The sequence below is a fragment of the Asterias rubens genome, chromosome 12 (genome assembly GCF_902459465.1).
Source record: "Asterias rubens chromosome 12, eAstRub1.3, whole genome shotgun sequence".
Classification (NCBI taxonomy): Eukaryota; Metazoa; Echinodermata; class Asteroidea; order Forcipulatida; family Asteriidae; genus Asterias; species Asterias rubens.
Window position 1 is genome coordinate 12,690,551 of NC_047073.1, and position 72,089 is coordinate 12,762,639.

The 72,089-nt window shown below is 38.0% G+C and overlaps 2 protein-coding genes across 2 annotated transcripts; both read left to right on the forward strand.

The window, feature by feature from the left end:
- The first annotated feature begins 1,040 nt into the window (after window positions 1-1,040).
- On the forward strand, window positions 1,041-42,130 carry LOC117297769 (receptor-type tyrosine-protein phosphatase F-like). The gene is made up of 45 exons (XM_033780918.1): window positions 1,041-1,093; window positions 3,958-4,293; window positions 6,893-7,147; window positions 8,941-9,075; window positions 9,803-9,961; window positions 10,323-10,454; window positions 10,553-10,687; window positions 11,282-11,338; window positions 11,804-12,097; window positions 12,601-12,909; window positions 13,600-13,884; window positions 14,323-14,634; window positions 14,790-15,086; window positions 16,114-16,425; window positions 16,586-16,870; window positions 17,434-17,745; window positions 17,906-18,190; window positions 18,594-18,726; window positions 19,349-19,524; window positions 19,974-20,261; window positions 20,675-20,913; window positions 22,014-22,083; window positions 22,639-22,745; window positions 23,326-23,542; window positions 24,725-24,824; window positions 25,712-25,967; window positions 26,223-26,265; window positions 26,844-26,946; window positions 28,055-28,134; window positions 28,443-28,771; window positions 31,396-31,483; window positions 32,049-32,125; window positions 32,226-32,262; window positions 32,599-32,696; window positions 33,141-33,263; window positions 33,539-33,696; window positions 34,913-35,048; window positions 35,877-36,026; window positions 36,364-36,463; window positions 37,041-37,117; window positions 38,071-38,202; window positions 39,039-39,170; window positions 39,887-40,041; window positions 40,898-41,033; window positions 41,479-42,130. Exons 2-45 carry the CDS (start codon window positions 4,131-4,133, stop codon window positions 41,563-41,565), a joined length of 7,554 nt encoding a protein of 2,517 aa, XP_033636809.1. The 5' UTR covers window positions 1,041-1,093; window positions 3,958-4,130; the 3' UTR covers window positions 41,566-42,130.
- Window positions 42,131-47,595: 5,465 nt separating this feature from the next.
- LOC117297770 (receptor-type tyrosine-protein phosphatase alpha-like) lies at window positions 47,596-71,820 on the forward strand. The gene is made up of 28 exons (XM_033780919.1): window positions 47,596-47,667; window positions 48,201-48,524; window positions 50,382-50,636; window positions 51,292-51,429; window positions 52,042-52,200; window positions 55,155-55,334; window positions 55,810-55,941; window positions 56,987-57,286; window positions 57,657-57,792; window positions 58,529-58,710; window positions 59,061-59,144; window positions 59,760-59,907; window positions 60,737-61,109; window positions 61,747-61,834; window positions 62,320-62,396; window positions 62,916-62,952; window positions 63,691-63,788; window positions 64,639-64,758; window positions 65,399-65,556; window positions 65,848-65,983; window positions 66,618-66,767; window positions 67,226-67,325; window positions 68,190-68,266; window positions 68,821-68,946; window positions 69,765-69,890; window positions 70,326-70,480; window positions 71,091-71,226; window positions 71,669-71,820. Exons 1-28 carry the CDS (start codon window positions 47,607-47,609, stop codon window positions 71,759-71,761), a joined length of 4,149 nt encoding a protein of 1,382 aa, XP_033636810.1. The 5' UTR covers window positions 47,596-47,606; the 3' UTR covers window positions 71,762-71,820.
- Window positions 71,821-72,089: the final 269 nt, after the last annotated feature.

Consider the following 72,089-nt stretch of genomic DNA (forward strand, 5'->3'; position numbering starts at 1 on the left):
AAGAGTGAGGTGACTTTTACCAACCTACAAGAGATTCAAATTTGACAAAGACATCAGTTATAGCATGCATTAGAAAGATCGTAAATGTTAAACTTGTCGTATTAGTATAGATTTGATCAAATGGATAATGACTTTGTCTTCTATTCTGATGTTAGAACAGTGTTAACACGTACACAACGAGTTAAAACAAATTGTCACCAATTTGTTGTTCTTCTTGTTTGTCAAAGGATTCGTAGGAATTTATGATTAATTTATTCACCACAATAATATTAATATTGCAAAGAAATATATTTTTGTTTTGTTTCTGTGTTCGCTGCCGGCCCTGCGCTGCGTACTGATTTGTTTGTATTACTCAGCCTTTCTATGTACAAATTATCTGATGGGCTTGTGTCGACCTCCCTTTTTGACAAGGAAGATGATGTCAGGTAGGTCACATAACTTCTGATCTACTAACAATATTGAGATTAGATCATTCCTCTCATTTCATTAATTGGTCAAGTCATACGCCTTTCAAAAGGCAAGATGTTTACCAAAAAATTTTGTGGTAAATTGTATTCCCTTATTCCCGGTTCGTTTTGCTGTCAATTTTAATTCTGGGAGCAACAAATTGTAATAAAATGTATCCCGTTTCATGCTAAATGAACGTTTGCATGCGTATTCATGTATAAATCTGGTTCAATGTCTTAGCTAGACTAATTGAGGAACCATGGTATTCTAATGATGTGCAATTCAAAAGCAACATTTCCGGAATTTATGTTTTGATAACATCTTTTAAAAAAACAACATACACCAGGATTGCCTGCCCTTTTCTCAAAGGAGGAACTATCCAAGTTGTTTAACAACGATTAAGCAAATTTGGCAGATGGTCAACTTTCACAATCTTCATCTAAAAAATAATAATTATCCTTCATTGGTCAACAATAAATTCCATAAGTTCCTTATTCAATTGTATGAGTAATATAAATGATGTTCCTTCTCAGAGTGGATTACAATAGGCAAGAGGGAGCAGTCAGTGTCGCCTTACAGACAGTCATGGCGGGACAACTTCATGTGAAACTCAAGCTGCTTTTCATATTGTTAGGAGTGTTTGAAGGTATAGTCCTTTCTTTATAGTTTGTTGTTTACGCTTTCTTGAATGTCATGACGTCGCCATGATATTAAAAAGGAAACAATCGTAAACTTAAATAAAAGGGTTAAATCTTAGCTGCAAGTTTTAATAGTCACTACTTACTGTTTTATATATATATAAAAAGTATTTAAGTTGTTTTCCAAATGTTTTTATTTTTATTTTTACATAAAATATTGCAAGAGGAAAACAGTGCACTTTTGGTGCACTTTTAAAAATGTTGCTGACATGTATAACTGTAAGCAACATTTAACATAATGCGTTAAGTGTTAGCATTTACATTGTGTGGTATATGAGCACGCAGGGGGGCCCTGATTGTATCTTTGTGCGAAACCCTTGGTGGAGATTGAGTGGGGGGGAGATTCACAAGAACGTTTTTTGGTTTAAGCATGTCCTGAGTGGCTCGTTGACAAGCTCTACATTCAAATAAATATTTACTTACATACTATGTTAAAAGATCTTGGATTTGGTTTTATTCTCGGAAGCTTTTGGATTTTGACATTGTATGACCAGGGATGACTCTCCATCTGTGCGCTTGATAACCGTTGTTTGTATTCTGTGTTGTTAGTGGCTCTGTGTGTGCGTCTTGATTTACATATACTCTTGTCCAAAGTAGGCACATTGGTTGCACACCTTAGTTTAAAGGAACATTACAGTATCGGTTTTGCTACAAACAAAAAAACAGTTATGGCAGTGTCAGCACTTTATGTAATACACCATACATAAACTGACAAACCTGAAGAAGTTTGAGATCGATCGGCCATCTGGGTCACCAGAAAATAGTAACAGACGATTACACGTAAATTTGCATGGCAATGATGCAAAACAAAAATAATAATAACACGCTCACTGAGCGATAAACTCCAAACGCATAGCTAAATTTATTTCTCATCAAATTATGACATTTCAGTGAGAAATATTTCAAGGCGGCAACACGTTAAGCATTCGTTAATGGAACCTTTTTTGTTCCTTGAAACTAGCCGAAATGGGGATAAAACAAGAACAAAGTTCAAGTTACCCTGCCCTGCCCCAAACAAACGTTGTTGTAGGCACATTGTTTTCGAGCACACAGAATTATCGCAAATGTATAAAATATGGCATGTCAAACAATTTAAAGCTTAATATAAATCGAATTTATAAAAAAAAAAAAAAAAAAAAAAACATAAAAAAAAAATGCAACCGAGTGTTTCATACGCGGGATTTTTGGTTAACCTTGCCCTCGTGAATGGGTCTTTATTTTCTTCCGAACAAAACGAAACGTTTGATTCTTGGACGGTTATGAGCTTTTTTTGTAACTTGGCATTTTTGTCCATATTTACACTGCTTGAAAATGTCCATTGTTGACATGAGGAATGCAAAAGTGTTGAAATCGACGTATTTATGTGTTGTTAAGTACGCACTGTAACAGCAGAACATAAATGTTCGAGACCGTCCAAGTTGATATCGAAATTTGAATATCGTATATTGCTAAACATCTTGCATTTCTAGCTTCTAGAATAGTTACATACAAAAATATATTGTATGAGCTATTTACAAGCCAGGGCACTATACATAAGGTTCATTTTTCTGCCCGTCGGATTCCTTTCCAGACTGTCTTCTCTAACCGGGAGAACACGAATACATCTTCAATATTGTATACAATAACACGTTTTCAATAACACGGTTTTGAATTAGAAAGACTTGTTTAGAACGTTCTCCTTCTGTTGTCCACTCTTTGGAGGCTTTTTACTTGTGTTCTAAAATTAAATAATCAAATTCACACTACTTTCGCTCTTAAGAATTTATACCAAAATGCACATTTTGTTCATCACTGCTTTCTATGTAGTTTATTTATTCATAGGCAGTGGACACTATTGGTAATTACTTTAAAAAATCATCATTATAAAACCTTTCTTGATTACGAGTAATGGGGAGAGGTTGATAAAATAAACTTTCTGAGAAACAGCTCCCTCTGAAGTGACGTAGTTTTCGAGAAAGAAGTCATTTTTCACGAATTCGATTTCGAGACCTCAGATTTAGAATTTGAGGTCTCGAAATCAAGCATCTGAAAGCACACAACTTTGTTTGACCATGGTGCGACAAGGGTGTTTTTTCTTTCATTATTATCTCGCAACTTTGACATAACAACCGAATGAGCTCAAATTTTCAGAGGTTTGTTATTATATGTTTATGTTGAGATACATTAAGTGAGAAGACTGGTCTTTGACAATTACAACACGTGCTCAGTGGCTTTAACTATTAATGGTTTGATCTGTGTCACTAAACAACAATTTTTTCAAAATACAAATAACAATATTGCATTAAAATAATAGTACACATTTTGAAAACTATTGTTGCTTTTTGGTCGCGGTTTAACCTTGTTCTAATCGTACAAATGTTGTTGTGCATAACAACAACAAAATATAGTTTGTAGTGCCGTTTTTTTTTTTTTTTATAAAACCTCGCAATACAAGCAGTTTACAAAATCCATGTTTAAAGGGAGGGTACACGTTTGGTAATTGTCAAAGACCAGTCTTTTTCACAAGCCTGTGAAAATTTGGGCTCAATTGGTCATTGAAAATGCGAGAAAATATATGATAGAAAAAAACACCCTTGTTGGACGAACTTGTGTGCTTTCAGATAAGAATAAAATACCTCTAGCTAGAAGTATTTTATTATTTTAGTGAGAAATTACCTCTTTCTCAAAAAATACGTTACTTCAGTGGGAGTCGTTTCCCACAATGTTTTATATTATTAACATCTCCCCAATGTTCGTTACCAAGTCAGTTTTTAAGTTAATATTTGTTTTGAGTAATTACCAAACATGTACTTTCCCTCAAACTTGTTTTCAGGCGTGTCAGCAGTGGTAGACTTTACCAGCGTGACAGCTTCTGGCCCTTCGAGTCCGTATAACAACCTACACGTATTCATTGCAAGTTATTTGGTGACTGGTGATGAGCCCACAGCAACCAAAAAAGAAGAGCTTGGTTTAACACGATTCATACGGACGGGTACAGGTACCGACATGACTGGGTGGACGAATTCTTCTGATTCTTTACCATCGACATTGCCAGACAATGTAAAGAGTAAGATATATAAAGTTCCCAATGCCACTACAGGAAGCGTCGGTGTGTTCGAATGGAGGTATGGCTCTAACACAGTGAAAACGATACGGATGAGATCCACAGGTGAGTGATTCAAATAAACAAAACATATAATGATTTATAATAAAAGTTGTGTCCTGGCCAGCAAAACTTTGCCTTCAAAATAAGGCATACTATTTACATCGATAATTAAGGTTAATAGTTGTTAATAGCACAATTCATATGAAATCAACCTGCACAAACTGGGTTGTCATTGTTTAAATGAAAAAGGGAATCAACATTAACATCAATATTGTCTTAAATGTTGTTCTAACACATGACGTCAATTTTAACACCCCAGATTTGCAGGGCAGGAACATAAAATCAAAATTATTATAATGAAACCACAGTTTTAAGTGATCATCCTTAACACGATTCTAATGCGACAAAACAGACATTCTGGACATTGTCATAATAATTGTTTAAGAACGTTGCGAAGTAAGCATTGTGAAGGCCAATGTTCTAGTGCAAATGTTGGCATATATTATATTTTACGTAAACGATTTCCAACAATAACCAAGTTTCTGCGTGTTCGGTGTGACTAACTAAGTGCTCAATAGCTTCGATACTTCAACTATAAATCTCAAATCCGAGACTTGAACAGGTACTTTTTAACGAGAATGCTATTTAAACTTATTTATGGCGTGTTTGTTTACCATTTAAATGTGATATTTATATTGATTGTAGGCATACACTTGTATTTTTTGTAATTGTCGATCGAGAATTTAGGAAGTTATTCCGGTGCCCTCCCTCGTATAAATTACATACCCAGTTTTAACGTTTTATGTTTGGCATTGTATGGATCATGATTGTATCCATGAATGTTTTGTTTATTATCGGTAGCGTCGAGTGTGAACAATTTGCGATTTCAAACGAAGACTTTATTTCAACCGCTAATAATATTTCGCTAAAAGACACAGGACATATTTGGTAATATTGTCAAAGACCAGTCAATTTGAGCTAAATTGGTCGTCGAAGTTTCGAGATAATAGTGGAAGAAAAAATAACCTTGTCAACGTTGTATACTAACAGCAGCTCTCCATTGCTCATTACCAAGTAAGTTATTATGGCAGCATTTATATTGAGTAGTTACCAATAGTGTCCTGTGCCTTTAAGTAATTTTGTGTGCTCGATTTTTTTTCTTCTGCTCTAGCAATAAAATATTTCTTGCACTCGAACTAACTGTTTGAATTCGAAGTAATTATTCCGTGTGCACAAAGATTCACCAGTTCGTGAAATTTGGGTAGTTTCTCGATTTGTAGACGTTAGTTCATTAAAATGTCCCACAATTGCTAAAATTAGGGGTATATCTTCCATTTTGCCTTGGAAATAAATTACTTTATTGACATTCAAGTGGTGTATTTTGATCGTCAACGTTGGTTTCATAACAGAAAAACCCGAACACAATTACTTTACAATATTTCTCTCTTAAACATTCTCCCACACGCAAATACTTACATAAATGAATAGACAATGTCCTACTCTAAAATAGTGTAGTTGGTTTGTGCCTAATTTTGTGTAGTCCAGTCAGAGTGCAAAATATGCTGACGCTAATTAAACGCATCGTAACGTAAAAGGCCGCCATGATTGTACATGTAATTCCCGTATTCTGATTGGTGGAGACGGGTAGTGTGGGTGGCCCGGATGTCGCAAGAATCAATTTTAATCATTTTCCGATTGGTCACCGGTCAGAATCAGAATGAACCTTGTTTAAACGCTTTTATCGTGTATCTTTGTTGTCTTGTTCAATACTGAAACAAGCAACCTTAATAATTTCGTTCGCTTCTGAATCGAAACAATCCTCATACCTAATTACGGTATTGCAGGCTTTGTACATAATTATTCTCAAAACTTGATGATGTTGGATCCAAAAGTTTTCCAGAGAATTGGAGTGAATGCGTCAATCATGTATAACGCTTTAAATCAATATTGTGTGTGTCATTATCAGCTGCAACAACTCGAGGGACTTGCCACTGCTGGGTAGAACACCTTCATCTTATTTAATTGCAAAATGTCATTTTCAGCTTTTGTTCAATTGTTTTTAGTCAACATAAAATGTGAACTTTCCACAAAAAAAAACATAAAGAAAGTACAAATTTAAAGCTTGGAAATAATGTGTACTTTTCGCGAAAACGTCTTAAAACTTAAAAGTTTATGCTAAATTTCTCAGACGGGTAATTAAAAGAAATATTTGTAAAGCTTCCATTTTTTTTTCTTTGCATAATATGTCTCGGCGGCACCCTAGCATCTGTATAATATGTAGCCCTCAATTAAAGTAAACTGTCAAGTAACCCTCAAGTAAAGTAAAACATGTAGCCCTACAGTACGCAAACTAAACTATCGACCTAAATAAAACAAAATAAAATATGCAATTTTTCGTCTAAAACAAAATGAATCACTAAAGCACTAAATGGTCATTATACACTAGGTTTAAATTAGTATAAGCCACCAAACAAGTAAGAGTCCAATCAATTATAGACACGAAGTTTGTTTCCATTGTAGTAACTGGGTATATAGTTATCCTAAAAACGTAATGTTATTGTGCCATTAACAACGTGCCGTTAATGACAATGTGAGCTTAATCATTCCGTCTGTTTTTTTTTTTTTTTTGGGGGGGGGGGGGCGCTTAATTTGACATCCACAGCATCCCTTGTACCAGCCTTCGTAAGCCGTACTGTCAACATCGGCGATGATGTTGCTCTGACCGTTACCAGAAACACAGAGGATATAACGATTTCAAAAAGCAAATGGAAGAAAGACAACGGTATTACGATGAACGCGGACATCCTGGACTTCAACATAGCCAATGCTAGTACCAACGACAGTGGTATTTATGAGTGCCATTATAAACATGAACGTGGCAAAGGAAACCAGGCGCTACTGAGATTGATTGTTAGAGGTAAGCAAAATGATTCATTTATTTATTTATAATGAAAAAGAATATGTTGTTTCACATCTCTCCCATTCTACATAATCCCAACTGGATACCCGTTTATTTCATAATACAATATGAGATCATTCTTCTGACATTCAAGGCTCTCCATGGACTAGCCCGTACCTACATACAGAGCATGCTTCAGCCCCGTAGTGTCAGGCCGAGTCTGAGGTCATCGGGCAGCATGCTTTATGTTCCTCTGACCTGTTTATCCAGCTATGTATGGCCTTTAGTAACATTTCAACCAATCTCTGGAACTCTCTGCCTCAACATCTCAAGGATACACATGACATCTCACGATTCCAACAATCTCTTAAGACCAATGTCTTCAGATTAGCCTATAAACATGAGTGAAATTGTATTCTTGTTCTTGACCAGCGCCGTTGAATGTCATACAGATAAAGTGCGCTTTACAAATTATGTTTTATTATCATATTATTATAACTGTCTAGATATGAATACTTTCACTTAACTCTGCAATACAATACAGCAGACCAAAACACTGTGCATTAGGCAGTCTATGAAAATAATGGATAATTAACACACACTAATACACTACACAAACGGGGGTTTAATTGCTGCATAAAATGGACTCTGGGCATCCCCAACACCCTTGAGATGGTCTAGAGATACTAAAACAATTCCCCCATACCATGCTTGCCTGCAGAGAATCCATCATGTATTCTAAATAAGGCATAGTCCCCACACTAACGACATTGGTCAACGCAAGTCAATGGGGGAAATCTCCATAATACCTTGGACCAGTGCCAGGGTAAACCAGATGAGCTAGGTTACTCAAACTCTCCATTATGTTTATCAATCGTATAATGGAGGAAGTCAAGAAAAAAACAGCTTCCTACTTTATTAATAAGAGGAGTAGATAACAAAAACTGTTGATTTTGTGCCATGAAAACCATGGTTAAACTAGAACCAGACTTCAATGAACATATGTTAGCAACTACTTCTCTCTAAAACATCAGAGACACAATTAAATAGGTATATGCTCCATCTAACTGCATCCGAAGCCCATTGCGATCACCAGGCCTTGGTCAACGTGCCGTTAGCTTGAACTGCGAAGGACGGAATTTTTCACAAAGTAAATGCGAATGTTTTATAACTGGGGATTGGTGATAACGTTTAGTCAGCCGTCACCCAAACAAACTCAAGCTCAAAACACCAAAGGACGATCAGAGACGACAGACACCTGTTTTTTATAAAGACATGTCGTACATTTCTACTAAAAGGTTCAAGCCAAACTATTTGTTTTACGTTTCGTTTGTTTTATTATTTTTAATAGATAGTGATTTAATTTGCTAGTAAGCCTATATTTAGTTGCTGCTTACTTTTGTTCGCACTCACTGATTGGTTTACAGACAATTATATGGGCGCACGACATTGCAAATCCACACAGGTCGACTGCGAATAAATGTCCGCCTAGTGGAAACACGTTGGCGTAAGAATAGTTATATTGTCCCCCTCTGTTTTCGTTTAGAATGGCAACTAATGCCAATCGTCTTAACTTCACTGTAGTTATAAGTTATAACTTGAGGCCGGTAACAATCTGTAGCAGAATATTCCCGGCAGTCTAAGAAGCTCAGGCAAATCATCGATTGCTGACTATTCCTGTGTCATCGTAAAGTTGATCGACCAGCTTGCGGCTTAAATATGCGGAATGGAGGGTTAAATATAAAAAAGAACAAGTATTTGTATGCTGGTTTGAATGCTAACGTATGCCATGTTTTTCTTTGTGAAAACAGGATGCCCACAACATAAATATGACCTAACGGATTGTAGCAACAAGTGTCCGAGATGTCTTAATGGTGGCGTTTGTTCTGACGTTGATGGTGACTGCATTTGTCCACCTGGGTTTGGTGGTAAAATTTGTGGAGAAGGTGAGCAGAAAAAATATGAACATTTTATAGCACTTTACTTAAAACAAAACTAATACACCCTAGTGAAACAAAGTTTCTAAATAAAAATCTTGCAACCTGAAAGGCTGAGCCATGTCTATACTATGTTGGCATTTAGGCATAGGTACCTATATATTAACCTTGGTAAATATACCGTTCATATGTTTCAGACCATATTAAGTCATATTATGGTATTTTGCTAATCAACCTGGGCCCAATTTCATAGAGCTGCTGAGCACAACAATTTGCTTAGCTTGAAATTTCTTCCTTGATAAAAACAGGTTTACCAACCAAATTTCCATGTGATTTTCAGGATAGGCAAATACAAGCTGAATACCAGACAAGCACTATGCAACAAATGGAAATTTGGCTGGTAATCCTGTTTTTATCTGGGAAGAAATTTCATGCTTAGCAGATTTTTGTGCTTAGCAGCTCTATGAAATTGGGCCCTGGTTGGAGACCACACTAAACTGCATGCTAAAGTTGTGATTTTTGGAAGAGTTGTTGGAGCCACGTGCCACCAATCTGGTTGTTTATTACCACCCCCCCAAAAGACCGCGTGATTACACTGTTCTTAAGAAGTATCATCCATATCATGCACCACAGTAATTAATTAGGTGTTCATCACGTTGCGTTCAACTGATCACCGTGTTTTTGTAATAAACAAAAAACTCTATGTCTAGTTGTTGTTGGTATCATGATGCATTAGTAAAAGGACCGAACCGCTTTGGCCAAAAAGGGAGCCTCCGCTGCGATGCTGTTGGGTTGCCTCACGATGGTTCTACCTGCAAAGGAATGCTGTTCTGTTTACCGGATCCATACGGATGCAGCTGTGCCGCTGGGTACCAGGGACTTGAGTGCAAGACAGGTACACTTTAAACTCAAACAATCAGAAAACATCACCAAACAATGTGCCATTGATAAAATAACATATTCATAGGCTAAACGCAAACAATATTTTCAAAAGCCAAGAACAAAATACAGCTTCCAAAGAAAACATAAATGCACAAAGAGTACACCTATCCCTTCCCCCACTGTCTTGAACGACTATGTTAGATCCAACCACGCGAACTTTATTACCATGGGTTTAGAATCCCTATAGAAACAAAATTTCATTCGGTGTACGTTTTCTGGGCAAAAAGCTTCAATGTACCAGGAGTTGATAAACAGACAGCCAGCGTTCGGTTTGTTTTTAGCACTTTGCTTTGGTTCTTTCATAACTGGTTCAGATTGTCACGATGGAACTTACGGTGCCAACTGTGACCAGAACTGTCACTGTGCCGACAGTGCGTCATGTGATGGAACAACGGGTGAATGTGATGGAGACTGTGCAGCGGGATACAAAGGAGACAACTGCCAAGGTACGGATTATAGCTGGAAACTGGACATTTAAGAAACACCGAATTTGATATTCAGTGTCTACATTAATAATCATCATGTATCTTTTCCTATTTCCCAGTACAATGTACCTCTGGTGAATTTGGTTTGAACTGTAACCAGACTTGTCACTGTGCGGACGTGGAATCATGTAATGGAACAACGGGTCGGTGTATCGGAGACTGTGCATCGGGATACAAAGGAGATAACTGTCAAGGTACGGAAAAATGCCTTCATCTGAATCTTGAAATGTAAGGAAGTTCAATTTTACAATGTTCTCTTTTCTGCTTTTCAGTGTGTATCGATGGCAATTTCGGTGTCAACTGTGCCCAGAACTGTCACTGTGCTGTTACTGGACCAAATAATTATAGGTGTCAACTAAAGGATTGTGACGGTGCTTTTCCATTTTAGGTTAAATGCTAAGGTTTTCTTAAACGGTAAATTATGTTATACATGTACATAAACATGTGTTGTGTGCAACTATACACCAACATAATGGACATTTTAATTGAAAAGACGATGGCATTTTTTAGATATTGACGAAATTATGGAGCAAGTGTAATAAGAAAACACAATCACAGAAGTGCTACTGACATTAAACGCTTCTCAGATTCCAATTGCAGGGAATAGCAACTGATCTTTTTACATAACATACATTACTTTGATGTGAAACGTTCTCAAAATGTTTTATGTTATCCAAAGTTGATAAGTTGATGTATGAAGCTTACCGAAAGCTGTATATTGCCAGAGTGATTACCAAACGTACGCATTCCCTTTATAAGTTGTTATAATGGTGTTTTTGATTCAACAGAGCAATGTCTTCTCTACGAATATAAGCTATCGTGCAGTACGACTTGTACAATATTAGGTAGGTTGCATTCATCTGCTGAACCCAGATATGTAGGCTTGTTCCCAACTCGATCTTCCCTATCTGTGATTCTTTTATGATGAAATTTAGATACTCGTTGTTAATCTTTAAATCAAAAAATGGTCTGATAAATTTTCTTCCCAATGTGTCTTCCCTATTTTAAACTTTTTTGGGGTCACATATTTGCTGATGTTTTTTGTTTGTTAGAGCAAAATATTATGACTAACTGTTTATATCCTGTTTATATCCTGCATTGCCTTTTGCATTATTCTTATTGTAGCTCAGTCCTGTCTCTCTGCATGGATGTATTAAAGTGAGGCGTGGTCTCCAAGGTCAATGTAATCATGACATTTAAGGGATTAGTTCCATGGTTCATTTTCACCCATTGAGCAGTGACTTTGTGAAGTGAGTTGTATACGCTCTTCACGATCTTTTATACACTCGGAATGTTCCAATTGATTTCAGATCCCAACATGATACCCCGACGTCTCAGTGTGTCTTCTTATTCTGCTGACGATTCATTCACTCACACATTATCATGGGAACCAGTAATCTGCCCAGCAAAAGGCTTCAGTATTGTGAACTACGTATATAAGGTCCTTGATGGACGTGGGAGTGAAGTTGAACCTGTTGAAATCGAGGGTACTTCTGTCAACCTTCACTTGACTAATTGCACAAGATATCAACTCGAAGTTGCTGCACGAACGAGTAAAGGCATCGGGATTTACAGTGAAGAAATCTACACGACTAAATCAACGGGTAAATAATCTCTTAAATAAGTCAGTTCGGTATATGTTATAATTATTGTGTGTTTAGTTGTGAGTTTAAGTTTGCATTTAACCATAGTTTCATATTAATCATTGCTGACACAATGGCGTGCATTTAGCCCTCGGGGCGCTGGCAGTTGTTTATGGACAAGTAGCAGTAGGCCTACTGAGATACCTTGTGATCTACAAGCCTGATTATGATACGGTACACGGCAAAACACGAGACAAGACGCTTGATGTGCAAATAATTATTGTTTGTGTAAGTTCCGGCACAATTTTCAAAAAAATACAAAGTGAAATATAAGTGAGCAGCATTAAACTTAATATTACTACAATTTGCAACTTGCAACTAAGCGCAAAATGTGGCTATAGTTTCATACATCTTCTACTCAGGTCAGTAATAATGTTTCAAAATAAAGAAGATTAACGTCGTAGCATGAAATTGTCATGGGTGTTATTATAGCCTTCTTTTCTTGTATTTGTTTGTTTTTGAAGTTCCCAATCCTGTAGCAAGCGTAACCGTGTCTCCAACAAGCCATAATCAACTTGCAGTATCATGGGATACTCCTCTTACCGACAATCAGAGTCCTTGTCATGCCACTGAATACCTGGTGACATATGACCTTATACAACTTGAGCAGTGTGAGGTGGCAAGTAGAGGTATTGAAACATTGACCACAACCAACACTACACTCACAATTGAGAGACTTGAAGCGTACTCAACATACTGGGTGACTGTTACATCGAAAAACCAAGCTGGAAGTAGTACCCCCGTCTCCACAACTATGACGACAAAAGAAACAAGTAAGTAAGAGTCACTTTTTGTGCTTAACTGCTCAACAACAAGAGCAAACTAACCATCTTCAAATCAACCGTATAATCAATTATATTGTATGGCTCGGATACATGGACAGTCACCCGGGAACTTGAAGAGAAACTGGATGGGTGCTATACAAAACTCATGCGGAAACGCTTCAACGTTCACTGGAGTCAACACATGACAGATACAGAAATGTACGGTAAGGAGCCAAAACTATCCACCAAAATACAACAGCATCGTCTGAGACTAGCAGGGCATTCATACAGAAGCACCAGAGAACCTGTCTCTCAGCCTATGACCTGGTCACCGAAACATGGAAGGAGAAACAGGGGAAGACAAATGGCTCAGCTATACAGATGTAGTTGCTAGGGACATCGGGGTGCTTCCAGCTGATCTTCCCAACCTAATGAGACCTAGAGAGGGATGGGCGAGCCTCAACATGATTCCGACCTCGGTCGACTAGAGACAGAGTGAGAGAGAGAGAGAGACGGGGGGGGGGGGGGGTTAGAGAAGGGTCGATGTTACTATGGAAAGTTGTGTTTTACTTTGCTTCTATTGTGCAGAGTTTAGTTGATCTGTAAGGACTGTACCATTATTCTATAGAACTCCGCTTGTAGAGTTTTTTTTGTCTTATGATATTTTAAATTAAATCGTTTACTGTGGTTTCATAACAGAACCAGAAGCACCAACTGTAATTGTCGACTCGACATCGACAGATTACATCGAGTTCGCATGGGAGCTTCCATGTGGAAGAACGGGTGGCAACATAACAGAGTACCGATACAAGTATAAAAAAGCAACAGACAATAAGTTCATGCAGACTACCACAACAACGGATACACGTATAAGGATAACTTCCTTAACGCCATGCACTTCATATGTATTTCAAGTGACAGCTTTGAACAGCATTGGAAAGGGAACGTGGTCCAATGAGACTAGGCAAAATACAACACAAAAGGGTAATTTATGGTATATCCAACGTCATAACAGCATAACAATAATTAATAAAGCATTATTGCAATGCAAAACTATTTTTTGTATTACCAATAATGACGTTATTATAAAAAAAACCGTGTTTATTGTGCGAGCTCTTTACATTCAAAGATTGAGTAGCTGTTTGTTCAAAAAAGTGATGTCATCATTACCGCAAAGGGATGCTAGCATTTTTAAAAGTTCTACCTTCTCATTTCCCTCATTCACACAATGCCACCAACAAAATTGTTCGAATAATTATTTAGGGGAATTCAAGTCGTAGAAAAATAACTTTTGTTGCTTAATTAATAAAACAGGTATACAGGTGTTAACCAATATAAATTTTGTTAATAGATTGTTAAAAGTCTTACTGGATCTTTGGTACTTTTGGTGAATAATTGTGTGTTGCATTGCATTTTATACAGAACCTTTGGGTGTCAGGAATTTAAGCGTTGAACCAGGCAGCCAAGGTATACTGGTTGCGTCTTGGGAAGACAGAGGAGTTGGCCATACAAATAATCCGTGCCTCGCTTCTAACTACCTTGTGACCTATGAACTCATCAATCTGGATCAATGTGGGGAGGGTGATCAATCTGATGGCTCACTGAGCACTACAGATACAACCATCACTGTCGAGGGTCTTCACCCATACTCTACATACAAAATAAGTGTAACATCGAGAAATGAAGCTGGCGATGGACCCACGAAATCCAAATCAGCGATTACAACAGAAAGAAGTAAGTAAAATACCTGCTTGTTGTTGGCCATGTTTAGTGCATCTATTCCGTCAGCTCGTCGTAAGAGAGACGCAATGACACCTTTGTTGTTGAAAGATCTGCACATTTTCCGACTCCTCCTTATTATAAATGTGTTAATGGTCTCTTCCAACCAGGTTTCGGGATTGCGCCTACATTCAATAGCAGTAGAGTGACATCAACTAGCATCCGCATCACGTGGAACCCCATCCCATGTGGTAGTAGAGGAGTTCGTATCACTGGTTACGGCGTGAGTTTGTCTCGACAAAACGGGCAGAGCAAGCGAGACAACCTACAGCAAGTGCCAAACACTTCTGTATCTGCACAGTTTGACCAGTTATTCCACTGTACAACATACATTATCACCGTAACTACTACACGACTTAGGGGTGAAGGGACATCGTTTAGCCGTGAAATAGAAACTGACTCAATTGGTACGTATGGAATGGGCAGTTTAAAAACTTATGTTTAAAGCCATTGGACCCTTTCGGTAAACACTATTGTCCAAGGCCCAGCCTTCGTGTATCACAATTTCTATATCAAATAACAAACCTGTGAAAATTTAGGCTCAATCGGTCATCGGAGTCTGGAGAAAATAACGGGAAAACCCACCCGTGTATCCGCGCGTTTCGCCGTGTCATGACATGTGTTTAAAATAAATCCGTAATTCTCGCTAACGAGAATTGATATTGTTTTACTGTTTTCTCAAAAAGTGAAGCATTTCATGGAATAATATTTCAAGGGAAGTCTTTCACCACTACCTTCTGTAAATCCTGTAAGTTAATCCTGTAAGTTATGGGAGCTTCCCTGTGGAAGAACAGGTGGCAACATAACGGAGTACCGATACAAGTATAAAACAGAAGCAGACAATGACCTCATCCACCTTAACACAACAACGGATAAACGTATAAGGATAACTTTCTTGACGCCATGCACTTCATATGTATTTCAAGTGAGAGCTATCAACAGCATTGGAAGAGGACCGTGGTCCAATGAGACTAGGCAAAATACATTACAAAAGGGTAATACATGTTATATACAACGTCATAACATCATAACTATAATTAATTAATCATTATTGCAATGCAAAACTATTTATTTTATTACCAGTATGACGTTATTATAAACAACCTATTCTGTTTATTGTGCAAGCTCTTTACATTCAAAGATTGAGTAGCTGTTTGTTCAAAAAAGTGATGTCATCATTACCGCAAAGGGATGCTAGCATTTTTAAAAGTTCTACCTTCTCATTTCCCTCATTCACACAATGCCACCAACAAAATTGTTCGAATAATTATTTAGGGGAATTCAAGTCGTAGAAAAATAACTTTTGTTGCTTAATTAATAAAACAGGTATACAGGTGTTAACCAATATAAATTTTGTTAATAGATTGTTAAAAGTCTTACTGGATCTTTGGTACTTTTGGTGATTAATTGTGTGTTGCATTGCATTTTATACAGAACCTTTGGGTGTCAAGAATTTAAGCGTTGAACCAGGCAGCCAAGGTATACTGGTTGCGTCTTGGAAAGACAGAGGAGTTGGCCATAAAAATAAAACGTGCCTTGCTTCTAGTTATTATGTGACCTATGAACTCATCAATCTGGATCAATGTGGGGAGGGTGATCAATCTGATGGCTCATTGAACACTACAGACACAACAACCACTGTCGAGGGTCTTCATCCATACTCTACGTACAAGATAAGTGTAACATCGAGAAATGAAGCTGGCGATGGCCCCACGAAATCCAAATCAGCGACTACAGCAGAAAGAAGTAAGTCAAATACTAAATGCTTGTTGATGTGCCCATGTTTAGTGTATCTATTCCGTCAGCTCGTCGTAAGAGAGACGCAATGACACCATTGTTGTTGAAAGATCTGCACATTTTCCGACTCCTCCTTACTATAAATGTGATAATGGTCTCTTCCAACCAGGTCTCGGGATTGCGCCTACATTTAATAGAAGTGAAGTGACTGCTAGTAGCATCAGCATCACTTGGAACCCCATCCCATGTGGCAGCAGAGGAGGCAGTATCACAGGCTACATCTCAAAGTTGTTTTTAAAAGGAAATATCCAAATTCAAGATGACGTGATTGGTGAGAGTACGTCTGTACAGTTTGACGAGTTGGCTCCATGTACAAACTACACCATCGCTGTAACTACAGACGGAGCAAGCATAGGCACATCATTTGAGCGGGAAGAGACCACATTTACTGTCGGTATGTACATATAAATATAGAACTGTTTACCAAAATGAGTCTCAAACAAAAGGGAGTATAGGACCATGTAAAAAAGTATTAAAACAAAAAACGCATTACAAACAAAGCTTCACTGCATGGCACTTGGGGAAAATGGCTGAGACGCGTACTTAACTATTGAAGATATAATTAATAAAGCATTATTGCAATGCAAAACTATTTTTTGTATTACCAATAATGACGTTATTATAAAAAAACCGTGTTTATTGTGCGAGCTCTTTACATTCAAAGATTGAGTAGCTGTTTGTTCAAAAAAGTGATGTCATCATTACCGCAAAGGGATGCTAGCATTTTTAAAAGTTCTACCTTCTCATTTCCCTCATTCACACAATGCCACCAACAAAATTGTTCGAATAATTATTTAGGGGAATTCAAGTCGTAAAAAAATAACTTTTGTTGCTTAATTAATAAAACAGGTATACAGGTGTTAACCAATATAAATTTTGTTAATAGATTGTTAAAAGTCTTACTGGATCTTTGGTACTTTTGGTGATTAATTGTGTGTTGCATTGCATTTTATACAGAACCTTTGGGTGTCAAGAATTTAAGCGTTGAACCAGGCAGCCAAGGTATACTGGTTGCGTCTTGGAAAGACAGAGGAGTTGGCCATAAAAATAAAACGTGCCTTGCTTCTAGTTATTATGTGACCTATGAACTCATCAATCTGGATCAATGTGGGGAGGGTGATCAATCTGATGGCTCATTGAACACTACAGACACAACAACCACTGTCGAGGGTCTTCATCCATACTCTACGTACAAGATAAGTGTAACATCGAGAAATGAAGCTGGCGATGGCCCCACGAAATCCAAATCAGCGACTACAGCAGAAAGAAGTAAGTCAAATACTTAATGCTTGTTGATGTGCCCATGTTTAGTGTATCTATTCCGTCAGCTCGTCGTAAGAGAGACGCAATGACACCATTGTTGTTGAAAGATCTGCACATTTTCCGACTCCTCCTTACTATAAATGTGATAATGGTCTCTTCCAACCAGGTCTCGGGATTGCGCCTACATTTAATAGAAGTGAAGTGACTGCCAGTAGCATCAGCATCACTTGGAACCCCATCCCATGTGGCAGCAGAGGAGGCAGTATCACAGGCTACATCTCAAAGTTGTTTTTAAAAGGAAACATCCAAATTCAAGATGACGTGATTGGTGAGAGTACGTCTGTACAGTTTGACGAGTTGGCTCCATGTACAAACTACACCATCGCTGTAACTACAGACGGAGCAAGCATAGGCACATCATTTGAGCGGGAAGAGACCACATATACTGTCGGTATGTACATATAAATATAGAACTGTTTACCAAAATGAGTCTCAAACAAAAGGGAGTAAAGGACCATGTAAAAAGTATTAAAACAAAAAACGCATTACAAACAAAGCTTCACTGCATGGCACTTGGGGAAAATGGCTGAGACGCGTACTTAACTATTGAAGATATAATTACTACCGGTTGCATGTTGAGTCCGATCCCCAAAACATTTCATCACTTTACAAAAAAATAAAATGCATATTATGGTTCGTATTAAGGCACCCCGAAGAGGAGCGACAGGCAGAGCTTCTTGATTATGTCAATAACACTGGAACAGGGCAATGTTCGCTGCTTCGTTTTTCTCCAAGGGATGCAATATTATACATGTATATTGAAACGTATAACGACGTCACATCTTTTTTACTAGCTCCAGGAAGAGTGACCGTGCTACGAGCAAACCCAACCCCAGACGCAACCCAGATCCATGTTACTTGGCTGAACCCCAACGCCAACAACTGCCCAGTTTCTAAGTACAAAGTAGAATATCAACTTACGAACAGGTAGGAATTGTATGATCTAAGTAAACAAACAAACACCAACGCTGTATTATAGGTTGTATCATGTTTAAATAAATTTTATATATGCATGTGTTTTCCCATCTTCTTATTTTCTTACTTCTTTATTTGCTTGTTTTACTGAAATTAGTTCGTGTCTATTTTTAACTATATAAATATGCGTTTGTTTTTCTGTTGTTCTTTTTTTCTCAGATGTGGATTTTTTCATGATTTAGTCAAAAGTACTTTCAAGTTAATACAAATTAACTTCCTTGAATGAAAGTACATGTTGTTTCTTAGTGAACTGTTTTACCAGTTGCAATCAAATATACCGATGAATAGCAATAGTGATTTGTGTTAGTATATGCATAGTTTGACAGCTTCAACTCGTCATAATTTTGTCTCGGTCGATGGGACGCCATTTATAATAATAATAATAATATTGTACAGCTTTTATATAGCGCTTCACACAAACGACCTCGAAGCGCTTTTAATACAAGAAAAACAACAATACAAAAGAAAAACTTCATTACTTCATTACTTCAAAATATGTAACACTTACCAAAAGGCCACCTCGTTTTACTGTGACAGTAATAATTTCTCTAAATTGATTGATTTTCTGTAAAAGGGACCAGTGTGACAGAGACGTAACCCAGAATCGTGAGCAGTGGCTTGATGGCTCCCAGTCACCAACAACCATAACTGGATTAGACCCTCACTCCACGTATCGTGTATACGTCACGCCTTCTAACAGTGCAGGAGCAGGGGAAGAAGTATCAGTGACAGTCAATACCAACAATACTGGTAGGTTTTTAAAACGGGTTTGTATGTTTTTGTTATAGTAAAGATTTGGGTTAATGAAGCTTCAATCATGAAAATAACTCTCTTTCTTTCTTTGAAAAAACGCCAAGGTTAGTAAAAAATTGTGGCAAAAGGGATGCAGAGGGGCAAGTGAAGGGGTAAGCTTTATCAAAAAATGTGTAGGGCACCTGAGCTTGCAGCTCTGTCTGAAATTGGCGCATTATAAATCTTTGTTCATATTATTATCTTCATTTATCAAGGGAAAAAATTGTTCACGGTATAGTGTGTAAATAATTTAATAAACACGGTTATGAAAGCATGTTACACGGGATAACAAATAAATTGAACGTTTTAAAAAACGTTACTTGAATGTATTGTCCGTAATTTCGAATGTATTGACGGTAATTATTCAAGTTTGTATTAATGTTTTTTTTTTTTTTTTTTCATTTTAGCACCTTCCGGTCCTCCAAGAGATTTGAAGTTTTTTGATGTTACCAACCAAACCATATCATTCTCATGGAAACGACCAGTGTGTGGTCAGCGTAACGGAATCATAACCCAGTATCATTACAGACTCATCGACAGTGAAGAGGAAGTACTCGAGGAAGATACAACCTCTAGTACTGGGACAGAATTCACTGGCCTCGTTCCTTTTATGTCATACAATTTGTCAGTATCTGCAGAGAATCAGTTTGCTTCAGGACCAGTTGCTTCAATTACGACTCGAACACAAGAAGGAAGTAAGCAAAACAATGTCGTTTAATTTCTATCAGCCTATAATAACACTACACAAAGACGATAATTGTTTTTACTATTTTCAGTCACCAACTGTGTAATATACAACTTGTGTACATAGCTTACTATTTTTTCTCTTATAAGTCTAGATGTAACAATAAATAACATCTCCTCCGACTGCCCCTTCCCAAACATTCAGTTTATTCTCAGAATGTGAAGACATGATTTCCCCCAACATACCTGACCCCAAGAAACACACAAACACAAATTAATTACACAACGATGATGGCTTTGTCTTAATAGTTGAACCATTCTGGTGTACTTCATGTTTGCTTGAATATTTCTCTCACATATTATTATAGTGTGTGTTGCATATTAGTATAGTAGTACTGGAAGTATTTTTAACACGTCATTTCAGTTCCTCCGCCCCCAAGCAAAGTCATTTTTTCAGTTACGAGGAGCGACAGGATCACCGTAGCGTGGAACGCTCCTAGTCCTCCTCATGGCACCATCATCAGCTACGAGATCCGCTATTGGAAGACGGGGTCAGGGAACCAGACATCGGATGATACAGTGAAAATCACAAAGCAGCTTGCTAGTCGGGGCCAGACGAAGAGGATCTCTAGTTTGGAAGGGAGTATCAGTTACTCAGTCCAGGTAATTCACTGTGTCACTTGATTAAAAACACAAAACCGGTGTCGAATTGTTGACATCACACAATATTCTTTTTTTTCTGTTGAATATATATTTATTTTGTTTCATGCCGTTCAAACGTGCAAGGGTTAACTCTGCGGAGTGCCAGGAGTGTCGTAGCATTTTCACGAGTATAATTATTAACCTCAGCAATCAACTTGTGGCGATTTCTTAGTTTACGCATAGAGAAAGGACCATTATGTAAGTCGACTTTAAGAAGAAACATTTTAATGAAAAATCGACTTTGAGATACAAATTGTCTGGACAAGTTGACACCTTAGTGTCAGTAAGTTGACCTTGAGAGTTAATTGTCAACCCAAATCGACATCATAGTGTTCATGTAAGTAAATTTGTAGATTTAAATCATCTCTTAAGCTTAATATGACACTCCTGCAAAGACACCCGTTAAATTATAACTTATCCAAGTTTCCTGACGATGACTAGAGCAAGCTAGTCGAAACGTTGAGACCAATTCAGAACTGACTCCGCGGCAGTACAGTTAATCACGATCCTATAAGCTAAAGTAGTAGTCCAGTCTATTTTCTATACCATCCGCCCTGATAATAGTTAATAAGCAGGACAGTTCTTTTCAGAACTGAGAAGTCTCCCGAACCTCCGATTATCTACTCCGCGGTAGTAGAATAAAGCAAGACAGTTCTCTAAGAACAAACTCTACCTGGCTAGTAGATACGCACACTGTTACCGCAAACCAAATAAACATTGATACCTGCAATGCCTCAAATCCTATATTATCCAAGTTTAATACCATCTGCATTCAAACTGAATAGAAACAAATAACAAATCGAAATTACAAAGAAGAAGAAAAAAAGAAGACAACAAAAACGATTCCTCTACAAAACAACGGTCAACAGTTTAACAACCACAGCAAGACATGGGTCTGCGAGATCATTATATCTTCAATATGTATTACGAAATTTAAGCCCCGAGAATGGACACAATCAAAACATGCCTTCATCACCAAATGAATACTGTCATGTCCAAGATTCAATAAATATCATATTGTATTTTATTAAAATTTTCACGTTTTGATAATTATCTTCCAGGTCCGAGCTGAGACAAGTGTTGGACATGGTCCATGGAGTGACATCTCAACCGTTGCTACTGATCCCGGAGGTAACACTAATACTATAAAAACAAATCGAATAACTATTTTCTTTAAACCATACGAAAGGAAATCGTGCTAAGTAGGCCCCTAATTAGGTCTTTAAAAACAATTTCATTGCTCTATCACGTTCCATAAATACACAAGTTTACCGATAATGTAGAGACTTGACCAAAAAGGTGCAAGCAACACAATCCATAGCAAAACAGTTAATGAGCCTGAAACAAAGTGGATCTAAAGCATATTGTTTAGATGAAAATGTATGAAGTTAATGTAGGCTCAATTTGTGTTTTATTGGATCATGGGGCCCATATTCATCTGTTTAGACCATGGGAAGGAGTTGTGTTCACCAAGAGCGAACGTATCATTTTGTGGGTTCACCTGCCACCCAAGAACATTAAAACAATATTATTTCCTCATCCGGTTTGTTGCAGTCAACTTCCTTTTTTTTATTTTTTTTTTTTATTTTATACTTATGATAACAATGCTTATTTGTACACACTTTTGAAAATGGGGAACAAATGGGAAACAATTATCATCTTGACATGCGTTTCCTTCCCACACAGAGCCAAGTCAACCGCGATCTCTGATCGCTACAGAGATTACCCAGACGAGCATCACACTCAGTTGGGGAAAGCCACAATATCCAAATGGGAAGATCGTACATTACATTGTATGTATACTCACTACGGTATTTTACTGTTTTATCACCCCCCTCAAACACTGTCAAAACAATACAAATTCTCACACAAGCAGAGGGGGTTGGCGACCGAAGTGTCGATTTAGACGGAATATTTTTTTCGACGCAGTGCTTCATCTCGAAATTAAGTTTTATAAATGCACGCTTTAAAAGAAGCAAATGAGTAACCCCCTGAGCCTGGTTTGTACTATACTGGATTCAAGTCCCGTTCTCGTACGGGAGGCCCCTAAGCCGTCAAAATGTAGCTACTGTGGTCTGGAGAACAGGTTGGGGAATGCAGAACATCACAAAATAATAGTTTTATGAGATTGGCACGGGATTATAGGACTTGAGTCAAGTCTAGGTTTGTAAACAGATTTCAATGTCAACACCCTGTTGTACACTTACTAAAAGGAATGTCAAATAGATTTTGTGGATAGTTATGATTTTATTTCAAACAATCATTTTGTAAACGTACGGGCGTTTTCCAAACATGGTAGTAAATTATCAAGAAGGACCCGATCTTAACTTTCGGTTGTTTGTACTCACACAGTCAATACTCATTAAACCACAGGTTGAGCACCGTGTACAGGCCCGCCCATACGACCGAAGCTTCAACTTTTACACTCACTCGGAATTTCGGAACTCAAAGGTATTGGCTACGTCTTTAAATGAAGTTATCAGCGATTTGGAACCTTCTACACAATATGAGGTTCGGGTTCGGGCAGTAAATAATGCCAATATGAGTGGAAATATTTCACAAGTGGAAGTCTTCACTGAATTACCATTGGGTAAATATTATTATTTTTATTATTATTATTGGTTTATTGAAAAATGCAAACATGGCGGTCAAAAAGCCTAATTGTGGATACATATATACAAAGAGTAAAAAATACAAGAATTATTACTAAAATATATTAAAATTTGAGAAAAAAACATCAAAGTTAAACAGACACATTTTACACAAGGGAGCAGGTATATACAAATTACCAAAAAGGCACTACAAAAACCCCAAAAGCGAGATAGGACATAAAAAACGAACAGTCATTAAAAAAAAAAAAAAAAAAAAAAAAAAAAAAAAAAAACAGGGTCAGCCTGAGAATTGTTAAGAAAACAGAACATCACAGATAAAAACACTAAGATTTTTAGTCAATTTGGGAATACATCTGTTGTTCTGCCGTCGATTTCACGAAACTCTTCCTAACTTAAGACTAATCTTAGGACTTAGGACGAGTCCCAACCCTGCACTGTAACATGCAGACCTTAAGATTAATCATACGTTAGGACGAGTTACTCGTCCTAACTCGAGATAAGACGAGTCCTAACTCTTTGTGAAATCGACGGCTGGTTCTACATTTAACAGCAGTGAGCTGAGCAGCATTTGTAAAGTTGTTGTTCCTATTAGGGGGAAGCCATCGCCGGAGACTACTGGAATTTAAAAGGGACTTCCCAAACTTTAAGAGGAGGCCTTCGAGTCTCTCTGAAGTTGGAGGAATATTCAGTTCATTGCAAGTGTCACAATAAGAATGGTCTCTGCAATAAGTATGAGTCAATATTACACGAAAAGCTTTGCGTTGCATTCTGGTGAGACACTCCAGTTGTTGTTTTAGTTAACCCAGCAAACCAAACTTGTGATGAGTACTCAAACGAAGGCCTTACATACTGCACATACTAGCTTGAGATCTACAATAGGTAAATTGGACCGTCTAAGTAGGCGTAAGTAATATGCTCTGTATTTTTTTTTTCTTTCTTTTTTTGCTGCTGTTGCTACTGTGTTGTTGATGTTTGCTGTTGTTTTTGTCTGTTGTTGATGTTCTTCTTATTGTTGTTGTTGCTCTTGCTATTCTTGTTGTTATTCCTTTTTTTATGGGGGGGGTGGATGGGTGGGTTTGGAAAGGGGATAACGTTAGGCATACAAAAGTCTTCGAGCTGAACACGATTGTTTTGTATTTCTGCCACTTTCTCGATCCTAGATCTTACTCCACCTGATAAGCCGGCTCTCATCGGGGCGGAGTCGAGTGTCACACATCTGACCATCCGACTAGCCAGTACCAATGCCTCTAAATATACCAGGTAAATTGCTTATGAATGGTTATGTCATGAGAGGGGTTAGTTTAAAGGTATCCTCATCAATGAGTGGTGCGAAAAATGCCGGGAACTCTACATATTGCATTGTTGCAGGGAATGTGTACTTATCCATACAGTGACTTAAAGAAGGCCAATGATCAGAACACACTGACATTATTCCACTATAAATAAGGGAATAAAAGTGTAGCGACGAGCTCTTAAACGGCCGTTTAAAGCCGACAGGGTCGTTGCCGTGTGATAAAGTGTTTAAACGGACGTGTTTAAACGGACGTTTAAGAACGAGCCACTACTCTTTTATTTCCATTCATAAATGCCCTTTTGTTAAAAAACGTTGAACAACAAAAATTACAGACACTTTGACAGTTGAAAATTCGAGGATTGAACACGCGGAATCCAGCCGGTTATAAACACTGGTCATTATCAACCGTTTAAACACCCCACGTGACGTGCTCTCCACCAATAGGAGTAGAGAAACGGTTTGGGGTATTTATGAATGTTGTTTTATACACAATTGCTGGCTCATATGCTACGATATCCTAAGCTGGACCACGGCATTCGTCATTTAGGGGTGTCACTCAACGTGCGCGTACGTGATTTGGTAAAGAGGGGACACAACAAATCTGTGTACACATCCTTTGTTTTCAAAACTCGTATGTCAAAATGACAATGGTGGATCAAACAAGATTATTCAAGGTTGCATTACCTGAAGATGTAAACAGCACAAACAAATCGTTTAAAAATGGCAAAACGAACCATCTTAAACATGATAGGCACAATCGTGGACCCATATGCCTGATCTCGAACCGGCCCAGGGTATGTCATCATTGTTTCAAACTATTCTTCATGCTCATGTTTTTTGTTTCTATTTGAAGTTCTTACCAGATTGGTGTGAAGAGCATTGCTGGTGATTCGACCTTGACTGGCAAAATATCCAAACGATCTGCGCCTGAATTTCTGCACCACGACAACAATCCATCTGCTTATGTTGCTGCTGAATTACCTGGAAGACTCCCAGAAAAGTTTGTCGTTGGTGACAACAAAACCTACGGCGGGTACTGGAACCCACCGCTGCAAGAGGACGCTGTGTACGAGATCTACGTCGGTGCTGTCAGCAGAATAAATGAAACGGTACGCCAAAGCAAGTTACTATACTATCGAAAAAACAAGATATAGCATTGTGTCTAGCTTTAAACAAATAAAATAATAATAATAAAAATAATAATACCTGTTAAGTACTGTTATTACATGTATTTTAACTTGCATACTTTGTTTTCAACCCAAACCAATTGACAATGTGTACTGACCTTTTTTTATTTCATTTATACTGTTAACCGTTTATTTTGTTAAATTAACTGTTTATTTATTTTATTTATTCTGCCACAGAAAGCGAGCGTGGTTTGGAATGACGAACCATTGACAGTGGAAGGTGAGTTTGATTTTAATTTAGTTTAAAACAGTGTAAGATTGATCTCTGGTCAAGACAGTTGCTGCAAACACTTTCCCAACTTCTCGCAAATAACGCACCAACCTTCCTAAATAAGATCGTGCGTTGCACAATCATCACGTTTTAAGAAACAAGATTATGTAACTACTAGTGACTCTACCTGGCTAAATAAATCACATTCCGTGATGTTAATTCTTAATATATCGTTCATTCCTGAAGTGGATTCAACACGTAAAGTTTAAATATATTGTAATCGGAAACTGTTAACACACGGGAAAACCATGTTGGTATGCCATTATAGGGGCAAGTGGTACCCCAAATGTTTCCATTCTTTGTTTTACATTATTTGACCAACCCCTAAAAGTCGTTAAAAGTTTGTGTAAGATATTCAAAGGCCACACTGAAGACTCCATCTTGCTCCATATCAAGCACAACATGGAGTAAAAAGAAAGATGTCCTCTTTAACAAATATACAGTATAATCCGAACGAAGGTGCAATAAGCATGTCATCTGCTATTCTTCATAATGAAATATCATGCTCTTATTATTATCTATCGTAGTGGATGGAGATTACTCGGAACCTAGCGCTGCTGGATCGGTTGTTGCCGTTATACTCATTCTTCTGGTGTTAGTCATCATTGTTTTGCTCGCCGCTGTTTTCTTGTAAGTTTTGTTGTGGTTGTCTTCAAGCAAAAGTCAAAGTGTGTAAGAAGAAGATTGTTACGAATAACTATTCTTACCCTACTGTGTCGTTGGTGACAACTGGCCTCCTTTGTGCCGATGGTCCGTATTACTCCAGTCGGATAACATGTAATGCTGCCTATAAATGAGGGCAAAACCAAAATGAAGGCTAATTAGTTTCACGACATCCCTGTGACGTCCTCTAGCGAGAATGTTGTTGTCTATAGGAGTTGTATAACTTTCAATTCAGTTCCCATCCAGCCTTTGTACGACATTTTACTAAATGCTAACCCTTAGTAGAACAACTATAGTAACAACATCAGATTAAGACGTGTCTCTGTTGGAGTGTACAACAAATGATTATGGTGTAGGCCTATTCCGGGCATGCACAACAGAAGTTAACTAAAATGCTCAAATCCATTATATTAAGTTCTTTGGATCTCCGTGTAATAGTCCAAAGTGACTATTCACAGGTGACATTTCATAACAGTTACACAAAGGGGAAAGGCAACAGCCTCTTAATGTAAATCATGATTGAATAAGTTTGACAGTTGTTAAAGGAGCTTCGCTACTTTGTATCGTGAGGTCATCAGTTGTTTAAGCCTACGATAAATATGTTTATAATAAACTGAGGTTTGCGCAGACTCCGTGTAATTAAAATTTCCTTTGAGAAGATGGAATAAGCTTTTGTAAACTGCTTACCCAACCAGTAGGACCTAACGCATGAATGTAAAACAAATAGTTAAATCATTTGTCTGACTTTTGGACCCTATACTAGCAGAGTCTTTCTCGAAGATAACATAAAATAGTAGCAAATAATTTAATAACAAAAATATATAAGTTATCAAACAACAACTTGTTTGGCATAAACATTCTTGAGAGTCTCAAGTAAGTCATTACATCCTTTAATTATTTTGATTTCGTCAACTAAGCTTTGTGTTTTACAAATTTAGATTCAGGCCTCTTTATGTGTACGAGTAGGCCGCCTACTCTCCACATTGCTATTTCATAAGCTCCTAGATGTCCCACCAAATGTATTATTTAAATTATGTGCTCAAGTAACTCGTTGTATACTTGTTTTCATTTGAAGACGCAAGTGGAAAGAAGGAAAGGCAGTGGATGGACATAATGGTGTGAATGCAGCTTCTCTCAACCCACCAGACTATGAAGGTATGACGTAAACACAAATATACCGATTAATTGTTGATTTTTGTCGAGGCAAAGTTTCGGTGGCATATATGCCTACACAATTTTGCCACAGTTATCTTTAAAGATAATTACTCCCACCGAAAGTATAGAGAGAAAACTCGGAAAAGTATGAGAATGATCGACTAAATATTGTTCGTAATTTGTTTTTGTTGACCTTTAGGCACGTATACAAACCACTTAATCTGAAGAAAACAAAATGTTATGTTATTTGTTACTCTTAAGTAAAAAATTAAATAAAAATAACTCCAAGAGTAACTTTACTTCTTCAGACATTGAGCTTTCAAACCGTGGCTGTGATGCATCCGCTGACAAAGTCTCCCGTTCATCTACCGACCACTCCTCCGGACAGTCGGCCAGTATCCCCGGCCCATCTGCACCGAAATCACCCACTAAGGATCAGTCTGGTGCCGGTCCGTCAACATCAACCAAGCCGGCTATCAAACAGAAGCCGAATGTTAGGTCCAGACCCAAGTCAAAGAGTGCTGTTAAGGGTGCATCTGGTTCATCAACTACGGGAGCCGTGACCATGACTGATCTAGCACGGTTCATAAAAGCGAGAAAGTCTGGAAAGATCAACGCATTTCAGCAAGATTTTGAGGTACATTTAACCGGTGTCTAACATTCTCTGCTTCTTAAAAGAAGGGGTCGCTAAATTGAAATTCAGTTCTGTTACGAACAAACTCTCCACTAGATAGGTTCCTTTAGAAGGTGGGGAAATTAGGCAGGTCTCTTTATAAACATGTAACAGGTTTGAGTGCGGCTAGCGCACTCTGTGCTGAAACATAATAAATTTTACAAGGGACACGCTGTTTAAGTGGTGTTGTAAAATATGAAGAAAGTTTTATTCAAATCCCGACTACTATAAAGGGAGAGGCGAATTTAAAACGCTGTATTTGTACAGTGCAAATGAGATAATAATAAAATCTCAAATACAAAAGAGGAGAAAAACAAACCCGGCGGGTCTCGACAATTAAAATGCAACGAAAAATAACAATGGACTTTATACAATGGAAATATAAAGCAAAGATAAATGAATGGCCTATCTGTTGGTGTTGGACTTGTACGGACGCTGACGATAACTTGAATTGAAGATACTTGAATTGAAGATGGTGTGACAATGAAAAAGTTCTTCCAGCAAAGTTGAAGATATTGGGGCTGCGAAGATTATGATGACAAACTTGAAGACTTCAGAACCAGTTCCTTGTCCTTGATCAGGGGACAGGATTACTGTTCTGGTACAAGTGGGTATGACGAAAATGCAGTGAAGATAAATAGGCTACAGCTGATGACACGCTGTCCTGCTGGCTCTCTTGATTTGGATTCGGCCTAGAGCAGGACAGGGGATGAATATATACAATTATTGTGGTGATAAAGCTGGGCTGGCGCAATCCAACGTAGATGTCCGACAGAGGCAAAGTGTAATTATTGAAGGAACTTGGAGGGTTAATTCTAACACTATCCGTCCTCTGTCGGTGTCCAGTGGCCAAGTTTAAAATTAATACTATGCCATTCAAAAATATAAACTACACTAAAATTAAATACCTAATAATAAACCTTATAATCCTTTAACAGAAATCACTAATCTTGAAAGTAAATTAAGTGTGAAACAATAACAGCTGTGTGAGACTGTTACACTAGCCAGTGCAGTATGGGTGCTAAAAGGTCACACTATTCCCCAGACCAGTGCACGCCTGAGGCAAAATGATGGACAGGGTATTTAAACCAATTAAGGGAAACTACACCCCTTGCATAGTTTGTGGTATTTAAGACATTTCATGGAACAATGACTCCTTGGTGCCATGAAATCAGGATGTTTACAATAAACAATGAAAAACCGTGGGAATTGGTTTTGACTGCAATGTATTATATACAATGATAAACTTTAAAGAAGTCTAAATAAAAGTAAATGCAAAACATTAAAAACCAAACAAGAAGTTAAAAAGCAAAGATATATGTATGAACCCATAGAGCAAAACTATGATAAAAGTAATCACTGGCTGAAAAGTGTAGTTTCAGTAAATAAAAGAAAGAAAGATGCATAAAACTAAATCAAAGAAAATTCAAATACAAAACTAGTCTTTGTCTCTTGTCAAACTCATATCAAAAAGTACTATTAGAAATAAGTTGTTCTAATAATCCACAGGTGGAATCAAACAAATCAGCCACTCAATAAAACAGACGCTAATAAAAGTATCTGGTCTTGGGCAAAGTAGACAATGAAATTGAACCATGAAACAAATAAGTACTGAATAATGCAGAAACTAAACCAACATTACATAAATCAAGTTAAAAGCTTAATAATACTGAGACAAAATGTAATATGACAATTCACATTTTGTAAGCATCAAAAGTCAAAAGAGCATGGAAAACAACAAGTCAACAATTATCAATTCAAAATAAGAGCATGTAAAAAGGAACTTCTTTTCTAGAACTTCAGTCATCAAAATCTAAAACACTATCCTTACACAATTGAAAGTATGCAGTGATTGTTCAAATTAAATGTTACGCCGATCTTTACTTTAACTTTTAAACCTAGCTAGGCTCACAAGAAAGATAAAAGTAAAATCAAACTCACCTAGAGCAGGACAGGGGATGAATATACAATTATTGTGGTGATAAAGCTGGGCTGGCGCAATCCAACGTAGATGTCCGACAGAGGCAAAGTGTAATTATTGAAGGAACTTGGAGGGTTAATTCTAACACTATCCGTCCTCTGTCGGTGTCCAGTGGCCAAGTGTCAAACCACTTCCTTGGGTTTGGGCACTGACCCCTGAGACATCACTTCCTCAATAGCCGTGATTGGTTGCAAAGCCTGCTACCAATCACCCACTCATCACACACCACCAGGCAACCACCCACCCCTAGACTCGCCCTAGTCCGAGCAGGACATAGGTAAACTAGGGGTAACAAAAAAAAGGGGGCTGCAATTTCATCCCATTACAAACATTATGTTAAAAGCCATCTTACTTAATTCAGTGGCCCAAGACAGCCAAACTTGTTATCATCCAAAAATACCATTCGACGTCACACTTCGAAAATATATTTGCTTTGTTGATTAGGAACATTGAAATTAACATTCGATCAACACAACAAGTGACTAAAACCTTTGACTCTTACAAACTTCCTATAAAATTAATGAATGTAAGAACGAAGTTGAACAAAAATACGTATACATTCCCTCAAAATATTACAATCTGTTCTGTTACTATTCGTTTCTATAAGACGCTCCCACCTGCCCCCAACCATCCCCAGACGGTCGCATTAGATGATGCGAACAAGAAGAAGAACAGATACAAAAATATCTCTGCATGTAAGTAAAAGTTTTAATCCAGAGGTCTTTGGTTAAACAACAAGCTGTAGGCCTTTGTTCAACCCAACCTATTAAAAACTAGCCCAATCACTTTCCACTGAGGCATATTAGTTATTATATTTAAATAGTATGTTTGATAGATCCTTATTCAAATAAAAATAAAATATAAAGCATGTATTGAATAATAAACAAACAATAAATTCACGTCACATTGATCATACTTTTCTTTACAAATTTAACATTTAAATTTGAGTTTGCTGGTGACCTAATCAACAAAAATATTGACTAATATTGTGGTAGTTTTTGAAGGCCGGTGTCAGTGACACCGGTGTCAGTGACACTCTGCTTCAACTTACTGCACAAATTGCAAAATTTGATGTCAAAGTTTACAATTAATTAGTTATTCACTTATTATGTGCAATAATGACTAACGGTAGGTAACTTTGTAAAATGTCTCATTGACTTGTATAGCAAAATTAACAATAATGACCACTGTTTTGTTTGGCTTTTCCTCAAGTCATTTCAACGTCACTGTTTTTTTATATATATTGTTTTTCTTCTTCAGACGACCACTCACGTGTTGTGCTTGAGCCACTTGAAGGACATCCACATTCGGACTACATCAACGCATGTTACATTGGCGTATGTGTACAGTTGATTATTTACGTTTTTGCAATAAATAAATGACTATGTAAATTTATTATTGAAAACTCAATTGATGTTTACTTTGAACTATTTACAGGGATACAAGTACGATGCCAAGTATATTGCATGCCAAGGTGAGTCAAATTTAGATTTACAAACTACGAATTGTCAGTTCGGGGGTAAAATACTCCTAAGTATTATTTTGTGAGAGCATGGATCGCCAAGATCCGTCAAAGTAGCATTACAATGAACTGAAACGGTTGGGTTTGAAACTTCTACATCAGTCGTAAGTTAAAACCGTATTACATATCTTGAAGTAAAGCTGAGCACAAAGTGGTTTTAAATGTGCATGATTTACGGTGATACGCTGGTCAAATTTGTTATTCAACTTTTCCAAACCCTAGAAGCAACTTTTCACATAAGTGTTGATGAGTTTTATGAGGAAAAAAAAACACATTTTGTTTATTCAGGTCCCAATCAGACGACCGTGAACGACATGTGGCGCATGGTATGGCAGGAACGTGTCGGAAAGATCATCATGCTCACAAACCTCGTAGAGAATGGAAAGGTTACAACATTTGTCATACGTCATAACCTAGTAACTAGTTTGAACTGAATATGTAATCCACCATTATACATAAACTGACAAACCTGTAGATATTTTGGGATCGGTCGGCCATCTGGGTCACGAGAAAATAGTGAAAACCGATTACATATGTTGCATGACATCGATTTAAACAAAGTCCTTGAATAACAAACTGGTTCGCAGATTTTTTTTTTTAGAACAACATTACTTATCATAGCCAAATCATGTTACGGACTTTCATGATGAACATCTACATGCCACATTTGTTGTGAGTTATAAGATACACATGTGTTTTACAGAGAAGTGAGTATTCTGGGCGGGGTGGTTAATGACGGGCCATTCAGATAGGCCCCAGTAGTGTTTGGAGTCGGTACAAGGGATCGATAATTTACATGATTGAATCATAATGCCTATTTTATAATTCAGGATAAATGTGAGAAATACTGGCCAGACGTAGAGTCTTCCACTAATTATGGTGAAATTTTCGTCAGAAATGTTGAAGAAAAGACTAGTCCGACCTTCATCTTGAGAACTATGCACTTGTCAAAAGTAAGTTAACATGTTTTAAACACCTACCGTCTCGAACCTGAATTTATCTAGTAAACGAGTTTGAATTTTCTGACCACTTATGTATTTTTGTCATCGTTTTCAAAATAATGTTTTCGGCCATAGCTCCATGGTTTCGGCCTAACATTTTATAAGGATGTTTACGCGACAGGCTGCTTAAATCGTGTTTATGTGTCTCTGATGTTCAAAGCTAATTAATTTGTTTTCTAGTAAAAAGTACTCTATTTCTATTAACTCTATTCACTACTACTATACAGAGCAGCGAGCCCGAGGGCGAGTACCGTGAGGTTCTGCAGTATCATTACATCACATGGCCCGATATGAAACCACCCGAGTCATCGTCACTTCTACAGTTTATTGGACGAGTACACGCCTCAGAAACGACACAACATGGTCCTACTATCGTGCACTGCAGGTATACTATCCTTTATCATGATGCCATCATCTTTGCCATGTTCTCTGTATCCAATAACAGTTATGTATGTCAATGTTTATTTTACGAAAAGAAACCAGACTATATTTTCCTCCCAGCCTCGGTTTGGTTACAATGAGTTGAATAGGAGAAAACCAAGATGACCTCCCGTGATAAGGTCTATTGTTTCGTCCCTGCTGCGGTATCAACAAAGGGAGTGAAAATGATATAACTGACATACAGATCCTTGTCATTTGATTGGTGGAACTTACTTCACGTGACATTCACTATTACTCCCATCCGCACCGGCGATCAAAAAGACCTATTCGCCCACGGGGAATAGCATTTCCCATTCAACAGTTATGATCATCCTTGATCATCATCTCCTTGTACCTTATGCCCCCTCTCGCACTCTTCGTTCTTCTGCTAAGTCCCTTTTAACTATTCTTATAACTTCCTCATCGTATGGCGATCGTGCCTTTTCCGCTTGTGCTCCTAAACTTTGGAATGCTTTACCTAATAACATCAGGTGCTGTAGTTCTCTTCCATTGTTTAAAAACATGCTTAAAACTCATTTATTTAAATCCTCTTACACTTAAATCCTCATTACAATCCTGTCTTGATAGTATGGTATTCATTGTATAATTTTTTGTTATGTTCTACATTTCTTTTTTGTTGTATGTATTGTTTTTTGTTCTGCGCCTCGGAATAGGGTCTTGTACACTAGATAGATGGCGCATTATAAATGCATTATTATTGTCGTTGTCGTTGTCGTTGTCGTTGTCGTTGTTGTCCTTGTTCCCAATGTTTTTAAGCAGTACAGCGCCGCCGCGCCGCTGCTTAAACAAAGGAGCATCTGTGCAAAAGGTTGTGATCCGATTTATGCATTGATATGGTTTTTGGTTGTCAGTAATTTGAGTGATTTTGCATAATGTTATACTTTTAAAATATGTCAAATGACAAGGATATATATGTCAGGTATATAAAACAAATATTGAGTGGCTTTAGTTCGTGGAATGGAAGGAATATTATCGCTCGGTAAAATTTGGACTGTTCCATTATACTCGGCTTCGCCTCGTGAAATGGAACAGTCCAAATTTTACCTTGCGATAATATTCCTCCCATTCCACTCTAAGCCACTCAATATTTGTATACTATTTGCCTCTTCTGACTGTTAAACCTACTGTTGCAAACTTTTTTTGTTTTCTTTCTTATTTAGTGCTGGGGTTGGCCGAACTGGAACCTACATAGCATTGGACGCCATGATGGAACAGGCTCAGGCAGAAGGACAGGTCGATGTACTCAGCTTTGTGCGGAGCATGAGGGACAAGCGCTACTTGATGGTTCAAACTGTGGTATGGAAAAAACTTTAACAATTTCTAAGTTACCTCAACATGGAAGTTCTTAGGGTCTTTTTAATAATGCTTTGACATTATTGCTATTTTAAAGTTATACACTTTTAACTTCCTTGAATTGAACATCTAACTGACTGGCACATCAAGCAGCAAACATTTTATTAAATTGAACTGCATCTGTCATGCGGTCAGTGGCACTGTTCATTCTGAACCAGAACTTCTTTCCCAAGCTGACAATTAGGAAACAAATATCTGTTGATCCTTTTCTTGATTAATGATAGCCCCATAAATGGTCAAGCCCTGTCCTGTGAGAATGATTGACACTCCTTTTGGGAATATGTTACTTACTTTCTTAATCCTCAGCAGTTTGGTATACATTTTGTCCCCTTGTAATACAATTACCGCAATCAACCGACAACTCGCCCTGTAATCACATTGTTGATCCTTTCTTTATGACAAATGATTGACACTCCCATTGACTGGTGCAACTACGTTTTATCTCAATCACGTCCAGTTTGTTATACATTCTTTCGACTTGAAACTGCCGCAGTCAAAATACAAGTCGCCCTGTGCTCAAATGGTTGATCCTTGCTCTATGAGATATGATTGACACTCTTAATGAGGGGCAATGACTTCTTATCATAATCCGCTGCAGTTCGTTGCACAAATTTCGTTCAACTTGTAATACAATTGCTGCACTTAAAAAAAACAGGTTTCATGACCTGGTTTTGTGACCCCTTAGGAGTAGAGTAGAGAGTTCCATTAAACTTTGAAATTGACTTAAAAGAATGAGTTATTATTTTAATTATACAATTTTCATTTGTACAGGGTCAGTTCAAGTTCATCTACGAGGCTTTGTTGGAGTCCAGTCTGTCCGAGAACACCGCTATCTCAGTGGATCGATTCTCACAAGATCTTATCAAACTGAAAAAGCGTGATAAGAAAACTGGAACAAACGGCATGGAAGACCAATTCCAGGTATACTATAAGTTTCAACGTATGCATTAAGTATTACATCCGAAATAAACACAATGTATTCTGCACATCTCTGTGGAGTGATATTGTTTTTTTCTTTGGTTCCAATACTTATATCTTCACATATCATTTGCATACTCAAAGTCCCTTTGAGAGGACCCTAGCCTTTACAATGCCCAAGTGAAATTTGTTTTGTCACATTTTTGTTACGTCTTCATAACGTGGTTGATAATTAAAGACAAACTCTAGTTTGATGCTTTTTGCTTCCCATTCGCACTTGTTTGTCGTTGTAATGATTAGTACTTTGTGTCCAACTGTGCTACTACTTTTATTTTAACAGATGTTAGATACTTTCACCGCATCAATGAGTGACGACCAGTGCTATGGAGGGAGGCAGCCTGACAACGCAGACAAGAACAGATTTGAGGATTGCATTCCAAGTATAATTTTTCCATATAATAATGTGTTTTTCTGTTAGTACGGTTAAACAACAAGTGAGTCACATGAAGTGATAATTGACTAGAGAACGACCCGCCTAAAAAAATACAAATTCAGTTGTAAAGTTTATATGGATTCACAGATGAAGCTTCACACAACATAGTCACCGTTTTCACCTAAAGAGGGTATTAACCAAGGCAGCCGAGGTAAACACCTCAACCTCGTCATGCATGTAAATCAAGTTGTTAAGAAACATTTTTCGAGCAGTACAAAAGCTCGTGATTAGACTTGAATTCATATCCATGGCCAGTCGCGAAACATGTTATTGACAACGTAACAACAGGTAAGCAGGAAAGTAGCTAATCAAATAACTTCTGAACTTTGATGTCCGTATCACACTTTCTTTGAAAATTATGAAGCTGATGGGTAAAAGAAAGTGAGACAAAAGTTACATAGGAAAAGTGAACCCTGTCCTGCTAAATGTTTCCCCATCTACGCAACAACTTTTTCAAATGTCGGTCAAATCAACCCATCATTAAGATGCAATTTAAGCTAACATGTAGTCTGATACCTTGCCAGGGGACAGCACCAGACCATACCTGATGACAACAGGTGACGAAGGTAGCACTAACTACATCAATGCTACATTCTTAGAGGTAAGTTAAAACCAACAGGCTCATGACATCGACGGTGTCTGGCAAACTGGCTGGAGCAACTCAATGACTCCATTGATTGATCAGTTTGTATTTTGCTGATTGTCTTAAAGGCAGTGGACACTGTTGGTACTTACTCAAAATAATTATCAGCATAAAACCTCACTTCGGTAACGAGTAATGGGGAAAGGTTGATAGTATAAAACATTGTTAGAAACGGCTCTCTCTGAAGTGACGTAGTTTTCGAGAAAGAAGTAATTTTCCACGAATTTGATTTCGAGACCTCAAGTTTAGAACTTGAGGTCTCGAAATCAACCATCTAAACGCACACAACTTCTTGTGACAAGGGTGTTTTTTATTTCATTATTATCTCGCAACTCCGACGACCAATTGAGCTCAAATTTTCACAGGTTTGTTATTTCATGCATATGTTGAGATACACCAAGTGAGAAGACTGGTCTTTGACAATTACCAATAGTGTCCACTGTCTGTAAACCAAAGGTGTGATTTTACACCATTGCTTCGTTCTTAGAGGTACAAACCAATACAATGCCAATGACATTGATGGTATACAGCCAACTGACTGGAGCAGTTCGATTATTTTCACTTATGATCAGATTGTGGTTTGCTAAGACGATATTTAATAAGGGCCAGTGATGCCCACTTGCTTGCCGTTCCACCTTCCAGGTTGAAAACTTATGGGGATAGAAGTTTCTCAGTTGCAGCCCCCGGGCCTGTGGAACGGCTTGCCTCTCACCCTTAGATCACATTACATGAAATTTCTTCATTCAAATCCAATCTCAAAACTTACTTCTTGAGTCAAGACTACCATTAATTTCCCATTGGTCATATGAATAGTATTTTTTTTGTTTCTAGATACCAGCGCTTTATAAGATTTATTTTTATTATTTATTATTAAATATTATTCGAATGTTTGATTTACTTTGGCTATCCAGGGTTCCAGAGGCAAGCACTCCTACCTGGCCACACAAGCTCCCCTACCCAGCACGATGGGTGATATCTGGCGGCTGGTGTTTGACTACAAATCATCCTGCATTATTATGCTCAACTCCACGGACAATGACCCGGTGTGTGAACAAACATAACATTTTCTTAAAAATGTATTATGTTAATTAAATTTATTTTGAATAGTAGTACTTCACAAACTGATTTCACTCCATTGACAAGATGACACATAACTTACTATTAATTCTTGTTTTTTTGCAATACAATAACTTCATTCTGGAAATAAACTGGAACAAATGTTATCTTTAAATAGCTTTGCCACATGATGCAATTTCTTTGTTACTATTGTAAATTTTTGAATCGTGACATTATTAAATAAGCATAATTTAAGTTGACTTTCAACTAAAGTTTATTATTGCATTACTATTCCGAAAATCATTGCCGTATACTTACACTAAAAGGAACGTTACAGAATTGGTTAAAAAAAGAGTCGTGAAGATCACAGATTTACTCAAAACTTACACGGTCTAATGATGATGATAGTAGAAAACATCCCTTGAAATATTTCTGTCTGAAATGTAATATTTGATGATAAATAAATAGTCTAACTTCGTGTTTGAAGTTTATCGCCCAGTGAGCGTTTTATTCATTTTTATTTTGGCATCGATGCAATGCAAAATTTGTAATCGTTTTTTTTACTATTTTCTCGTGACCCAGATGGCCGATCGATCTTAAACTTCTACAGGTTTTTCAGTTTATGTATATTGTGGATAACATAGAGTGCTTACACTGCCAGCAAAACCAATTCTGTAATGTTCCTTAAAGATAATGTGGGCTAGACTTTAATACCAGGTTGAAGTTAATGTCATTATTGTATTATATAAGTCGTTTTTTACTTATGAAATAAGTAAACAGAAATGACTCATCTATTGTTTTTGTTTGCCCCACTCATCAGCAGAGCATCCCACAGTACTGGCCGGAGGAGGGCAGCATGAGCTTCGGACCACTGACTGTCGAGTTACTGAGTGAGGATCAACGCGACGAGGACATGGTCGTGCGACAGTTTGGCATCACGTACCCACTCAGAAATGTCAGTATTTGTTGCAACAAACAATTGTAGCTATGTTAATGTTGTTTGTCTATTTTTTTTTGTAAACTTCTGTTTAGACTATTCCCGTGTGCTGTGTGAACGCACGTAAAAGAACCCAGTGCACTTTCATTCATTCATTCATTTATTTTATTTTTACCACACACAAAGAAACGGTTATCAAAAAGATTGGCAGCATAATGCGCCATTGTTAACCATTACATTGTGCTATGTAAAAGGAATACGTAGGATTTGAAACTTTGCATGGTGGAAATAAAATATAGACGAGTTTGCGGTAACACCATGTAATGACTATCTCTAAATGAGTTGGGGTGGTTCTGAAAAGAACCATTGGCTTAACTCGACATTTCGAGAGAAAGAAATACGTATCACAATCCAGTCCCATCATTGCATGAAAATACTGTATGACTTAAAAATGTAAACCTAGTGACAAATGTGCACGCTATGTTATAAGAAGCCACTCTTATTCAAACTATTTAAAATGAAAACCCCATTTGGCTGGGAAAAAATATATATACTTATGAGAAATAGTTATGTTGGAAAAAATCTGTCTCCTGTTTTGTAAAAACATAAAACTGTGGCTTTCCATCTGGTTTCTTAATTAAATTTTAAGTAGGCCTACGTTTGTTTTGACCTAATCTTGCACAAAAGTCCTCGTGTAATTAATTTGTTTCATTCTAATTGAAAACATTAACTAGCAGAAGGAGGTGCAGACTGTATGCCATATCCAGTTCCTGCAGTGGCCCAAAAAGAAGGACATCCCCAGCTCGCCATCTAGTCTCCTTAAATTGATTGAGGCTGTCAACACGTGGACGGAGGAGCATCCTGATGGACCACTCACAGTCCACTGCATGTAAGTATCGCTTAAAGGCAGTGGACACTATTGGTAGCTAGTCACTCATAATAGTTATTAGCATGAAACCTTACTTGGTAACGAGTAATGGGGAAAGGTTGGTAGTATAAAAACATTGTGAGAAACGGCTCTCTCTGCAGTGACTTATTTTTCGAAAAAAGAAGTAGTTTTTACACGAATTTGATTTCGAGACCTCAGAATAAGATTTTGAGGTCTCGAAATCAAGCATCTGAAAGCACACAACTTCGTGTGACAAGGGTGTTTTTCTTTCATAGTTGTCTCGCAACTTCCACGACCAATTTAGCTCAAATTTTCACAGGTTTGTTGTTACTATATACATATGTTGAGATACAGCTGCAGGTGAGAAGACTGGTCTTTGACAGTTACCAATAGTGTCCATTGTCTTTAGCACAAGATTGGTTTTAAGTGTTTGGCTGGTGGCAAATGTGAACGATAAAACCAAAATACCTTTTGGGTAGCAACAAAAATCACGTAAAAACCCAAAGGGAAACGGAATGGGTAATTTTAATAAGTAAATATTTTTTTAATACAGGTTCAAAAAATGAAAATGTCCTAAAATTGTATGGTCAATTTGGGTGTGATCCCTGGCTACAGCAGCTAAGGGTCTCGGGCTTCTGAATGTCACACAGAACAAAGTAATTTACAACAGGTAAAACCCCATCCATATGGCTAGATAGCTCAGTTACTTAAACCTGAGGTCGTTGGTGTTAATTCCGTATTTGTCTTAGTTCAATCTTAAATCATGTTTTAACAAGATATTGTCAGTTGCCGAGTAACCAAACACTTGTTCTAGAGTTTTTCGTTTAATTGCGATTACTATTATTCTCTTTATCAGTGACGGAGAGGGTTGCAGTGGGACATTCTGCACCCTAATCACCCTCTTAGATCGACTAGAGCAGGATGGGGTCATTGACGTCTTCCAGGCAGTTAAGAAACTCCGCTCAACTCGAGCTGGAATGGTCAAGACATTGGTAAGAATATTCAAAATATTACGGTCCTGCATAAAACAGTACAACAACAACATTTCACCTAGCTGAAGAAAATCAGTAACTCTCAAATTTTGTTCGACTGTATTTTTTTTTGAGAAAACAAAAAGATGTTGCTGTTGCAAAGAAGTAAAATTTGTAAAATAACTGCACAAAAAACATGATTTGTGTGGGCTTCCCCAATATGAAATTAAACTGATTGTTTAAGTTGTCCTGCTTAATTAAACTGGGTCAAGAGTGGTACTAAAGAGCCCGACGGATAGCCAACAACAAACATTGTTCACCATATTTTGTTTATACTAAAATGTAATGTTTGCCTTGAAATTACTGGAAGGCGTGAGAATAATCTAACCGTCAAAATTTGTTGTTGAAATGCATTTTTATGTTAAGTTAGTTATTTTGTTTTTCAATCTGTGGTTCTTTATTTCAGGCTCAGTACCAGCTGTGCTATCAAGTGGTCAAGACGTATCTGGATGAAGCTTCATCGTCAACTATCTATGAGAACGTACACCGTTAAACGGGATCACATATTTTTCATGCATTAAAGTATCAGTTTGGCTGCGTAAATTTATCATTATCCTTATCAAGTATTGTCTATGCATATAACAAGCTTTTTTTTATATAATTAAGATTAAGTGTATTGATTAACAAGTATACACATTTGCATATACAAGATTGGTTAGTTACAATAAGTTAAAGTCATATGCTTAATTGCTATAATAACCATTTTTTTATGTTGACCATTACACAAATGATTACCAAGGAATTGTTCTAAATCATGAGGAGTCAGTCCGTTTCCCCTACTGAAAAACCGAAATGGTTTTGCCAAGGCAAAACAGTGTATGCTTAGTCTCTGGTATGCATTGATAAGCTGAAATGTCAAGTATCAGCAGTGTGAACAATTTTCATAGAAAAGTAATTTGTCTCAATACTGAAAACTGAGATCACAACTTTGTTGTACTCATAGACCTATTGTTGTCACAGCGCTGTAATTATTCAAGTTTCCAGGGGGAATAGAACCGCGTGTGTATACAACCAATGGAGGAATCTGTAGTCAATCTAAAGTGACAGTCCAACAAAATCACAAAGAAATGATTGTTTATTCATAGACGATTATTGCTTGGCGGTTCATAGTGATAGTACAAACAAAAATGATTAAAATGATTTGAGCAAAATCACATTAGGTTCGACTACGATGATGACATATGACTTAGGCATAATATCGAATTTTAAATGTACTCTCGTTTAATCAAGAACACATAAGATTAAAGTCACCTGGAAGTGGTATTTTTCAAAATAAAGCTTTTGTCACTAATAGATTAACTAACAGTTAACTAAGGTTTTAACAAAATAGTTCTTATGTTATTTACACATTTAAGAGTAGGTCCCGACCCGAGAGGGCGCTGTTTGTGACGTCAATCGAGGCAGACTTTACATATTTTCGGCAATGCCGACCAGGTGTATTGCTGCTGAATGCAGAAAAACACTCATTGAAACGTACAAACTCACGACCTGGACCGTACATGCACTTTACACTTTTGTTTACGCTACGCATTGCAGGCAAAGTCTGCCTCGCAAAAGGGGTAGGCGGAGTCAGCCCCCCCCAAAAAAAAAAACTCTATATATACTTTAAACATATAAACCGTGACAAACATTTACTAAAACATATGTTTTATTGTTCATAATCATATACTCTTATGTTTGAAAGACACAAATATATATTTCCATGTGACTTTAAAGAGTTCAATTGCATATAAATGCAGTGCACAATCACAGCTAAACAACTTTAAAGGTTGAGTTGAGTGATTGTGTTAAACACAAACAAGACAGTTGAGGGACGTGTGGATCTAGCAAAACAAAAGTGGAAGATGAACATATTTTTGAGGTGATTTAAAATTGATAATAGTGGATATAATATACTTTTATAAACAACTTTATTTCATACGCTTTAAGACATGTTTGAATGCATAATACGCAGACGCATTGAGTTAAATCATAATAATTATGTAAATCATAACTCGGCTTTAAATTGTTTCTTTCTTAGCTATACTTCTTTTATTGTTCTGGAGTGTTTTTTGTTTTCTTCTTCTTGGGGGGGGGGGTGATTAAAGTGAATATTAATTGTGTATTATCCAGTCCATTATCTGTTTTGCACACACGCTGTGTTAGCTTCGTTTGAGCGGGTGTGAGCCATATACTTACATAGATTGTACATACAGCGTCTTAAGGCTGTATCAAGACACATTTATTCAGGATATATAATAGTCCTTGTGTTTTACATTTAACTTTTACTCAGATGTAGTTAGAGTAATGTGCAGTATTTTAAAGCAAATATGAAAACGAACACTTTCATCTTATAAATCTTCATCTTCAGAGAGTTGTTAACAGGCTGATATAAAGCTACAATGGCAGTTAGAGTGTCACAGTCTGTTTCAAACTATTTAAAGGCAGTGGACACTATCGGTAATTACTCAAAATAATTATCAGCATAAAACCTCACTTGGTAACGAATAATGGGGAGAGGTTGATGGTACAAAACATTGTGAGGAACGGCTCCCTCTGAAGTGCCGTAGTTTTCGAGAAAGAAGTAATTTAGTAAGTTGAGAACTTGAGGTCTCGAAATCAACCATCTAAACGCACACAACTTCGTGTGACAAGGATGTTTTTTTCTTTCATTATTATCTCGCAACTTCGACGACCAATTGAGCTCAAATTTCCACAGGTTTGTTATTACATGCATATGTTGAGATACATCAAGTGAGAAGACAGGTCCTTGACAATTACCAATAGTGTCCACTGTCTTTAAACTGATATTACGGATTCAGGAACCCAGTATTAGTGTCGCACCTACTCCCAACAACATAATGGTAGGGGTTAATCAATTGGACAATCTTCAATGGGAGTACATTTATTGTTGCACTAGCCAAGGGTTTTATTTGAGCAATTTAACAAAATTTAAATACCAACTATAATTGTTTACCATAGAATTGAATTTGAGCATTAAAGGGACATTACATAATTGTGTTTTCTTTTTGCTAACAAAACAGTTGCTGGCAGTGTAAGCACTTTATGTAATCCACCATATACATAATTTGACCAACCTGTAGAAGTTCGAGATCGATCGGCCGTCTGGGTCACGAGATAAACATGAAAAACCAATTACAAATTTTGCATTGCATCGAGGCCAAAACAAAAATTAATAAAACGCTTACTGTGTTTCTTACCAACTCTGTAACGTTCCTTTAAGTGTACTGTATGGGGTAGATGGCATTAGCTTTCGATCCGAACTGGACCTTATTTTTAAACGTTTATTTACCGCTTTTCTTCTTGGACGTTCATTGTACCAGCTAACAATAAACCGTGTTCGATTTCAGCATTATAACTTTGCGTGGTGGGTGTGTTAGATTTATAAGCGTCTCTTTCTGTAATTTTTTTTCTGATGATTTATTATGGCGTAAAAAAAATAAATAAATAAATAAATAAATAAATAAACCAACAACAACAACAACAAGCCGACAATGTTCAAATTATAGGCCGCCTGTGAATTACATTATTAAGAGAAAGATCGCCCCCACTTTTTGAGCACAAAATAACCACGATGAATCCAAAAGCGATAAAATTTACTACTAATTTATTGAGTCCAATATTCAACTCTGTTGAGAACTTGCGTCTGTATATACAGAGACGATAAAGGATTTGATAGCTTTCTGCTTATCTCGACAATCAGTGTGTGTTCAGTTGTCTTTGAGGAAGTCGCAGTATTTACAAGATGAACAATGGTTGTTTGAATTAGTTTAAATTATCAAAACGTCTTGTGCCAACTAAAATACAATTACAAAGGATGTTATTTTGTTTTATTCCAACTGCAAAACTGATTTATGAACCGGGCACCATTTTGTTACAACATCCCTGTCGCAGTCAGCTCTATCAGAGGGGCGTGCTTAAAGTGTGTCATTGAACCACCTCATCAAATGAAGGGTCTATTTTTAAAGGCAGTGGACACTGTTGGTAATTGTCAAAGACTAGCCTTCACAGTTGGTGTATCTCACCATATGCATATAATAACAAACCTGTGAAAATTTGAGCTCAATCGGTCATCGAACTCGCGAGATAATAATGAAAGAAAAAAAACACCCTTGTCACACGAAGTTGTGTGCGTTTAGAGGGTTGATTTCGAGACGTCAAGTTCTAAACTTGAGGTCTCGAAATCAAATTCGTGGAAAATTACGTCTTTCGTGAAAACTACGTCACTTCAGATGGAGTCGTTTCTCACAATGATTTATAATATCAACCTCTCCCCATTACTCGTCACCAATAAAGGTTTTATGATAATAATTATTTTGAGTAATTACCAATAGTGTCCACTTCCTTTAAGCCAAATATATTGCTTACAATTTTTGTTCTGGGTAAACATGGGCAGGATACCAGTCAGAAATTATAGTTATGACACGGAAGTTTGGCTGATGAGATTATTCATAGGAAGCATACTTTTGTTGTGCTTTGCTTATTATTGTGTCCTCAATCAGCTTTCTGAAATTGAACCCAGGTTAAAGCCATTGGACCCTTTCGGTCATCGGAGTCGGGAGAAAATAACGGGAAAACACACCCTCGTATCCGCGCGTTTCGCCGTGTCATGACATGTGTTTTAAATAAATCCGTAATTCTCGACAACGAGAATTGATATTGTGGTACTGTTTTCTCAAAAATAAAGCATTTCATGGAATCATATTTCAAGAGAAGTCTTTCACCACTACCTTCTGTAAACCCTTTAAGTTATTTGTAAATCTGTGAACTTTTTTTTTTCTGTACCGAAAGGGTCCAATGGCTTTAAATTAACTCATCTCACTCAATCGTGTACTTGTTAGTGTGGTCTTCTGCGTAACAATGCTAAATGCGTGACATGGTATGATGGAACACTATACTGCTATTTTATCCCATTATAGCAGAACTTACATTTTGTTACCTGAGCCCAATTTCATAGAAGTGCTAAGCACAATAACTTTCTTAGCATAATATTTCTTCCTTAATAAAAACAAGATTACCAACAAAATTTCCGTTTGTTGCATATTGCTTGTTACTGATTCAGCTGCTGAAAATCACGTGAAAATTGGTTGGCAATCCTGTTTTTATCAAGGCAAACATTTCATACTGAGCAAATTTTTGTGTTGAGCAGCTCTATGAAAATGTTACCTGGTGCACCCCTTGTTGAATAGCCTAAACAAAAATTAATGTAGAAACGCCCTCTAGGTCAAAGTAAGCAAATATTCCTGCATCATCGTCAGGTTTATCGAGTAGCTTCATTTAACCGTCTCGTGTTAATTGTTCTGTTCAATTCAATACATAAATTTATTTCAATGTTTATCTATAGATTAAAATATCTCAGAAATTCTACCTTTATGCGTATTAAAATATTGTGTCGCTTCATCAATATGTGGCTTAACAAATGAGAACAAAAGGCTCAAAAACAAGAAATCAAAGTCAACGAATGGTTCTTGAAAAGGGCAGCCATTTTAGAGAGGTGACGTATACCAACCTATTATAGATTCAAATTTGACAAAGACTTCAGTTATAACATGCATTAGAAAGATCGTAATTGTTAAACTTGTCGTATTCATATTGTGACAATAATATTAATCATTGACACTCATTCTCTTTAATGAACTTGCGGAATCAGACCAGTCTATTAATTCCCCACAATCTCGACTTGGTAATAAGTTAACCTATGTTGATTTGCATGAGAGATGAATGGCGTGATGTGTTAATTAACCACAAACTTAGACCAAAAGAAATCAAACTAGACATAAGTTTAAGATCATATTAATAGCTTTCATTAAATTGTAATACGAAATGTCGAGACTATTGCGGTTCGTCTGTGGGAACAGTATCGCCAAAATCAACAGTTGGTGAACTCTCCTTTAAAGTTGCAATCCTACGAAAATTGAACTATGCATCTACATGAGCCACAAGCATGAGTGCAGTTTTAGATACAAAGACACCAATATGAACAACATCTAATTATTGAGTAGTTCTTTGGAGACCTGATTCGACAAATTCAATCACTTTCTATTCGTCGTTGACAAAGCGATGTTAAATGATAAGATAAATACGTCACTGGTTCTAAACATATTGTTCATATAGAATGGTCATAAAACAAATGCGTACCCAAGCTTTCAGCTGTTCATTTATGTTATGATTTTGTCTCTATTTACAAAACTCATATACTATTATAATAGTATTTGTATCTTTATTTGTATATGGTTTATGTCAACTCGAACGCGGAACTGATATCGAAGGACAGGATGTCCGAATTGTTTTTAGAGGAACCATGATCGTGTTTATAAGAACATTGGTATCCCGTCACTCCAGGATCAGGAGACGTACTTTGTGTTTTTGGCATCAATCCAACTATACGATGAACTTAAAACAATGTTAATTATAATGTGTTGGCAAAGCAAGCAAGAAAATTTTCCATATTTGGGGGTGAGGGTGGTTTTCTTTTAAGACAAGGGCTGAGACTTGGAGTCACTTCTATTTGAATACTCCACCAGCAAGTCCATCATGGCGGGTCTGTTTCATGCACGACTCGGGTTCCTCGTCGTCCTTTGTGGACTTTTTGAAGGTATGTTAATCTGACTTTTAAAAAAATCTGGGTTTTTTTTTACCTACATTTTTTATTGATTAAGAATAAATCAAAAAAAAATTTCGGGTGACAGCCGTGACCTTCAGTGAGGTGTGGTGGGTAAAAAAAAAACGAAAAAAAAAAAAAAAAAAACAGCATTGCAAACCAGTATTTGAGTTAGTGTAAGCATGCATGTCTTCCAGCAGACAACAACAGGCATAGCCCACAAGTTACATGAAAAGCTTTAATTAACGTTGAAGTATGGTCAGACATTAAACTTACACGGTTTGAAGATAATGATGATGGAAAGCTTCCATTGAAATATTACTTGCTGAGGTGCTGTAGTTGTTGAGAAAATGAGTAAATCAAGTCACGAAAATTATTAAGCATGTGAAACGTACTTTCGTGACACTATTTTATTCATTTTTCAGAAACTACAGCACCTCAGCAACTAATATTTTAAGGGAAGCCTTCTACTGTCTTCCAACTGTGCCAGATTATTGTAAATCTAAATATTCTGCATGCTTTTATAGGTGTGATTGCCGTGGACGATTTTACTTGTGTAACTAAGCCAATAGTTGGGCCTAGTGAGGAGACCTTCATCGCTGGATTCTTTGTCAACTTGGACGGAACTCTCTCCTTTGCCCGAACTCAACACACTAAAACTGTGGATTCTGCGCTAACCCTACCAACCGACAGCAATCTGGACCCAACTGCTCTGCGCGGTGATGTTTCAGTCTCTGTTCTACGGATGCCGGCATCTGGCGGGATCTCAAGGATCGGTGTATATGGTTGTCAAGCAACAATGGCTGGAGGTTCTTTGACTAGTATTGGAACCGTTATTATGAACACTCAAGGTACGAAGCAAGTTGTGAGCCGAAACTAAATTTAGTTGTTGTAGCAGTAGATGAATTAAATGAAAAACTGAATCTTGTAAAAAAAAAACGTAATTTAAAAACAAATTCCAATGAAACAATGGTGTTGTTGTTCTTGTAGTTCTTGTTCATGTTGCTCTTAATGTATAATGAAAGTGTTCTTTGCCACCCCCGCATACTTTTCTAACATTTGTTTTATAACAGCACAAAATAATAAACATGTACAAAATGAAATTTCATTTTGTTTACAAAAAAATGTTGATTGAGCTGGTTATGCCTCTGACATGTGGGCCCGATGATTCAATACTATGAAGCCCCATTGGTGCCACTTGACAAGTGCATTATGTTTCACTGAATGAGATGTATTTCACAGCACCGCCACTTATATCTGGCGGCCGCCACTTAATAAGTTGCGGCTGCCACTTATTATCTTGCGGCCGCCACTTAGTAAGTTGCGGCCGCCACTTATTATCTCGCGGCCGCCACTTATTATCTCGCGGCCGCCACTTATTATCTTGCGACCGCCACTTATTATCTTGCGGCCGCCACTTATTATCTCGCGGCCGCCACTTATTATCTCGCGGCCGCCACTTATTATCTCGCGGCCGCCACTTATTATCTCGCGGCCGCCACTTATTATCTTGCGGCCGCCACTTAGTAAGTTGCGGCCGCCACTTATTATCTCGCGGCCGCCACTTATTATCTTGCGGCCGCCACTTAGTAAGTTGCGACCGCCACTTCAAATCTTGTAATTGAAAACAGATATAATAATAATAATAATAATAATAAACGAGACATATAAAGCGCATTTTACAACATTCAATGCGCTGGAAGAGTGCTACGGAAAAGACGATTATGAGAAAAGATGTGTTTTTAATTTACTCTTCAATGTCTGTAGTGTGTTGGTGTTCCGAATATGACTTGGTAGGGCGTTCCAGCACCGGGGACCAGCGACTGTTGGGGCAGGTTGTCATCCATAAGGACGTAAAGTCGTGCAATTGTTGTCGGCATTTTGCAATGTTTGACAACATGGAACGGGATTTATTGATACAAGTTTATTTCCAGCTTGGATTAAATTATAGGGAAATCCTGTGATCTTTAGCAACGAATCATAGAATCATAATCAGTATGCGGACCCTGAAGCGTGAATTGAGCAAGCTTGGACTTTTCAGGAGAAAACACAAATCTGACTTGTTAGATGTGACCATGTTCATTGTTAACACCCAGACAAACCAAGGAAATCACTAAGGGCTGCTTCGAAGCTAAAGAGCCTTCCATGAATGTGCGAGCATAAAGTTACGTGTCACATGTCAAGGCGATTGCCCATGAGTTGAGTAAGTTTTTGCCGCAAGATAATAAGTGGCGGCCGCAACTTACTAAGTGGCGGCCGCAAGATAATAAATGGCGGCCGCAAGATAATAAGTGGCGGCCGCGAGATAATAAGTGGCGGCCGCGAGATAATAAGTGGCGGCCGCAAGATAATAAGTGGCGGCCGCGAGATAATAAGTGGCGGCCGCAACTTACTAAGTGGCGGCCGCAAGATAATAAGTGGCGGCCGCAATTTACTAAGTGGCGACCGCAAGATAATAAGTAGCGGCCGCGAGATAATAAGTGGCGGCCGCGAGATAATAAGTGGCGGCCGCGAGATAATAAGTCGCGGCCGCGAGATAATAAGTGGCGGCCGCGAGATAATAAGTGGCGGCCGCAACTTACTAAGTGGCGGCCGCAAGATATAAGTGGCGGTGCTGTGAAATACATCTCAATCAGTGAAACATATATGCACTTGTCAAGTGGCACCAATGGGGCTTCATACAATACACTATTTTTGCTCTTATTCAGCCGACTTTGAGCCAACTGCTATAAGCCAGACGGTAAACTTAGGGGAAGAGGTACGTTTAACAGTTACTGCTGCTGCTACGGGCCAGCAGTCAACTCGTTGGAGAAAAGATAGCAGCAATCCCATCGCTTCGTCCAATGGCAACCTTTATTATGATATCATTGGAGCTAGTAACACACATGCTGGAACATACGAGGTTCATAGACATGGTGTTCGTGGTCAAGGCAAACAAGCGCTCATGAGGTTACTTGTTAGAGGTAAATGATTCTTGAGATTGGTTTCATATGATTGGTCTGACATAAGTCAATAGTGGAAAATAAATGGTGGCCACGGAGAGACATCACAATTATTAGCAAAAAGTGCCACACATGTGCGATGTCCTGGGTTGCGCATACGTGTACGAATAGTGTTTTTCCTTTTTTGTCCTTCATTGTTTGGCATATCTTCAGAATAATGTTAAAATGACAGACATTTTTCCCTGCCAGATACTTGGCAGGGAAATAGTCAAGCCCCAGTGTAAGCATTACTAAACAATATAATTACCAAGGAACTTCGTACCGGGCTATGTCTTGAAATGCAAAAGACACCCGGCTAGCTTTATAGGCATACATAACAGAAATAAGTGATGCCGGTTGGGTTAAATGTAGACAAGAAGTATGTGGATAAATACAAATATTATGTTGAATCCAGAAAATGTAAAGACATTTTACAACAACAAAATCATGAGGACAAAGCAATAATGATCATATTGGTAAGACCTGTACTAGTTTCCTGTTCCGGGTATTCAGTGGTTAAAGGAGATATTGTGGGTTATTTGGATCTAACTTTTGTCAATGTTCATTTTTGTTGAAATAATGCCAACTTGTCATCCTGCACTTTTCTGTCATTTTAAAATGACTTCCCACTTTCAAGGATGCGGAAGGGACACGTGGGGTAGAGATACTGAATGCAATAGAAACTGCCCCATCTGTTTTAACGGCGGAGTTTGTGATGACGTCAGTGGTGTGTGTATTTGTGGCCCAGGTTTCAGCGGCACTTTCTGTGAGATATGTGAGTATAGTATAGTTCCCTGTAAATCACAAAACACCGAAGTTGTTCTCACTAAATTCTGAAAAAAGTATAGTTGCAAGACGATAGTTAAGTGCACGGTGGGGAGGGAGCGAGCATTGGATCGCAATAGTTTCAAATACAGCTTGATAGTGCCCCGCTCGTTCATTTAATTATCTACTTTTTTGCTGTGACGATGGTCCATACAACTAAATTAAAACTCAATATTAAAATTAAAGACAGATATTAAATGTTTCAATTGTATCGAGTTTTCCTTGACCTTCAAGTTTTAAGAACACCTCGGATACGAGGAAGGATGATGGCGCATTTGTGTCAGTTTGCAGATGTTTTTCGCCTCGCTCAGTTCATCAAACAAAAGGGAACAGTATCACTCATCGAAACATCCGTTTCCTTTCCTCTCTTGACTTCTTCAGGTTCATCATGATCTGGCTAAAGACTTTCATTTGAATAATTTTTGTTTTTAACAACATACACTGTTGTGTGTAAATTAGCACTGTATACTCAATACTCTCCCGATTCGAACCCACAACATTTGCAAAAGAGGCAGATCATAATTCTGACTTCCATGTTGTTATCATTTTGTCGGCCGCACAGTGCTTGGTCCTAACCGCTTTGGCCAAAGTGGCAGCCTACGATGTGATTCTGAAGGATTGCCTTCACGAGGTTCTACTTGTAGAGGAATGTTGTTCTGTTTACCAGATCCCTACGGCTGCAGCTGTGCTGCTGGGTACCAGGGACTTGACTGCCGCAAAGGTAACATTTGAGATCGCATTTGGCTTTGTTTTGATACATTTCTACGCGATCCCCCAGCTGAGTGTAGGTCCGTGTTGTGAATGAAACAGGCTGACTCTGAAAACTACATACAACAATAAGAGATCAATATTTGAAAAGTATTTCCTGCACTTACTTTCCCAGGGGAGTGTAAACGGTTCTTCGTATGGATACACAAGTGAATGGAAGTGCGCAGCGAGGCGATGGTATCAGAGTGAAGACCGAGCCTGCTCAGTTTAAAGAATGATGGTGGCCGCTTGGCCTATCTGATTTATTGTTTATTTTATTTTTTTGCAAAAGGAGTTTGTTACATTTTGTGTGGGTTTGACTCAATTAACCTGTACGTAAAGCTAAACAAAAATCGGGCTTACAGTTTTAAGAACTATATGGCCTTTTTTAAAACTCTGGACTATACTTAGGTGTCACATGCGCCAGGGTCAATTGTATACAGTCTATAGGGTCCGACAATGTTTTATAAGCAAAGTGTGTCTTGATTTATTGTTGTTATAATTGAGTCCCGCAGAATGTGACGACAGAACATTCGGAGTGAACTGTGCACAGACATGTCATTGCAGCGAGGGAAGTGTCTGTAATAAAACAACAGGGCGTTGCTCGGTCGATTGTGCTACCGGCTACAGAGGCATCAACTGCCAAATTGGTAATTTGAACATTAGTAGTTCCTTTGAAAAAGTTTTATTTCTCAACATACTCAGCTAATTATGAAGCCCCATTGGTGCCACTTGACAAGTGCATTATGTTTCACTGAATGAGATGTATTTCACAGCACCGCCACTTATATCTGGCGGCCGCCACTTAATAAGTTGCGGCCGCCACTTATTATCTTGCGGCCGCCGCCACTTATTATCTCGCGGCCGCCTCTTATTATCTCGCGGCCGCCACTTATTATCTCGCGGCCGCCACTTATTATCTCGCGGCCGCCACTTAGTAAGTTGCGGCCGCCACTTATTATCTCGCGGCCGCCACTTATTATCTCGCGGCCGCCACTTATTATCTCGCGGCCGCCACTTATTATCTCGCGGCCGCCACTTATTATCTCGCGGCCGCCACTTATTATCTCGCGGCCGCCACTTAGTAAGTTGCGGCCGCCACTTATTTTGCAATGTTTGACAACATGGAACGGGATTTATTGATACAAGTTTATTTCCAGCTTGGATTAAATTATAGGGAAATCCTGTGCTTTTTAGCAGCGAATCATAGAATCAGCGAATCAGTATGCGGACCCTGAAGCGTGAATTGAGCAAGCTTGGACTTTTCAGGAAAAAACACAAATCTGACTTGTTAGATGTGGCCATGTTCATTGACAAACCAAGGAAATCACCAAGGGCTGCTTCGAAGCTAAAGAGCCTTCCATGAATGTGCGAGCATAAAGTTACGTGTCACATGTCAAGGCGATTGCCCATGAGTTGAGTAAGTTTTTGCCGCAAGATAATAAGTGGCGGCCGCAAGACAATAAGTGGCGGCCGCGAGATAATAAGTGGCGGCCGCGAGATAATAAGTGGCGGCCGCGAGATAATAAGTGGCGGCCGCAAGATAATAAGTGGCGGCCGCGAGATAATAAGTGGCGGCCGCAACTTACTAAGTGGCGGCCGCAAGATAATAAGTAGCGGCCGCGAGATAATAAGTGGCGGCCGTGAGATAATAAGTGGCGGCCGCGAGATAATAAGTGGCGGCCGCAACTTACTAAGTGGCGGCCGCAAGATAATAAGTGGCGGCCGCAACTTACTAAGTGGCGGCCGCAAGATATAAGTGGCGGTGCTGTGAAATACATCTCAATCAGTGAAACATATATGCACTTGTCAAGTGGCACCAATGGGGCTTCATAGCTAATACTAAATCATTAGAACAGTTTTGGGAATTCAGACCACACCCAAAGTGACTTCCATATTTTAAATTGGGATTCGCTGGAATTGTATCTTGCAATGCATAACATCACCTTCTCGAAGTGACATTTTAAAGAACTGACGGCTATGTTGAACTTCAAGGTATTGTGACGGTTCTTTAGGAAACATTAAATCCTGTATTACGTTTGTTTTTCAGATTGTAGAACACCTGGCATGAATGGTTTATGCGCAACACAATGCACAGGTCGGTGAATTGAACTTGCTTGATGAACAAAATGGGTTTTCTGAAAAGAAATGTACAGCCGTACCAAATGACACCATAGAACACGATTTCCAATGTTTCTTTCTCATTGATCGAAGTATGCATATACTTTGCTATAAAATTCGTGTTACCGGTATAAGTTTTAGCTATGAAACCGTGTGAGCCTTGGGCCTTTTTAAGCAAAGATGTAGGCACTACACCTGCTTATCACCCATCATATATCCTCCATCTAAACTTCTTATAAGTTCTCATTACGTTTGTAGACGTTTGACTAATATGCCTACTCTGATAACCCAAAGCAGCCCTCACTATAATGTCGCTAGAATACTCTCCAAGCCCTATTGATATTATTGAGTTCTGCTTCATCTGTTTATATCTATTGTGTTCTTATTCAGAGTTGTTTAAGTATAACAACTTAGTAACAATTAAGTGTGGGCCAAAAATGTACTAAAGTCCCGATGACGTCATCGGTTGTCGCATGTCAAGTATTTGATGTTGTCATTTTTAAATTATGTATCAATTTAACTAAATATGCTGTGAACGTGTGGTTCTTCTGAAAATCTGTGATAGAAATTAAGGAGTGTACTGACATATGGTGGAGACGTTGTCATAAGGTAAACCAAAATGCGTTTTATTCGTGTACACGTCGAAAAAAACACACAAGGCTTCGTTTTTCAACATTGTCACACTGCCACATCAGCACTTTAAAACCGTTGCGTTATTGATTGTTGTGCTACTTTATTATTCGAGGGTGTGAATAATAATTTAGAAATCATGTTTATCTTTGCCATTGCTTAAATTTGATTCCATAGCTCCATCAAGTGTTACTCTGTTTCGTGCTGTAGCACCATCGACCTCCCCAACTCAAATTCATCTGGCCTGGAAGTTTGTCAGCAATCTATGTGCAGTGGAGCGTTACCAAATTGAATATGAACTGACCAATCAAGACCAGTGCAAGGATATCCCCTCGCTTCGAGTTGAAGTAACATCAGGTATTTCTCTCTTGAATTCTTGATAAGCTTTGGCTGCTTAAAACTAAGTCTTTGTTCTTGTTAATGCAAGACATCAGAACACTAAAATGACAATAAATAGGGCAATGCTATAGGCAAAAGCCGACCACGATGTACAGGGGCAGTCGGGAGTTTGTTTCTCGGGGTCTCGTCTTATTTTATTTACTGTATGGGGTAATCTTCAAGAGTAAAAAAAAAAAAAAAACAGTTTTCATGACTCCCCTGTGGGGTTTTCATCAACTAAGTTATTACGTGCCTGACGTGGCAAATAGAAGAACACGTGTTTAAATGCCGATGGTCAGATAAATTTAGAGAAACAAAATATAAACTTTGCCGAAGAGAGAAGCCGTAACAAATAAAAAAGTTTTGCAATTTTATGAACTCTCTCAAATGGAACAACTTGGTAAATTTCTGATACATTGATCTTTTGAGTTTGTGTCTCCCTTGTTATGCATAGATTTATACGCAGAGAGTGTGATCATATCAAGTGGCCTACTACCATTTTCTAGTTACACTGTGTACATCAAGGCTTGGAATGAGATTGGTGCTGGACCAGAAACCTCTATCTCAGTCACTACAGGGGAGACTGGTAAGTCTAAAATCAATTAAAATCAAAAATGAAATGTTGTTTTAAATAGTACTTTTATGCACATTGTGGAGGAATTGTATTTTTATGTTATTACACGATTTCAACTCAGTCGATGACGTCTCATTGTACGCAAATCAATTTTACTCCTCATAAAACAATTGACATTACGAATGTTGGTTTGCAAGACAGAAGGGAAATATAAAAAAAAAAAAGGCTTCGAAATTTGTAATAATATAACAATACAAAATAATGGTGTAGATGGCTTCTTATAAAGCGCTCAGGTCCGTCACGCTGTGACGCTCATGGCGCTTCAACTATAATTACCCCTGGTCAATTGGCCTTAGCGAACAAAGCTAATCACTCACAAGAACAATCTCTGCCCTTACAGTATACCCATTTACCCCTGGGTGGAGAGAAGCATTTATAGTTAAGTTAAGTTAAGTTAAGTGGCACGACCGGGATTCGAACCCACACTAATGCTGAACAGAAACACCGAGCTTGAAAACCGGTGCTCTTATCCGAGGGAAAAGTTAAAATTTCAATGAAATAAAATGGTAGTTCGAGGGAAAGAATTACCATTAAAGCCATTGGAACCTTTTGGTTCAGAAAAAAAAAATTCACAGTTTTACAAATAACTTACAGGGTTTACAGAAGGCAATGGTGAAAGACTTCTCTTGAAATATTATTCCATGAAATGCTTTACTTTTTGAGAAAACAGCAAAACAATATAAATTCTCGTTAACGAGAATTACGGATTTATTTTAAACACATATCATGACACGGCGAAATGCGCGGAAACAAGGGTAGGTTTTTCCGTTGTTTTCTCCCGACTCCGATGACCGATTGAGCCTAAATTTTCAAAGGTTTGTTATTTGATATAGAAGTTGTGGTACACAAAGTGTGGGCCTTCGACACTGTTTACCGAAAGGGTCCAATGGCTTAAAAAGGGAACGTAGTACATGATTTTTTTTTTTTTTTTATTTTTTTTTCTCAAACCTGCCGATTTAGAAGCTCCCTGGAGCAATACTAGTATCGTTTTATTTAGTTCCAGAAGTTGCTCCTGTTTTAAACCGCACTGATCCTTCAAGTAATAGCATCCAGGTATTATGGGACCGTATTCCCTGTGGAAACAGACGCGGTACAATTACCTATTACGAGTGCAAAGTTGAAGAAGATGCAAGGAGAGTGATCACTGAATGGGTCACTGCGGGAGCTGCAGCAGTTGAGTCAGTTACGTTTAATGATCTTTCACCGTGCACGTCTTACACCGTGCAGGTCAGGGCTCATACTCGAGATGGAGGAGGACCGTGGATGGAACCTGCTCTTCTTAAGACGTCTGCTCAAGGTACTCAAACAATATAGCAGTTATATTAATAATTACAGCTATTAAAGTGAACGTTTGTTTACCAATGGTTTATAAACCGTTCGATGAAATAGCATCTATTCCTTATAAATGCATACACAATAAAACTGACCTTAACCGACAGCCATTTGGTTTATGGCAACTCGTTGTTATTGGCTTAGAGATCCCTATCGGTTTGCGGCAGGGGTATAAATCGAGTATCCATAACATTTTACAACATTCACTTTTTCGAAAAGTTCAATTATTCCAGCCAAAGTATTCCTTCCCTTTGAACTTTTTTAACAACATATATATGTAACCTTGTGTATACTGTTGTAACATTTGATATACACTTTTCTGTTTTGTATTTCAGAGCCAGTCATTGCTGTCTATCCAAAAGCAACTCCGTTACTCCCTACTAAAATACTTGTCACTTGGAGCTGGCAAAATCCCAATAACAACGATTGCATGGCAGATGAACTCCACATAGAGTATCAATTGAAGAATCAGTGAGTTAATTGAAATGTCATCATTGCACTACATGGACAATTAACATCACACAATTTGTAGTCCTGCAGCGAATCAGTTATTTGCACGTATATTTGCACAGAATCGGTTTTCACGAATCAGTAGTCTGCACGTACGAACTAGTTGGTCATTTTAATAAGCGAATATAGAATGCAATAGTCAAGTGGTTTAATGCATTAACTTCAAGTTTGGTGGTTCGGTCATTGCGATAATGCATCTTGAGACAATTCACTATTCTAGTATTGTTTTTCTCCACCCACAGGAGTAAAGACGATGAGACCTCTGACGTCACACGAAAACCATAACATGATTCGCGCGCATACCGCCGGGCAAAACCTTTGTGTTTTGGCAGCCAGCTAGAGAGTGTACGCAATCTTACTATGACTACGCAACTCAGTGCCCGGCGAAACATGACTTATATAGTGTTTTGTCAACAGAGGGAGGTTTTAATGTAAACATAGGTCACATCGTCTATAAATGGGAACTTTCGAGGGTAGAGATTGATATTGTGTTGGAAAACGCCCTCGGAGCACGGCAGCCTAGGGCTGTTTACTTCCAGAAAACTGGGAAAGATTAAGGTTGTAATTGGCTCAATGACCAGGGCACTAATGTAAAGCGCATTGATACGTTAAATGCGCTACATTGTTTTCATTATACATTGCTAGTCACGTTTTTATTTGTTTAGTTTAACTTTCAAAGAATGTTCATGACCACCAGTGACCAATGCATTGGAAAAACACTTTCTCAAGACCGACAAATGTTGCAGAGTGTCGACATTTCGGCAACTCAGACAACCATCTCTGGACTTGAACCATACTCCACCTACCGCGTGCACATCACGTCAGTAAGTGCCGGTGAAAGACAAGAGAGCTCAGTTGAAGTCACCACACTTGGAACGGGTACGTATTGATCTGCAGTAGGATGATCATGAGTATGACATTCATAGAGCGGCTTAAGCAGAAACTATTTGGAACATAAAAGCATACTGAGCAGGAAACCGGCCACAAGGTATCAGTCGACGTGGTAGTTTGGCTGGTAACCTAGTGTTTGCTATTAACATATTGGAAGCTAAATCGCAGGACTCAAATGTTTTGTTTTTACTTTTCTTCAGAGAGGAATACGTGTAACATTTCTCCGTATGCTGGATTATTGAAAAACAATGTCGTGTAGATTCGTAAGGATTGTTGTTTCCCCATTTTTTAAATTATGGTGTTTTTTCATTGAAATTGTGTTATCTTTGGTTTTTCAGAACCTAGTGGTCACCCAACGGTTGTTACGCCCAGTGAAGTCACTGACACAACGATATCTTTTTCTTGGAATCTACCAGAGTGTGGTCAGCGTCACGGCAACATAAATCAGTATCATTACACACTTCGTGGAGTTGAAGGCAGTGTGCCGATAGAGGGCACTATCCAAAATACTTTGGTGGATATCGTAGACCTTGTGCCTTTAACATCGTACACCTTTACTGTGTCTGCTTTGAATAAGTTTGGTTCCGGGCCTGAAGCTTCAATAACAGTTCAAACACTGGGGAAGGGTAGGCAGATCTTACAAATCGGTCGAATTACAGAAAATTATACAAAGATTATACAATTTAAAAATAAGACACAATTACAAATGCGACATCGGTTTAGGGCGGGGAGATTTACATACAATAAAACAAAATTGTCTGAAAGATTTGTGAGCAATATTTGGTTAACAAAATAATCTGATTGTCTGTTTGCCTCTTTAAGGTGCGAAAAATGGTGCGAAAAACATAATTACCATCAAAATGCCTAAAGTTACAACCCCATCTCTCCTCATGATTATTTCCTCACTTGTTATTTTGTCGTGTGTTTTTTTTTTGCGCCTTGGGAGCAAGAAGTGTTACGGACATTTCGAAGTGTGCTGGTTTCAACTTCATCAGGCTATTTCAATTGTTTTCGATTATAATTTGAATATTCTACAGGCAAGGTTAACAGTGGTAACTCGGATTCTAGCGATGACAACTCGGGTTCCAGTGACGGTAACTCGGGTTCTAGCAGTGGTGCAGTCGTGGGGGTAATGTTTACCCTTCTCGTCATCGTCGTGGCCGCTGTGTTGGTCGTTATTTTCATGTAAGATATATCAATGTAAAAACAATCTCCAGGTCATTGACCCAAAGAAGGATCCATGTGCATGGCTATATAGTAACAATCACACACAAACAAAAAACGAAGGAATGTCTGCCAATGTGTATCACCTAATTTATCAAAATTGTGTTTCTCAATTTACTACCAAATAATATGTTATACTGACTGTTTGATCCTACGACTTGTCGTTTTTAAATGCACTAATAAACATTGGTCTGCATTAAAGTTAAGTCAATCAATCAATTATAAATCCGTCAACAATCTGTTAAAGTGGTTATTCCGTTTGTTGTTTAAACCAGTAACTAACAGTTATCAAATTTAACTTCATTTGAAAATCCAAGCAATTCCAAGCGGTTGTAAGAGTATGAACAACAGTGTACCTAAATGAATTGTATGAATGATTCAAGAGAAAGTGATTTTCATAGAAATGATCACAATATTATAGCAAAGCATGTTATATTTTTCAGGAGGAAACGGCAGCATAACCAGCAGAATAACAAGAGGCCAACTCAAACAGCACGTTTTTCTCACACTAGCTCAAGTGTCAACGGTAAGTCAAGCATTCTTTTTTAGAAACCTCAACTCATCAGCAAATTTCCGCTGGCTTACAACTACATTAAATATAATTGTTAACTTTTCTTTTAGGATATTTCACATATTAATGGCCTACAGTACCAACCTCATCACTCGGATATTTCACGTTCTAGCACGGATGCCACTTTAACGAGTTCATGGTACTCCATGCAGCCCAAGTACAAACCATAAGGGAAACTGACTGGGTAAATTTTGAAATTATTTTGGGGGTTAAACAAAGAATTGTTATTATGCTTTTGTCTAAAGTGGATCTTCAAAATGTCCAACCAACACTATCGTCAACGAAGATACATTCCGCTGGCGGTTCATTCGCCGAAACGTATAAGCCAAGTGCATCCCCAAGCGATTCAACAAGCAAGCCATCCAAATCAACAGAAACAGGCTCTCCAACCAACCGTTCTACAGCTGACACATCTACATCCACCAAGGCTCCAATCAAACCAAAGCCTTACAATAAATCGCAACACAAAGTGCATGGTACTGCAAAGAGTGCATCTGCCGCCTTTACTTGGCCCGTTGCAATGGCGGAACTTGCGGGGTACATAAAGAGCCGGAAGACGGGGAAAATCAGCGGGTTCCAACAAGACTTCGAGGTTGGTAAACAAAATAACAGTTATAGCAGCAGAAGAGGTGGCAGTCCAAAATGGGTCATAATTTCTGCAATCCTTTTTGCTCAAGACACTTAAGTTTCCACTTAAACAGGGGCTACAGTATAATCTCAACATTTTAAATATTACCTTTGTTTGGTCAAATAGACACCGTAGATACCCGTTTATAACCATTTTACGCTTATTAAGCATGTGTGGGTGCGTTTATTAAACATGAGCAGCGCGTTCAATGACTTTTAGCTACCAACACGGCGCGTTCAATGACTTTTAGCTACCAACACGGCGCGTTCAATGACTTTTAGCTACCAACACGGCGCGTTCAATGAGTTGTAGCTACGCACACGGCGCGTTCAATTACTTTTAGCTACGAACAAGGCGCGTTCAATTACTTTTAGCTACAAATTTTAAATGTATTGCCTCTCCAGAAAATTGCATGGAGGCCATCCTCCTGCAAAACTGCAGATTATAAAGTGAAGATGTAAGGAAGTCAGTTGGTGTCTCCTGCAAGATGTAAATGTTGAACAACAGAGAGGGGGCACCCTGGTCAACTCCAACTAGAACTTTTAAACTGAAGATCACAAAATAATATAATAATATATAAATATATTTTTGCTCTTTAAAGACCTTTTCAACTGAGCCGACGAAACCACAGATTGTCGCCAAAAAGGAGGAAAATAAGAAGAAGAACAGATATCACAATATATTGCCATGTAAGTGTTGATTTCAATAAGGATAAACAAGGAACGTGTGCGAATGACATTGGTATACCAACCTACATAGAAACTGTTATTGTTGACTTTGTATATTATTACATATTATGTTAACCGAAGTTGACCACCATATCCAACACCATTTGTATGACAGACTATACTTCCCAAAACTCCCTGTACCTTGACAAACCATAATGTTAGATTCTTTGTTTTCGACAAATCTTTCTGGTCAGTTGCATTGTGAAACTCTCTCCTTAGTTACCGTAACTTGGTAAACAGTATCATGGACCTGTTTTTGAAGATATTGTATATACACACAACTCCTGTTAGCAGAGGCTCTATTTACCGTTGTCAACTATTACTTAGGACAACTCGTTTATATTTATTTTTACACGGTTTTAAGATTGTCTATATTAAAGCTCAATTGAGCAGTTGCTAACGATACATAAATTTTGTTGTGATTTGATTTTGTTTTTCTATTCCAGACGATCACTCACGTGTTACTTTGGAAATTCTTGATGGCGACCCGAACTCAGACTACGTCAATGCAAGCTATATTAACGTAAGTTGTATCAAGGGAAGTCATGACTTACTATTAAAGGCAGTGGACACTATTGGTAATTACTCAAAATAAATATTAATATAAAACCTTACTTGGTAACGAGTAATGGGGAGAGGTTGATAGTAACATTGTGAGAAACGGCTCCCTCTGAAGTAACGTAGTTTTCGAGAAGGAAGTAAATTTTCCACGACTTTGATTTCGAGACCTCGGATTTAGAAGTTGAGGTCTCGAAATCAAGCATCTGACAGCACACAACTTCGTGTGACAATGGTGTTTTTCTTTCATTATTATCTCGCAACTTCGACGACCGATTGAGCTAAAAATGCCAAGGGTCAATGCATATGTTGAGACTGCTGCAGCAGTAAACGATACCGTTTTACCGGGAGATGATCTTTCACACCTTCCCGTATCTAGTTGTGAAGGCTAGTCTTTGGCAATTACCAATAGAGTCCAGTTTCTTTAAAATAAGCAATTTTAAAATTAATACTTGTTAACTTGTTTTGGTTTTTCTCCGAATAGGGATACAAGAAAGAGTCAAAGTACATAGCCTGCCAGGGTAAGGACAGTTACAGATCAATTTATAAATGAAAACTATAGTCTGTATTTATTCATTTTGTTTCAGGGGTATTATAAAAGTAATAGAGACTTCCTATACTAGCCTGTCACTCAGTGACGCTGAAGGCGCTTTAACATTCAACGATAATGTTAACTGTAAAGCCAAGTTTTTTTAAGTATTGGACCAATGTACATGTGGCGACATAATAGTGGTTTACAATGTGAATGAAGCGCAGTTCTCGGACGCACATTCGTTTGCATAATAACGTCATGTAATCCTTGCCGTGACGCATACGAGCATCAAAACTACTCTCAGTAAAAAGTGAAAACCATATCGCTACAGGAATTTTAAAAACAGCATACTTTGGTTAAACTTGTATAGACCCATAGTCTTATGGTACTATGGAAATGTGCACAAAACTGTGCACATGTCACACAGGTGAAAGTAATTGTTGTTATTAATAGATTTTGCATCGGGGATAAAGAATATTAATTTTGCTTTTCACCCCCATTTGCCGATGTGTGTAAGCATTGTATACTCAGTACTTCCCCCGAGTCACCCTGGGAAAAAAAAAATCCCAGGTATATTACTTGGATGGGATTCGAGCCGGACATTTTCAATTCTATTTGCAGTATATTGTATGTCAATATTAGTCTTAACTTACTTATGACGCTGGATACATAGATCACAATGTCCACAACATGTAGTTTTTGTTGTCCCCAATTTAACCGTTTCCAGGTCCCAATCAGACTTCGTTGAACGACTTGTGGCGCATGATATGGCAGGAGCGAGTAGGGAAGATCGTCATGCTAACTAACCTGGTAGAAAAAGGAAAGGTAACTTTAGTCATGCTGGGTGTAGGTTCTTTAAAGGCAGAGGACACTATTGGTACAAGTAATGGGGAGAGGTTAATGGAATAAAACATTGTGAGAAACGGCTCCCTCTGAAGTGACATAGTTTCCGAGAAAGAAGTAATTTTCCACGAATTTGATTTCGAGACCTCAGATTTAGAACATGAGGTCTCGAAATCAACCATCTAAACGTATACAACTTCGTGTGACAAGGGTGTTTTCTTCTTTCATTATTATCTCGCAACTTTGATGACCGATTGAGCTCAAATTTTCACAGGTTAGTTATTTTATGCATATGTTGAGATACACCAACTGTGAAAGCTAGTATTTGACAATTACCAATAGTGTCCACTGCCTTTAATTTCAGATAGTCATTTTTGTCCAGACATTTCAATCGTCAGTCGAAACCAAGTTTACTATCAGCAGAAGGGAGAAAGTTGCAGCCACCAAGCTGGCAAAAAGGGGCACTCTCTTTTCATATTTAAATTATATCACGTTATGGATTTGGAAACAGTTTGATGGAAACTCATATAATCTAATTGAACTAGTCTTCATCGTATACATCTCAACCTAAAATGCAAAGTTGTATGTTTAAGACTTGTTTTAATTGTTGTTTTTATGACAGCAATGCAACATAGACAGTACTGAGATATCAGTATTGACAACATGAGCTTCAATTACTACAACAAAATTAACAATGAAATATTACATCACCGAATCGACTTGAAACGGGAGCCTTATAATTTCAAAAGGGGTTATTAATACACATGACAAATAAAACAGGAAATTTGACTTCTTTTTAATGTTATGGTTGTTACTGATATTTTTTTTTTAGGAGAAGTGTGTGCAGTACTGGCCCAAGGAGTATTCTCAAGATTATGGTGATTTCCTCGTCATCAAATCCGATGAGAAAGTCAGCCTGAATTTCGTTTTGCGGAGCTTTGACGTATCGAGGGTATGAGACACATTTCTTTGATTTGTGCAATCCCCCTGCAAAGTTTTCATTTTCATTCAAAAGTCATTTCACTTAATGTTTTCTTTTAAAGGCAGTGGACACTGTTGGTAATTACTGAAAATAATTATTAGCATAAAACCTTTCTTGGTGACGAGTAATAGGGAGAGGCTGATGGTTTAAAACATTGTGAGAAACGGCTCCCTCTGAAGTGACATAGTTTTCGAGAAAGAAGTAATTTTCCACGAATTTGATTTCGAGACCTCAGATTTAGAACTTGGGGATCTCGAAATCAACCATCTAAACGCACACAACTTCGTGTGACAAGTGTCTTTTGTCTTTCATTATTATCTCGCAAGTTCGATGAGCGCAAATTTCCACAGGTTTGTTATTTTTTTGCATATGTTGAGATACACCAACTGTGAAGGCTATTCTTTGACAATTACCAATAGTGTCCACTGCATTTAAAAGTATATCTAAAATAGTTATCATCAAAAACAAAACAAACATGTTTTTATTCTATTTTTTTTTTTTTTTTTTTTTTTCTGAAAGTCTTTTAATAATATAGGAACTCACTTTTAACCAAACATCTATACCCAACTTAGTTGTAAAGTTTTGTGGTGTGTGTTTATTTGTTTATTAGATAAGTGATCCTGATGGTGAATATCGCAAGATTGTTCAGTTTCACTACACTAAATGGCCTGATATGAAGCCACCAGAGTCCTCGTCTCTATTGCAGTTTATCCGACAAGTCCAGATATCTGAAAGCTCGCAGGATGGACCAATCATAGCACATTGCAGGTAGTGTTTTCGTTTTCAAATATTCATTGGTACACCACTAACTGTCTTTGCGTGCTTCTTGATTTATTTGGCTAAAAAAAGCACTGTCAAATCTTCAATGACTCTAAAATCACGGAACTGCTTTTGCACAGTATTATCTGGGTACTCGTTGAGAACTCACTCCGCGGCAGTGAAATTCGAGAAGTTCCCTAGATCCACCGGCCGATTTCACTACCTTATGCCCAGGGTGGGTGGTAAAAAAGCTTTAGTTGATGTTTATTGCTAATTACTATTATTATTTGTTTGTCATAGTGCTGGAGTTGGTCGCACAGGAACCTACATTGCCCTGGACGCCATGTTGGAACAGGCCCGGGCTGAAGGACAGGTTGATGTACTCAACTTTGTTCGCGAGATGAGAGACAAGCGCTACTTGATGGTGCAGACACAGGTAAGGTTTAGATCTCAATTCTTGATAAAGCTAATTGTTGAGAGATATTTTCATTGGGATATTATGACTACTACTTGGATGAATACAGTTCTTTCAATCCAATAACAAGAAAGGGCAAAATAACTGGCTAGTTGCTTTTGGTCCAGAGTGGCAGTCTTTGGGACAGGGGTGACAATAGACTTGATTCAAGTCCCATTCTCGTGTGAGAGGTCCCTAAGCAAGTCACTCCAACGTACTATAAAACAACACATAGCATACAGTACAGTGCGCGCTCGCCGTCAAAATGTGGTCTCGAGAACAGGTTGTGAAAGTAGAGCATCACACAACAGTAGTTTCCTGGGGATGGCACGGGCTTGGGACTTGAGTCAAGTCTAGGGTGACGATTGCACAGCTTCATTGAGCTCAGAGAGAGACCGACCAATGAGAGAAACATTAACAATGTGACACTAGATTATTGGAATGTTTTGGTAGGTAGTTGATGGAGTGACCTTTGAGGCTCAGTAGACCTAATGCTTGTTGGTTGGCGATTCTAAAACAAAATCATCTTGTATGTAGTGCGATCTAGATTTTGCAATTACTTTGGTGAATATTTTGGCAATCTCTTTTTCAACCCGACATATCCCCACATTTTCAGGCTCAGTTCAAGTTCATCTATGAGGCTTTGCTCGAGTCTAGCCTGTCCGAGAATACCGCAATCTCCGTGGATCGATTCCGGCAGGATTATGCCAAGCTGAAAAAGCGTGATAAGAAAACTGGAACAAATGGCATGGAAGACCAATTCCAGGTATGTTGCGTCAAATTGGTGGGAGCCACACCACTGCACACCAGCCAAATTAAGTTTATCCAAAACTAACAATTACGATGTCTTGTGGACTATTTTGTGCTCAGTCTAAATATCAGGTAATTAGCCACAAGGGAAACTGGCAAAGCTTCTGACTGGGCACAACACCCTCGAACAACTGATGACAAAATAAGAAGACCTCCAACATTTGACTCGATCGCACAATTCGTAAAAACACCGGCACGTACATAATAATTGTCTTAGTTCATCCCCAAATTATATGTTTTAATTCCCAGAATATGATTCTTGATTGTCAGACATATCAAAATGAAGCATTATGCAGTGGTCTCCCACGAAAAACTCCTTCAATGATTTGATATTTCTGTAAACTTAAACTGTGTAATTTTTGTTAAGACATTATACAAAAAAATCCTTTGCGTTTTTGTTTTATTTTATTTCAGATGTTAGAAACCTTCACAGCATCAATGGGTGATGATCAGTGCGCTGGGGCGAAGCACCCTGCTAACGTGGACAAAAACAGATTTCAGAAATGCGTTCCAAGTAGGTCCAACCTCATTTAGTGGTGCATGAAATTTGACACGGTATATACCCAATCTTTCTATTGGTGACCCGCTCTGCGAAAAAGAGTATTAAAGGCAGTGAACACTATTGGTAATTACTCAAAATAATTATTAGCATAAAACCTTTCTTGGTGACGAGTAATGGGGAGAGGTTGATGGTTTAAAAGATTGTGAAAACGGCTCCTTCTGAAGTGCCAAAGTTTTCGAGAAAGAAGTAATTTTCCACGAATTTGATTTCGAGACCTCAGATTTAGAAATTGAGGTCTCGAAATAAACCATCTAAACGAACACAACTTCGTGTGACAAAGGTGTTTTTTTATTTCATTATTATCTCGCAACTTCAACGACCAATTGGGCTCAAGTTTTCACAGGCATGATATATCCAACCGTATACATAAGCCTTTTTCGAAACTACGACTTCGGCTTTGGATTCGGCTTCAAGGCTACGTCTTCTCGTCTGATACCCTGGGCGCGTTTACGCAAAGCACGCGCAAATTGTCAAACCAACCGCGGGGCCAGGCTAGCCTGAGCCGAATCCGAAGCCAAATCCAGTCGTTTGGAAGAGGGTACTAATATTCCATAAAAGGGAAGTCATTCTCTGTACAAAGGATCACCACAACATTACAGTGGACAGAATCCCCCACTTATTGGTATTACAAGTATGCTTCAATGTTTGTTTACATTATATGTAATGAAGAGAGCAAAATTGTGAGAAAATTAACCCAAATCTACAATCTTAACTTTGAGGGTTAAGTAATTACATTAATATTCACCTACTATGCAAATATGTTATAACACAAACTTCTGGATGCTAAAAAACGGTCTTACTTGTTTGTGTTTACAGAGGACAGTACAAGACCTTATCTGATGACAGAGGGTGACACAGGCAGTACAAACTACATCAATGCAACGTTCTTAGATGTAAGTTTTCTTGAGAAATCATTCAGTGAAACTTTGTTATGATTACATTCCGTAAAGAGACATCTATACGTCTGAAGACACAGTTTGTCTAGATGCAAACTTAATGGGAATTTAGTATCCAGAAATCAAATTCTTAAACAAATTATCAGGCTAAAGATCCTAGACCATGGACACGTCTTTAAAAATGGATTTTCATAATTACAAAGGTTCTAAAAGTTGATATAATGTGTAGCCGGCGCTGTATGCTTATTGTTGGGAGCACATTATTGTTTGTTTTTCACAATTATTAAGTGTACATTTTTCCAAATGATTTCATAATAATATAAATAAAGCGCTTTGTTTATGTCTCTTTCGGAATAGCGCTGTATAAGCACTGTTCATGGTTAGGTTCACTTGACTCTTTCAGCATCAGTAGGCCCAACTAAGTCTTACTTGTCAATTTGAGTAACACTGTGTGGTAAGTTTGAATTGTAACCGGCACTCATTTTGAAAGATGAATCGCACAAAATTGTCTAAAAAAAATTATATATATTATGTATGTTTTTGTACAACAGGGGTCGAAAGGCAAGCACTCTTACATAGCCACCCAGGCGCCTCTCCCCTGTACGTTGGATGACATCTGGCGACTGGTGTTTGACTACAAATCATCTTGCATTATCATGCTCAACTCCGTGGAATCGGTATGTAAATCGGGTTGATTTTGGGAAAGAGCACATATAGCAACTTTGTTTTCCACTATTGATTGGCCTTAACTACAATGATAAAATTAAAGTATTCTCACCCAAGACTGGTTTACTTCCTCTGGACAGTGTTTTCCTGTTGCATCTGACCATAGTCTGACAAACTGCTTGAACTTCCCTCATGCCATGACAAAAATTCCCTTGAAAAAAAAAAACAGTTGGATCCCATTAAAAAATTGAATGGGATTCAAGTGATTCAATGGGAAACCGTGTGGAATTTGGGACATATTCAATGGGATCCACAGGGAGTCCCATTGGATCCCAATCAAAATATCGATGTGACTCAATGGGATTCAATAGGAATTGTTTTCTTCATTATGAAGTATAAGAAAAAAGTGTTGTACTGTCATAATGAGACCATTTAAAAGACTCACTGAATAACAAAAAGTCCCCTCGATTCACTAAGCGAAATTAGAGTCCTGGCCGATTTCCGATCTCGCAAGATAGTACTTCTTGAACAGGAATGTCTTTTTACAAAAAGAAGTCTCCCGAGTACCAAAATCTACCACTCGGCACTAGCCTTATAGCAAGACAAGTTCTCAAAAACTTATCTACACAGAAAATATGGTGTTACCGCAATTGTGGATTACCAATGTCTCAAAAACCATAATATAGCTGACCCTAATGGCTTGCTCTATGGGCGAGTGAGCTATTGTTTGGTAATCTCTGCTATAAAAAGGCATTGAAACAAACTATGGTATATAATATCATACCCATACTAGCCTATTGAATAACAAATTAATTTTGTATACATTTAGAATGTCCCCCAGTATTGGCCAGAGGAGGATGCTGAAATCCAGGTGGGGCCTTTGACAGTCAAATTGAAGAGTGTGGATCAACAAACTGACGATATGATCGTGCGACAGTTTACCATCTTCAAGAAGGTCAGTCATTTCTAAATATATTTCGACATGAAAGTCAAACTCAATCACAAATTCGTTCGACCTCATCGAGTCAATCTTACAAGTCCATATAATGCATTCCTCCAATCCTCTTATAAAAACCGAATTGAACAAATTGTATTTTTGAGTCGGATTTAAAGTATAACTTACTGTACACTCCCTTCTTGGAATATTGGTTTACCTTTAAAAGCTGAGCAGTGTATACATGCGATGAGTTACTAAACAAGTGGAACTCTCCCTTAGTTCAGATAAACCATAAGGTACAAAATTGATATTAAAATATTAGGTGCTTGTGTATAATTAGGTGCTTGTGTAGAGTTACTGCGTTTCCGTTGGAGCACATTTCGGTGCAACCCGTTGGATGTGTGGCAATATGACTATTGGATTTCTTGGTAACTTGAAGTGTTTTGTTATCAGAGTGAAGATATGCAGACTGTATGCCACATCCAGTTCCTGCAGTGGCCATCAGGGAAGGATATCCCAAGTTCACCACCCAGTCTCCTCAAGGTGCTGGCTACTGTCAAGATGTGGACGCAAGAGCACCCCGATGGACCACTCACTGTGCAATGCATGTGAGTATCTACGAAAACCTGAGATACTTGTGTCATTATCAATGTACTAAATAAAATGGGCTCGGCACTTCGTTTTGGGTTGCTCAGCAGAATCAATTCACTGGTTTGTTTCCCAAGAAGTTACAATAAGACATACGCAAAGATTGGTCTAGACGGAAACTTAACAGTTATTGGAGATAAAATATTTTGGGGTTTGTTTAAACATTATGATGACTATGAGTTAGTGTTGATAAGAGCTGTTGGTTTGATAAATTAAAAACTCTTGGTGCCAAAAAACACCTGTTTATCGTTTTTTTGTTTGTTTTTTTAATAAGAGAGTTATAGGTCTTTTTTATGTTGTGTTAATTATTTGAACAAAGAGGAAAGAGTCCATGTTAATGTAGAGCTCAGAATTAAAAAACAATTATGGCTCATAAAATAATCCCCCAAGTTTTGCCTTTTTGTAACTTTGCAATTCTTGTACCAGCGGCGCTGGTCCAGCGCGCCACAACTGTTAACGTAAACGTACGCCCTCTCTTAGATTTGTTAATTTTTTTTTTTTTTACAAAGATTACATAATATTATGTCGTGAAACTATTATCCTAAATGTTCCCATCTTGGTCTTGCCCAGTGACGGGGAAGGTTGCAGTGGAACATTCTGCACCCTGGTCACCCTCTTAGATCGACTAGAGCAGGATGGGGTCATTGACGTCTTCCAGGCAGTTAAGAAACTCCGGTCAACTCGAGCTGGAATGGTCAAAACATTGGTGAGCTAATTTCTGTTTATGTTTTATGTGTGCATAGTCCAGAAATAAATGATCAGCTACATAATAAAATAGGGTAACTTTAATTCTTATTTCAACGAACATCAAAATGTGAAGTACTTGAAATCATGTTCTCAATTCGCCGTGAATTGGAACTTGGAATTTTTCTTGATTGCATTAACATTCATATACAATTTATATAAAAAAAATATATTTTCAGCCTATGGCACTTAACAACAGATCTCCATTACTCGTTACCAAAAGGAGGTTTTCATGTCAAATTTTTTTTTGAATAACTATGGATATTGTCCACTGCTTTTAACAATCGCCAATCATTGTCTGTACACACTGTGTGGGAATAATTATATCCATGACCAGAAACCAGAATGATGCATGCCCATTGACCCTAATAAGCTAATTATTTAAGTTTATGGTTAACTTTCAGGCGCAGTACCAACTATGTTACCAGCTCATCAAGTTACATCTCGACTCAGCATCATCTTCTTCCATCTACGAAAACCTGGGCCTACATCGTTAAAGCCATTGGACCCTTTCGGTTCAGAAAAAAAAAATGTTCACAGGTTTACAAATAACTTACAGGGTTTACAGAAGGCAATGGTGAAAGACTTCTCTTGAAATATTATTCCATGAAATGCTTTACTTTTTGAGAAAACAGCAAAACAATATAAATTCTCTTTAACGAAAATTACGGATTTATTTTAAACACATGTCATGACACGGCGAAACGCGCGGAAACAAGGGTGGGTTTTTCCGTTGTTTTCTCCCGACTCATATGACCGATTGAGCCTAAATTTTTACAGGTTTGCTATTTGAGAAGTTGTGATACACGAAGTGTGGGCCTTGGA

What these genes read in the sequence shown, in the direction of transcription:
- LOC117297770 (XM_033780919.1), top strand. Translation starts at nt 47,607, where the DNA reads ATGGCGGGTCTGTTTCATGCACGACTCGGGTTCCTCGTCGTCCTTTGT. An exon ending in CGTTATTATGAACACTCAAG is followed by an intron (nt 48,525 to 50,381) that starts GTACGAAGCAAG and finishes GCTCTTATTCAG; the next exon opens with CCGACTTTGAGCCAACTGCT. An exon ending in AAAGTACATAGCCTGCCAGG is followed by an intron (nt 62,953 to 63,690) that starts GTAAGGACAGTT and finishes AACCGTTTCCAG; the next exon opens with GTCCCAATCAGACTTCGTTG.
- LOC117297769 (XM_033780918.1), top strand. Translation starts at nt 4,131, where the DNA reads ATGACTGGGTGGACGAATTCTTCTGATTCTTTACCATCGACATTGCCA. An exon ending in TCAACGCATGTTACATTGGC is followed by an intron (nt 32,126 to 32,225) that starts GTATGTGTACAG and finishes AACTATTTACAG; the next exon opens with GGATACAAGTACGATGCCAA. An exon ending in ACTCCACGGACAATGACCCG is followed by an intron (nt 38,203 to 39,038) that starts GTGTGTGAACAA and finishes ACTCATCAGCAG; the next exon opens with AGCATCCCACAGTACTGGCC.